Raw genomic sequence first — 72089 nt, 5'->3', positions numbered from 1 at the left:
TACCATCAGAGAGTTTGAAGCAGGAGCCATCACAAAACAGCTCCCCTTCTGCATTGTCCAAAGGAGTATCTATAAGATCTATCCTTCCCTTCGTTTCTTGTTCAGTGGTATACAGACAGTCATGTAATTCTTCGTCACCGCAAACAGTGTTTTGCGGGAAAGGTAAGAGTTCAGCCGGATTAAGAACACAACACCTCTTAATTTGAATGTGCGGGGCAAACAGAATTAATTCATACCTTGTTAACCGTGCAGAGGTGAGGTGTTGCGTTTTGGTTTTGTTCAATAGGATATCTACAGAGTGAGGTACCATCAAAATCAAATCATGGGCTAGGACCATTCCCTCACTCTGTTTTACAGACGCGGCAGCAGCAGCGACAACTCGCAAACATCTTGGCAAAGCGCATGCGACAGGATCAGGGGCGGAGGAGTAGTAGCCGCATGGCCTATTCTTCCCTCCGTGTTCCTGTGTTAACACAGCCAAAGCACATCCATCCCATTCATGCACAAACAACACAAAGGCCTTGTCATAATTTGGAGTACCCAGAACCGGTGCAGAGCATAACGCGGTTTTGAGAATCTCAAATGATCGTTGATGTTCCGATTTCCATGGCAGTGGCAGAGAAATGCCCTTCTTCGTCAAAGATAACATCGGTTTTATCACTAGCGAAAAGTTCGGGATCCACAATCTACAGTAAGAAGCCATACGTATTAAGGCTCTGACTTCCTTCTGTGTATTTGGAACAGACATGCCAGAAATGTGTTTTATTCTTTCAGGTGTCAATCTTCTCCCCTCCTTTGACAGGAGGTACCCTAAATAGGCGACCTCCTGACAACAATATTGACATTTTTTGAGCGAAGCTTTATGACCCTTTTTGGCTAGATGAACAAGCAACAGTATAGTGCCTTCTTTACAAGCATTTTCAGAATCTGCAGCCAAAAGCAAATCATCGACATATTGAAGCAGTGTACAAGTAGGTGGCAATTCAAGGGTGTGAAGCTGCTCTTTCAAAGCTCTACTATAAATGCTTGGACTTTCAGTATACCCTTGAGGTGCCCTAGTAAATGTAAATGAGCGTCCCCCCAAGGTGAACGCAAACAAATATCTACTTTCCTTATGTATAGGAATGCTAAAGAAAGCGTTTTTTAAATCCACAACGCTGAAGTGCGTAGCCGTAGCAGGGATCATTGTCAATATCGTCGTCACATCAGGCACAAGTCCCTCCTATACTCAAACAATCTTTCAACATGACCATGTACTTTCTGCTCTGTGTCCCTCGAAAGTGCCAAAGCATTTAGATCTCTCACCCCTTGTGGAAGATCCGAATTTTGTAATCTACCCCACATCACACATAAATGAGTCCCCAAGCCTTCGATAAAAACATTTTTCTCTGGAAAACAGTTCAAATTAGATAATGTGGACAAAACATTAATTTGATCACCTTTCTCCATACAGTGCTTAGCCCATGCAAACAATTCCTGTTTCTTATCTGCAGAAACAGTATTACGAGTAACAATCTTTGATCCTGCACCTGGATCAACTTCAGTCAATACGGGGCCACTCAGGAGCGGAGGTGCAGGTAAATTTAATAAAGGTGCAACTATCGGTGCAGAAGGAAGGGGCGGTGCGATAGGTGGAGGAACAACAACTAGAGGACTAGGAACAATAGGTTGTACAGGGGGAACAGGAATAACAGCAGGAACAACAGCAGGAATGGGCAGAGCGCCCAAGAAAGGATCATACGGAGGCGGCGCAGAGGCACCAGGCCTGCGTTCGTTTAACAATGTTTCAATAAATTCTTCGGAAACATGAAAATCTTTAGAGGGGTAAATTTTCTGGATTCCAAGTGAAAAAGCCCTATCCATATTTTTAACTGATGCTGAATGTTTTTCTTTATCATATAACAACGGCGTGCATGTTTATCCCTACTTTTAAGCTGCTGTAATGCTTCTTTTTTCCAATTCTGTAAAACATCAAAGGCTGCAGGTCTAGCCTTCTTTTTTAGCAAGACCGATTCTAGGTATTCAATACGGGAGATCTCAAAACTGCCATTGATTGGCCACTGAAATTCGGAGGCATGTCTGGTCTGTCTGTGCCAAATATCATTAAATACTATACTACCAATGCCATACTTACAGTACATAGTACATGCCGGCGACCCCTCCTGTGGTGCCGGGCGGCTAAATTCCAAAGATTGTTGATCACTGCGGAACAGAGCCCTAAAGCAGCTAGACAATTTCCCAGGCATTTCACAAAATATTGGTGTTACCTGGTCAATAATTGTGTCTGTAGATACAATACGCCAAATTCAAATTGTCAGGGTTAAATTAAGAGCCGGGTCACGACTGCACCTGACCAAACCTAAGGAGGACCGTACGGTTTATCAAAGAACTTACCTAACGAATTTTACCTTGTGTTTGGTGGTTTCGACACATCTGCCCGCCTCAAAAATGGACCCTCGTCAAGATGCCGTGTCAGACCACACGACTATCGTCCAAGGATCGGATCGTGCAGCGGTGCCGAGGTATCGCGTCTCGTTCGGTCGGGCCCGCGGAATCACCGTCCGATCCCGGTTCGATAGTCTGCATCAACCTTCCATGATCCGGCATCAATCTTGAGAGTCCCTATTAGGGCGCCAACTGTGAAAACATAAAAATTGATATGAGGCTGGGAAGCCCAAAAGAAACACACCAACACAGGTTACAAAGGACATAGAAGTGTTTTATTTAAAAGCTACAACAGTTACCAAAAGTCAATTGACAAACGGATAGCTATTCGGCTCTCAGAGTAACGTAACAAACTTCAACGAAGGTTCGATGCATTAGTAGAGAGACCGTACATTGGAATACTTGGGCTTTTATATTCTTTATCTAGCCCCTGGCCAACCCCCTCGCGGGTTAACCATTCTTGGGACCAGGCCTAGGGTTCCTTGCCAGGTCAATCCTATAATGTATGCATTTCGATCAGTTCCGCTGATACAGTTGTTCATTTACACATAGGTCAGGGATAGGACAAGGTCTCAGTTCGCGACCCCGACAAGTGGCCTGCAGGCATATTAATTATTCGTGTGTGCAGAGGTCACAACGGCCAGATTCTCACTCAGAATGTTATTCGGCCTCCATTTTGATTTCAGGATGACTTCCACTTTGCAAGAGAACCTAAAATTGCGGCTAAATCCAAGATGGCGACTTACATAACTTTTCGTTAAGGTCAAGACCTTGCCGCAGAGTCTATTTACATGATATTTTAGACAACTTGGCATAGGCCAATACACATTCAAATACTGCGATAGGAGGCATAATATCATTTCAATTTCAACACTTTGTCGAAGAACGGGGCATTGTGCATGCCAATGACCCTCTTGACGACAATGGGCGCACTGGTTAATGTTCACAAGACCCAAGGGCACATTCCCTTGCGCTACATACAGACCTCTAATCTGCGAACTCCCCCTCTGGAGCCTCTAACAATTTGCTGTAATAGCACTTTAGTCTTCAAATCACCTTTTCATTTTTCCACTCTATCTTTTTCATTATTGACACAGTCATTATTGACACAGTTCTCATAGTACTGAGCCATATGCAGCACTTCTGATTGGGACTTCGCCTGCCAAGCGCTCTCAGAAGACATAATTTGTGACTGGATGTCAGGCAGCAATCCACGCACAAATTTGTCCACAAATAACCTTTTCCCAGACTCTGTGCCTAGGTCTTGTCCGCTGAAATCCGAGAATACCTGTTCGAACTGATTAAAGAACTTGGTAGCACCCTCAGACTTCCCTTGGACACAGGCCGTAAGTTTGTCCCAAATATTTCTTTTCTCTGGAATTATAGTTTTCAATTTTGCAATGATTCTATCAGGAAAAGTTATTATCACCTGAGGCGGTCTTTCACCAGCTGGCCTTTCTCCATCGAGTCTAATTATATTCGCCCATGTATCTCCCAACCCTGGCACGTCGTCTATAGTTCTAACTTGTTTCCACAAATCTACGGCAGGAGTCGAGGAAATAACAGATCAATATCTCCTAAGGTGAACACTGAGGACTGTAAAACGGACTCTATTTCTTTATAGAATCCTGTCAGATTTTTCCTAATATCAGGAATAGATTGTCTAATAGTATTCACTTCCTGTCTTGATATCGGGATGTGAACAAACTGCGATACATAATGTGCAGGAATGTCCACAGCAACTATACCCCGTGCACCATCGTCATCGGCCGCAATCTCGACCTTCGGGACGAATTTCGGAGGAACCTCTCCCATAGGCAACTGAGAAGTAGGCAACTCCGAACGCTTACTAAGCAAGTCGAGCGCTAAAGCAGTCGAAGAAGTGTCAAGTGAAAAAGCTCTCTTATAAATACTCAATAACTCTGTGGGACAACTAATCTTTCTCTTTACACACTCATCCTGTAGGTACTCTATAATTACCTGTATCACTTTCCTCTGAATTTCTGGTGTATGCTGACTATATGTGTCATATACTTCAACTGGCGTTATCGACATATCTGAAATCCATCTAAGCGCGTCCTTCGTACAAATTCGTGCTTCCTGAGATATCGATTTACAACAAGGAAGGAACCGTTTTTGCACATACATACTCTCCCCCTCGTCATCCTCATTCTGCAACCTTTCTAACTCCTTTCTATACCCAAATAACCTCTCGACATGCTCATTTACTTTCTCCACAGTGTCGCTAGAAAACACTAAAGTATTTAGATCCCTTAACCCTTGCGGGAGATCTGCATTATTTAATTTACCCCGCATTACACATAAATGAATCCCTAAACCTTCAATAAAAACATTTTTCTCAGGAAAATTGTCCATATTACAAAGTGTGGCAAAAACATTAGCTTGATCATCCCTCTCCACACAATGCTTAGCCCATCAACTCACGTTTCTTCTCTGGTGGTACAGTATTGCGAGTGAAAACCTTCGACCCTGCACCTCGATCGACTACAAGCGGCTCTGGACCACTTGGAAGAGAGGGAGCAGGCAAATTCAATGGAGGTACTGTTACAGGTGCGATAAGGAGAGGTGGAGGAGCTGGAGGAAGAGGAACATTAGGAAGAGCAGGAACAACGGGAACAACAGCAGGTAGAGCAGGAATAGCAGGAGAAAGAGGCAAAGCAGCAGGAAGAGGAACATACGGAGGTGGCGCAGAGGCACCAGGCCTTCGTTTATTTACCAATTTGTCTATGAATTCGTCGGAAGCATGGAGGTCTTTGGAAGGATAAGTTTTCTGAATTCCAATTGAGAAAGCCCTATCCATATTCCTAGTCGACTCAGAATGTTTATCTTGGTCATACAATAATGCTTTTTCGGCGTTCGTTTTATGACGGCGCGCATGTTTTTCTATACTTTTAAGTTGCTGCAAAGCTTCTTTTTCCAATTCTGCAAAACATCAAATGCTGCAGGTCTAGCCTTTTTCTTTAATAGAATTAAACCTAAATACTCAATACGAGGGATTTCAAAACTACCATTGATTGGCCACTGAAGTTCAGAGACATGTCTGGTTTGTCTGTGCCAAATGTCATTAAACACTATACTTCCAATGTCATGCTTACAGTAGATAGTACATGCCGGCAACCCCTCCTGTGGTGCCAGACGGCTAAATTCCAAAGATTGTCTATCACTGCGGAACAACGCCCTGAAGCAGGTAGACAATTTCCCAGGCATATCAAATTATTGGTGTTACCTGGTCAATAATAGTATCTGCAGATACAATACGCCAAAATCAAATTATCAGGATTATGTTAAGAGTCGGGTCATGACTCACCTGATCAAGCCTAAGGAGGTCCGATTGGATTTCAAAGAATCTTACTTAATTAATCTTACCTCATGTCTGGTGATTTCGGCAAATCTGCCCGTCTCGATAAGTGGACCCTCGTCAATATGCCGTCTCGGACGAAACGCTAATCGTCCAGGGATCGGGTCGTGCAGCGCTGCTGAGGTGTCGCGTCTCGTTCAGTGGGGCCCCTTTTTGTCACACCGTTCGATCCCGGTCAGATAGCCTGCGTCAACCTTCGACAATCCGGCATCAATCTTGAGGGTCCCTATTCGGGCGCCAACTGTGAAAACAAAGTCAAAATATCAAGGCTGAGTACCTCAAAAGGAAATACACCGAACACAGTTTACAAAGGACCATACAAAGTACTTTATTTTATACTGAATTCAGTTATGAAGAACAGAGCAAAATCAGATAGCTATCGGCCCTCAGTGCAACACAGTGAACTCCAGCGTGGTTCAGTGTGTTCAGTGTGTTCAGTGGGAGACGCTGTACATTAGAATTCATGGCTCTTTTATAAGATTTGCGAACACGATGTCCAACCCTACTTCGGGTTAATATTCCTCTAATACATTACTGATCTAGGGTTCATGCCAAGTCTGCACATCCACATGTAACTGGTTTGCTTTTAATACATATATCAACAAGCCTACACCGCAACTGTGTATTCTGGGATTTCCCATGCAGGTCTTCTCAAACATTAATACAATGTAGTTAAACAAGTGTTCTACGTTCAGTATTTGAATACATTGTTCTTAACATATGCTTGTGGATTAGTTTCATTGCACGAGTAATCCTTTACACACAGGTCAATGAAGGACAAGGTCTCAGTTCACGACCTTAACAAGTGCCCTGCAGACAAGTTACATATTAGCTACATACAGAGGTCAAGACAGCCATGTTGTATTTCGGAATGACATCGTCCACCATTTTAACTCACAGGGTGACTTTACAAAGCAAACCTAAAATGGCGGATGATCCTAAAATGGCGGCTTACGTTAATTTTAAGGTCAGGACCTTGCAACACGGATTTCTTCGCAAGTGATTTATAAGCAGCTTGGCGTAGGCCAATATACATATATCCATTGCAATAGGAGGCACAATATAATTTCTCATTTGACAGAAGGAGGGCCCAGCTAGTCATACGTAGCACTTGAAACAATCAGGGAAGACCCTAACTTCCTCCTACATGGCCTAGCCGAGGGGAAGCCCGAGAATGACAATCAAATGGATCTTGCTCAGGTCACGCAGTGTGCATGGACTAGGCTGCTATGCCACCCTAATGGTGCAATAATGTATGCACCGGACATGCCCCTTTGGGGTGCATCATATTTACCACCAACGCAGGACGAGGGCTTAGCTACACACTGGCGGAACAGAGGTATACTACACATTAAGGACCTGTTCCCAGATGGTAAGTTTATAACCTGAGAAGATGTGAGGGTTATCATTGGAGACGCTCCCTTACTGAAATTACAATACCTTAGGCTCAACTCCGCCCGGGCAGCGCACTGGGATAAATTCCCGTGTGAACCACCTTCACATCAGAGCTGGAAATACGTGCTTGCCCTTGGTAAGACCAAAATTAGAGTCTGGGTACTATATAAAATAACACTATCAGTCAGGAAGGTGCAGGCACGGACATCAAAGGGGAATGTGAAATTGACCTGGGGACCACATTTACGGAAGCGCACTCTGCACAACAGTGCAACTTGACAAAGCAAATCTCCTACATCTCCAGATACAGATTAATTCAGTTTAAGATACTGAACATAGTGCACCTCACCCCGGAGTGTCTTGCAAAAATGTACACTACCACTGAAGGGAAATGTCTGAGATGTGGGAATGATGATGCAGGATTGTTACACATGCTATGGTCCTGCGGGGCACTAGCCGAGAATTGGAAAAATGTATGCACAGCATTAGAAAAGATGGTGGATTGTCCAGTTATATGGGAACAGGGGACATGTCCATTGGGCCTGGTGTTCCTCAACTTGGGTCTGTTACTGGCAAAACACGCTATATTTTTGAGATGGAAAAGTAAGAAACCTTCCTCGATGGAGGATTGGCTGGGTGATATGTCCTGGGCGAATGATAATGAGGATGTTCACTCTAGCCTGCTTCCCCCAGCGCATCGCTCGAAAGATATATGGGGGGGGTGGTTTAGACAATACTTACTTAACAGGAGCGAAGGTGCATCTGTGAATGACGGAATACCGTGATGTTTGAACAGTAATCCCTCTGGAAGTTTGTATTGCATTATACTAATGTAGCATGATAAGAGACAGAGTCCATTTATTGGAATGTATTGTTGCAACTCTGTGTACTGTTAAATAAAGATATTAAAAAATATATATCAAAGGCTTCATTGATCTGCATTTTTTTGTTCTCCGTCTCGTGGCAGTGCATAACAATGACAGATAATTGAAGCAAGCCTGTCGAGAGGGCTTGGTTGCCAGAGGGACAAGGGGAAGGCGGACTAACACCACTTTGGTGTGCAATGTGTCAATATGAAGCTAGTTCCCACCCCTCTGTATGAAAGGCAGTGAAATACATGGCTGGGTCCACTATTTACCAGAGGCAAACCCCTGCAGAGCTGGCACCTTTCAGAGGGGAGAAGTATGTGGTTTGGGGCAAACAGGAAGTCTGCTGCCAGAACATACTTCAAGGGAAAACCTGTGCTTTAATCAAGGGTCACAGAGGGCTCAGCTAAACAGAGAGACACTTTGATCTACAAATGAAAGGAAGATGGGTGGGACTTAGTTATATGTTGTCACCCCCTTGTCTGTCCTGTTGCAGAGCACTTTGGTCCAGACCTCATGTATAACAGAAGATTGTTGGTGGGGACCCAGGATTGGATCATTAAGGTAGGCTTAGCCTACACCAATCACTAGGGCCAATTTGGCTTAAAAGAGGCCTAGACCCCTCACTTAGCAGATCATCTGAAGACTTTGCAAGGAGGAAGAAGAAGGACTCATTTGGACCTGAGCTGAAGGTACAGTCTACCTTACATCTTCCCCCAGTGAAGGAAGGCCAGGAGCTCTAAGAGGAAAGCAAGATCCCTCCCCTAAACATCTCCCAGGGTACTCAGGGAGATACCAGACTCAGAGAACCCGTCCAGCAGCTCCACACCGGTACCCAGCCAGCACACAGTGTGCCCTGCTAGGTTCTGACAGCAAGCTTCCTAGGTGGGAAGTAAGGGAGAGTCTCTGGACAAAGGACAAGGCTGTTGCCTGCTAACACCCTCTTGAGCTTTGGGCCGTCCGCCATGAAAGCACACAAGCCCTGCGAAGAAGCAAGGAGGAGTGCCACACAAGCATCATCCTGCGCCCTTCTTTTTAAAGCCAATTTTGAGACAGTCGAGTTCTCGAACCACATCCGGCTGCACACCTGACTGTTGTCATGTTGCCGTCACCCGAGCCATCCGAGATACCTCGACCAGCATTCCAGATCTGCCAACCATCACAGAGACAACAATTCTTGGCCCGAGCCGCCACGCCGGACAGCCTGCAGAGGTCCATCTACCCTCGCTCGCCGAACTGCCTTCCGCCGGTACCCGCAGATGTCTCCTACCACTAACTCTGTCTAATGGAATGCAAAGTGACTTGGAACTGCCTCTACGCAGTTGAGCACCACAAACGTTTTCAGTACCGGGTGCATTATGGTTCTGTCCCATTGGCCCTACTCTGAAGGTGCCTAGAGACAGTTACGGCCCTTTGCCCCTTTGGTGTTGAAACCAAATAACCTAGAACAGTATGATATTATATGATAGTTTATTTATATTGAGCGCATACACAAGTGTTTTAGGGCACAAAGACTGATTGCTTTACCAACTACCTTCCTGTCAATATCCAGAGTGCATCCCTTTCCTTTGTGAAACTGTCTGTCCTCTGTGTTCCTTTACAGTATGGATTGTAATTGTTGTGTGCTAGAACTGTCTATTGTAGTAATAATAAAGTAGATATGTTTATGTAACCGTGACTGGACAGTCCCTTTTTATCATTGGGTAATAATTGTGTTTTTGCTGTGTTGCAACTAACCAACGATCCATGACCTTGCGGAGATAAGCCTGCCGTTCAGTCCACATTACCAAAATTGGAAAAGGAGGTCTTATAATTCACTTTTATTCCAATCTGTTTGGATCCCTTCTGGTGTACTAGAGGTGTGGGGTTGCTAGATGGTGTAGACCACCGGTGCCCTGGAATTTGATTCTTCACAGACGTACACATTCGCAGGAGACCCTACCCCCATACCTCCCCTGGATTGGAGACATGGGACCGTGCCCTGTCTGACACCAGCTATTGTACTAATATTGCAGAGAGTATTTGGAAGATGGTATCCATTAAGACACTCGTATCAAAAGTATCCTGAATGTGATAAAGGCCACAGGTGGAGATCCCTGAAGAAATAAGAAGATGGACTAATGGTGTCATAAGGAAGTGTGCACAAAGTCCTGAATTATTCAATGCCGACAATGTATGAATCCTCAAGGAGAAATGACACAGTAAAGAATCAAGTGAACCTTAAAAAGCATAAAGGAAGAAGATTCCACGTTACATGTGCTGGTGAAATCAGAAACATGATGAATGTTCAGAGGCTGAAACGCAAGATAGATCAAGTCATCGTATAGGCTGGCTACAAGTAGTAAATAGAATGCAGGCAAAGCTGCCATTGTACAGAACTGGACATTGGTATCATGAAATAAATAAGCCAAAGGCCATGGAGAAAAAGTGAAAGCCTGCGTGGCAGTGTAATAGCAGACTGGTGGAGCTGATTTGTGAGGCTGTCTGGCCTGAAGTGAAGATCCGAGAAGTCAAGGCCAGCTGTCTACATTGAAGAAGAACATGTTTGCGGAGGATGAATCCTCTCATGTTAAGGTGCAAGAAAGAATACAGAGGATGCCAAGTCTTAATTTATTAAAGACATTACAAGCTTGCAGAATTAGCAGAATCATGGTCTCCTGTCACGTGAGTTGAGGCTGAAAATCTGACTTGAACCTGGAGTGAAAGACACAATAGCGAGTGCCCTCACTCCCGTTGAATTCCTAGGACAAGAATACTCTGCAAGGCCAAGTACAAAGATAATTTCATGGCAGAAGGCATGGGTGATGGGAGATGTTGGGCTAATTGGGTGGTGAGGTAGCTCCATGCCCTATCTCCCTGCACCTGGGTCTTGGCTTATATGTTGCTAATTGAACGGAATGTTCCAGACACGGCACAGGCTTGCCAAACCAATTGTATTAATCCACATAACAAAGGACCTTATAGCTAGAGAAACCAATGAAATGCTGTGTAACTGATTTTTCTTAAATGACACATATGAATAGGTAGACATAAGTTGTCCACATGATAATGGGTAGCGAATAAAAATCCTAGCTCCTATATGATTGTATATCTAGATGTTTCCCTTAACTGATCCTGGCCCTTGATAGGTTTTTCACTATTGACACATTGGGTGATGTCATTATGATGCATGAAAAAAGAGTATATAATAGCATTTTTTGCGGAGATCGCTGAGAATGATTGTACGTCCATTGATATTCGTTGTAAACTCCCTGTTTTCGAAAAACTGCAAATAAAACAACAACTTGCCATCTACCTGAGTTTGTTCAGTTATTTGGACTCAGAATTATTCTGATGTAATCCCATCCAGTAACAGATGCACGTAACCAAGGGCAAAAGCTCAACTGGGCTTTACTATTAACTTTTCTTTACTGTTTACCTGGTCTACTTCCATGGGCCCTCCTCCTACCCTGGTTCCTTCTGCTAAGAATCAGGTTGTGTGGGATCTCTCTCTCATTTGCTCCTCAGATGCTTGAGCTCTCTTGGAAGTCTCAATTCCAGTTTCACCTCCTTGGGCATATCTTATCTTTCCTCATTTTGCCGCATACGTTGGAGGAGGCCGGGACCTTAGTCCTCTTGAGGATGTATCACTGCAACAGTTTCTATCTCAGCCTTTGCCAAGTCCTCACTTCATAAGCTTTGGGTCATCCAGAACAAGGTGACTAGGCTCATCCTGGGCCTAAAACCCAACAGGCACATCTACTGTTTTGGCTCCCTGTGGAACCTAGAATTTCACTCAAGGCCTGTTGTATTACCCACCAGACCTACTGGAGTTGGGGGGCTTATCCATATGCATAGCAATGTGTGTCAACACTACCAGACACAGGTCTTAATATACCCCATGCACCGGCATTAGGTGATCGACTGAGGGACAATGGCAGCTGGACTTTGGTACGTAATGACTCCCAGAGTAGAGCCCCTGCAGCCCCCAAGGTCCTGCCCCCAAATGTATTTTGTCTTAGGACAGTACACGAAAAATTATCCCTGGATCCGAAATTGGAAACCCCTTTCCCAACACTGCCACTCTTCGCATGCAATAAAAGTAAGTCAGTTCGAGACTTTCTGATCAAATCAGATTTTAGCACCAAGAAGATACAGAGTAACAAATTCAAGGGAACCCTTCCATGCAATAATTGCAATTGCTGTCACAATGTGATACAAGGCAATTACATCTATCACCCACACAAAGGAAATAAAATCTTATTGAAGCATACCTCTACTTGCGATACACGAAGTATCAATTATGGCATCGAATGTCCCTATGGGCTCTATTATGTAGGCCTCACAGGAAGGAAAGCGAAACAACAATGGTGTGAACATAAATTCAACGTTAGGTTGAAACTGTCCAAATCTCCTGTGGCACAACACTTCACTGAATGGAAACACACAATCGCCCAAAAGCAGTTTGTTATTTTGGAACATGTTCAACTACCAAGACGTGGAGGTAATTTACAAAAATTGCTTCAACAAAGGTGAAAATTTTGGATCGATAAACTGGACTCAATGTCCCCACGAGGGATGAATCTCAAATGGGATTTATATTGCTATTTGTGACACATGGGTATTTATGCATAGAATCCGAGAACTAATTTTTATAACTCATAATTGAGACAAGTGTATGCCTATTTAGCACTGTTAGAATTAATCCATATATGTGACACACCGACTATTGTGTGCCCATTATAAGAATCCCATATGGGCTTTTGTGAAACTTGATCCCTTATTAGTGATGAACCGGGACATTGGTTACTATAGAACACCACGCTCGGATTGCAATACGGCAAGGTTACACGTGAATAATTGAAATTGAGCGTCTTTCAGTTTAAGTAATCCTTTAATCACCCGCAGTTTTTTCGGGTCTGCATTACGCCTATTAAATTTAGTTTGCAGGTTTCCCCTATAGATCATCTGCAATGTATTTTTTGCGGCCATTTTTCCATCTAAGATGGCGGATACCCAAGCCTTAAGTGTAATTCAGAAACTTTCTAGTCTATATGACACACACACATTGACTGGCGTTGCACAGCAACGGCCGGTAAAACAGGAAACATTCTGTCACTCTCCAGATAGAGGCGAGGACACGCAAACGCTCTTACATACAGGTAATCCTTTGTTTTACCTATATCACTCAGATCGAGCGGATTTAACTTTGCCTGATATACTTATAGTTCATATGAGTAACTGTATGATTAATACAGAGATATCTCTCCTTTTATTTAACAGCTGATGAGCTGCCTGTTTGCCATATTACGTACGTTTTCAGGGAACGGCGCGCATGAATTTACAAACCTAGAATATACGTGGGTTTCCAATCTCCTCTAAGCCTGAACCGTATGCGAAGACTTTCACTTTCAATATGAAGAAGTCTTAGGAACTAATCTTAAGGTACTGGTTCATTACCAATTGAGCCACATGTTTATGTGTGATTACGTACATTAACCCAGAGTTACATCCAAGCTCTCACTGTCTTTACTATAGCCGCCATTGCATCGTTCATGATGATGTTAAGGGACCGTGGAAACGTTTTACGAATCCGCGGTTGACAAGATTCTGAACTACTTAACTCAATAGGTGAGTCATAAGTTATGTCACCTACAAACACTAACTATGTATGAAGGCCGCGATCTGTAAGCGGGACCCAGCGCTTTCTTTGAGCCACTGGTCCCGTGATAGATTGCTGTTCACTAATTGGTAAAATGTAAGTCACAGACCGATCCTACAGTACTTATATATACATCTTTTTTGTGGTTTATAGGATGTGAATATCCTTTTCGGATTCTATTGCGAATATTGACCATGATCACTGATTACAGTAACAGGTTAGTGAAGTGATTAACTAACATAGGTTTCAGTTTTTTCTTCTTTTAATAACTGTTAGAACTTGTTGACTAATTGAGTAATACTACTTTATATACATTTTTTCGGAAAGATACAACTGATATCGATACCTGAAGAAGGGTTTTAACAACCCGAAACGCGTTGTATAAGATAGGAGACACAACAGCAGCACTTCCCTGTCTAGATATCAGACCATGTGTTTTGTGAAACAGGTTTAAGTTGAATGAATTATGGTTATTCAATGACAATTGAATGAGATGCATATTTGTGGAATCTAACTGTAAATAACTGTGTTTTATTTATATAATATGTATGCACATTTGTAACTATGAGAATCATGGCATCGAGAATGATTTGTAGTGACTATATGTAATCAGATTTTATGTTGGTAATTGTTATCAATAATAATACTTTTGTTTAAACCACATTGTTTTGAATCATCTCTCCAGTAAAAACGAATTGTTTATGGAATAATGTATTGCAGCTATTGAGCTGCTGACATTTGTGCCCTTGTTTGTATCACAAGTTTTTCTTGAGATACCATCCCCTTCTTTTCATGAAATATTCTCCTCAGTTTATGTGGTGCATAATGCAGCAGATGTAGGATCTTATATTGGATCAACTTCATCCTCATATTCATTGACACTGATTTGGTGAAGGAACACAGACTTCCACCACCCATCTCTCATGACTAGCTCTAATTCCCAATTCACACAAGTCTTATCTTCCCCTACTGGGGTCCTATCCACAATCCCTTTATATTGGGTAGCTAGTGTTCTCCGCCAACCATAGGAGTTGGCTATAAGGACAAGTATTTTGTTCTCTGGAGGTTCTATCGGGTACCACTCCCAACTTGTTTGCGTCGCAGCCATCATTCTATCAACTGGAGTATATACCTGGGTGTACCCTTGTGTCCATCCCTTCCCGAACAAATCCCCTAATTTCTGATACCCTAGCTTAGTCCATTGCGACCTCAGAGAGGCATCGCACATAGACATTAATGAAAATGAATCTCCAAAGTCCTCAAATGAAAAAATATTCAAACCTTTAAACAATTGATCCATAAATTGAATTCCCTTACTAAGCCATGTTTTCCAGGGGATAGCTTTCTTATTTATTAATATATGTTTAATACACCATAAATATGGGGTAAAAATTCACTTGAAGTATAAACAAAAATTCCTTTAGTCTAGCTGCTGTATTATGAAATGATTTAGAGAATCTATATGTAGATTTTCTGAACATATACACAAAATCTTTAACAGAAAAGCGATGTACTAACTCCCTTTCAATCAATAACCATGAAGGAGGAACATTGAAGTTGTCAGTGGAATACCAATATTGCGCTTGTTTGTGTTTGAGTATAACAGCATTGTGTTAACTCCAAATATCTGGAAATCTAACCCCCCACCCTTATAAAGGTTTTTCAGCTTTTAACATGCAAATCTCTTCCAGTTTTAATACCCACTGGGCCTCTGCACCCCCACAGGCTCTGTGTAACATCTGTAGACTTAGACACTGGAGACTGGACAAAAGCAGGAAGACGGACGCCCAGATGCAGTTTCAACATCATCTTTAATACAGCTCAGAAGACAGGCTGGAAGGCACACTGAGCTCCCACAATCAGCTTGCTTATATAGGCCTTATCGGGCTGATGCAATACTTCACACGATTCAGGATACATTCCAAATTGGCTCTCTTAACTAACGTATAAGCCTTCCCAGTCTTCAATTGGCTGGCTTGCTTGTCATTCAGCAAGCCCACATGACTTTATCTTGGCAAGCATAATTTGACTGACACATAGGCTAATTAAACGTGTGTGAGAAACTGCCATCCCACATTATAACTCCTTTATCGCCTGCCAAAAAGCAGCCCCATATCTGATTGTCGAGACCTGCCAACTTAACTTGGCAGGCTTTACCGTGAGAAACATCAAGAGCTCAACATATTTGTTGCTAGTTAAGCAGCTGCTTGCTCTAATTGGTAGTCTTCCCAGACTTTTATCCAATCTAAGATCCATCACTATCAGCCTTTCCTGCCAAGACATTCTAACTGTATCCCACTACATATACTTGTCTACAGTGAACTGCTGCCAATAAATATTCCACGTCAGAATGATTCCGCTATTTTAACATCTGCTTGGAAGCCACCATTTTGTATTCAACATCCTTTTTAAAATTCATCTGAATTTGCTTAGCTTGGAGATTCAGCCACACTACCAAACGTTGAACCAATCTACTTTTAAGCATAACTCATTTTCTATTCAGTTTACAGATTACATTTTCGATATTCATGATGCACGTGTAATACCTGAAACACACACCATCTCCTGAGTCATTCTGACCTCAAAAATATATGACGCCCTATATGTATTTCTGTCTTCAAAAAGCTCTATAATTCTGATTTTTATAATACTGGAACCACTGATCATCCCGACATGTTACCTGTATTCAGTTGGTGGGGGTGGGGTCTAAGACCTGCTCTACACATTTTACCAAGAAATGGTGGTATTGCCGGCACCAGTATTTACCGGTGCCAGTAATACCGTCAAATCCCCCCATGATGTCCGATGGGACTCTATGGAATGGGGATTAACGCCACTTACCGCCACTTGTAATCTGCCAGTCATTCTGTTAGAGCAAGTGACAGTAACAGTAATTCCATTTTGTGGTATGCTGGTGGATTTAACACCAGGATATCACAAAACATGTAATGAGGCCCACCCAGTCTCTAAATCTCGTTAGCTAATTGTTAACGTTCTATTTAACCAATTTATTTGTAGATGCAGATATAAATACACTTAAACATTTAGTTGTGTTTTGACACCATTTGAAGCCAAAGACATCCATTTAATGTTTCAGACAGTATGAGTTCAGCAGTAACATTTCAGATTTATCTTTATTTAACTTATAACCAGAGAGCGAGGAGAATATGTTTAGAGTGTTTAATAAAATTGACATATTTTTGTTTGGATTTTTCATAAAGATTACATCTTTCTAAATCTCACTTTTCAGTGTTGAGTCAATAACATTGATGTACTATGTTCATGGAATACACAAGGTTTCTCGCATCTGTTTTGAGATAATGGCCTGTGGTCAATAATGGATTTATACTCTGTTATAGTCTTACAAGAAACCTGGCTCGTCGATAACTTTCTCTTGGATAGACGTTTGACCATCCAAAAAGTAGCATTTAAAGGCCGTCTTGGCTAACCTAAAGGAGGCTTGTTGATATCAGCCTGGTAGCCCTGGTCCATTAATGAGACCCCTGATGTGTCAATGATGGTGTTGGCTGCTACATTCATTAGGGCAAGTTTAACTATTATAATAATTAATGTGTATGATCCTCCAAATCGTATTGCTACTAAAAGTAATATTTCAGCGGTAAAACACATTCTTGTTAAGTATCAAGAAAAAATACCAATATACATCATGGGGGACTTTAATGCAGAAATCGTATTACATGATGGAGATCTGCAAGTGACATCTAGATCCACACCCATATGTCAGGGTAAATCCCTCAGAAATAATAGTCCATGGACAAATGTATTAGATGCACATGGCTTTATTAGCCTTGACGGGCTCTGCCCTGGTGATGAAAACAGAGCGTTTGAGCGGGTGAGAGGGAAGAGTGCTTCTACTATTGAATATGTTTTTGTAAATGAAAATGGGCTAGAACTAGTCCAAGATATGGCAATATCTGCTCATGAGAAAAGCAACCACTTACCATTATGTGCCCTATTCAAGACTAGTATATCTAAAAATAAAATGATATATGACATGAGTGGTGACATATTTGTGAATAGTGGAGGGACCCGTATCCGATGGCACCCCCAGAATCTAGCTATGGGCAAACTAGCCTCAGACCAACTTATTCCAGCCTTTATTGAACAATTCGCAATGTCCTCCTCTAGTAATACGAGTGAGGTTTTTTCATCAATGATTGGCTCAATTCAAAACTCGGTAGCTAGTCAAAGGTCTTACAAAAAACTGTATAAACATATCATAAGCGAAATAATTATGATCCAAAGATCAATGCTGCAAAAAACCAACTATGTGGAAGAATTGTGGCTTTATTATCTTCCACACCTTGGTTGTACAGCGACGTAGAAATAAATGTGAGAATTAAAAATGCTAAAAAGAATTATCGCCGCTGCCTTAAGATTACAAGGCTGGTTGTGAAAATGAATGATGGTTACATATTGCATATTTGTCCACCACCAATAATACTATTGCAATATGGCAAGTAATAAAGGCTGTTTCTAAAAGTGATATTCAAATAAACTGTGTTCCAGAAAAGAGGTGGGCTAAAAATATAAAGGCTACCTTGAGGTCTCCGCTCCTCCGCATCCAACTCCCTTAGGGTTAGCCGCTTTTCCAAGCATCTAGTTGGGGGCAGATCTCTTTCCTCAGCTGGGGCCTCCCTCTGGAACAGCCTCCCTGACTCTCTGAAATTTGAGGTGGACCGTTTTTGGTTCCAGAAGCACCTCAAGACCTTCCTCTTTGCTTCTGCCTTCACCCTTCCTCTCACCTGCTGATCTCTGTCTGCTTTGGCATTGGGTCCCTGGCTACACTCTGATTTCAGGCCCAGATCCCTACCCACCCAGCCACATACCTGCACCTCCTCCTGGCAACCCTTGCACTTTGGTCTGTATCTGCAACCCTACAGTCACCTTCCTGCACTTATTTTGACCCTCGCCTTATTCTTGCACTTACTAACCTCTGGCAGCACTACCTATTATTGTTTTGATCACGTGTTCAGCACTTTCCATTCCTCCCTTGCCCCTTGCACTGTCCTCATTCCCTCTCCCCTGTACTTGCGCATTCTCAATGTCACTGGGCCTAGTAAGATTCTTGTTATTGTCCTCGCTTGTTCCCCTCCCTTGCCTCATCGCGCTCTGAAACACTTGTGTATGGGAGCGATATAAATAAAATATCAGATCATATCATGAAGAAGATAATATATTGCAGACACCAAATACGATCTGGATTTGCAAAACTACTATATCCGACGTCACATAAATAATTGAACAGCTAAATAGATCTCGAGCATGTGGACCAGATGGTACAAGTGATGGACTGTTGAACATGTCTGCAGTTATATGGGCTAATTCCTTGCACCTATTCTTTGGTGATATAGGAAAGACTGGTATACTTCCAGCAACATGGCGGGAGAGTCACATTTTACCAATATACAGGAAGGGGCAACGTAGTGATCCTAGAAATCACTGCATGCTTTCAATGCTGGATATTCCAGCGAAAATCTTTGTGCGGTTACTCCTAGCAGAATTAACTCTATGGATAAACACAAATGACATCTTTAGTAAATATCAAACTGGTTTCAGAGTAAAATCTACGGCATCACATAATATCCTTATGTTGGTCTCATCTGTAGAATATGCATGGAAACTAGGGCAAACTATAGTCCATGGCGCTTACATAGACTTTAGCGCCGCCTTTGATACCGTGGTATGAAATAAGCTATGGCGTAAGCTAATAGCATGGAACATTTCATTGTGACTGCTAAGGATGAGCATGTTACTCCATTCTGAAACTAGTATAAAGGTGCGTCTAATCACTGTCGGCCAACTGTCTGCCTCTATCCCCACTGGCAGAGGGGTGAAGCAAGGCTGCATTGTTGCTGCCACCCTGTTTAACTTATATTTGGCTGATTTCCAATTGTCATTTCCTTCCAGTGAGATATGTCCAGTCAAAGTAGGTTTGCAGCGTCTTAGCTGGTTAGCCAATGCAAACAACCTGTTGCTTTTAGACTATACGCCTAAGGGACTCCAATCCCAGACAAATGGTCTTGGAGTCTTTGCAAAACAGTAACAGCCTACAAGTAAACATAGCAAAAAGTAAGGTTATGTTGTTAGCTGTCAAACAGAAAGGAAAGGTGATATTCAGCTGGTTCATTGAAGGAAAAGAATTTGTGAGTGTCAAATGCTACAAATATTTGAGTTTGTATGTAAATGAGGCACTCAATTGGAAATTCCATTTGAAAGAAACAAAACACAAATGTTTGAAACTGGTTGGTACTATTATTTCTTCCATTGGGAGGAACCGTGGATATTCAGCAAAGACAATTCTGCTTTTATATTCTATGAATATTTTACCTGTGCTAACCTATAGTATCGAGATATGGGGTCATGCGTTTATACCAGATCTTTTAAAATTTGAAGCAAGGCTGCTACATAATCTGTTCTGTATGCCACATTCTCTATCTGTAGAATATCTCTATTTGGAATATAATTTGACCAGAATTGCATCCATTCTCATATCAAGATCGTTCATGTATTCTGTGAACTTATTAGCCCTGACTAATGTACAGCAACGGTGGCTTATGTCAGGGCTTTAATGTGCCTTGATAATTATAAGTGGATTGTAATTTTGGGTAAACTTTTCACCATACTTCATCAGTGGAATGAAGCATGTGATTTACAGACTGTATCAACCAAGATCCTACAGATAAAACGATGGCTGAAGCAAAAGATACACATTTTTAGTCATGATAACAATATGGTTCAGCTACCTTGCAAGACGAATAGTGGCCCATTTATTAATTATATAAGTCTCCGTAGTAGTAACCCAAAATATATTGATGCCTTTCCAGAGTCTGGGATTATAAGACAATACCTGCTACTAAAATTCAATCAATGAGCAGTCTTGGAGATTGAGGGTGCAAAAAAAGGTATTCCTTGTTCTGAACAGTGCTGTCGTCTATGTGGCGAAAATGTAACAAAATCTCTCAAACATATCATGACGAGATGTGAGAGTCTTATTTTAATCAGGCAAGTTTTTGAAATCATATAATAATCATTTTGACTGTAATGATACATCAATGCTTTGGAAAATGTTCATGGAAGGAAATTACCAGAATTTTATATATTTTATGGTAACATTTTATAAGAAATGTGTTGAGTTATTTGAGTTACTATGAATTAATGGTTTTAACACATTTTAGGTCTTCATATTTTTGGTTTTAATTTTGTGATATTTGAGATGTTTTTATGTTTATGTATTGAATATATGTGTTTTTATATGTTGTATATACAGAGCATATTGCTGTATGTATATTAATAAATGAATGCATACAGATTAAGATGTCATTAGCTTCATATTTACCATACAATATTCCACGAATACACGCCTCACTACTTATCAATTCTAATACAGGTTCTAATAATAGGACAAACAGAATCAGCGATGATGGACATCCTTGACGTGCAACACCATTTTACAAGAAAAGGGGGAACAATTGCTGTTTTAGGCTTAGGATATAATAATTTGACTAGTGATATAACAATATTTCCACACCAATGCCAGTGCAGTGCCTCAAATAAATAATTCCATTCTACTCTATCAAACTCTTTTTCTGAGTCTAAACAATTGACGCATATCTATCCCTAGAGTTCTTATTTCTATTAATATGCTACAGATCACAGAAGAGTTGAGTGTTTGACGACATAACCCTCCCTTTCACAAAGCCTACTTGATCAGATTTGACCAGAAGCGAGAGCAATGGTTCAATCCTATTAGCTAGTATTTTTGCAAAGATTTTGCAGTCAGCATTGAATAAAGATATTGGCCTATATTTCTTTGAATCCTCCCCATCCTTACCCGGTTTGGGAAAAATAATCAATAAAGCCTCTGCAAAGGACCCTGAAGGTCTGCCTATTCTAGGAAGCATGCAAATGATGATTCTAACTTAGGAGCAAATGTAAAAGCAAAGTGAGCAAAGAAATCACTAGGAAGGCCGTCCGAGCCGGGATATTTATCTTTACTTAGGTCGTGTATTGTTTTATAAATCTCATGTCTGAGAATACTCATTCCTACCTACCTACTTAATTCAATATTGTCTTGAAATCAATCTGTGAATCATCCAGTTCGGATGAGTACAATGTCTCCTAATGTTTCCTAAAGACATTCAAGATGGCTTTATCCAACATTAGCCTTATACCTCAGTGATCTTTTATAGAAGACTAGCTTAAGTACCCGCCTTAGCCCGGGATGCCCATTCTCAATTTGTTTTCATATTCCACCGAAAAAGATGAACAAATATTGTTGTTTGCCACAAACAAATGTACCACACAACACATGTTAATTTCATTAATTAATTGAACACCAAATGTTCCCCTATCTCCGATTTAAATTCTCACATGAATATCATATGTGTAGGCTTACTCTGGTTATTTGCAGTGTTTTTAGCTCTGGTGGCCCTTATCACTGCTGAACAAACACTGCAAATAATCAGAGTAAGCCTACAAATATGATGTTCATGTGAGAATTTAATTTGAAGCTTAATACAAATGTGGTGTTCAATTAATTAGTGAAATTAACATTTATCAAGTTTATTGCAAAATAAATCAATGATAAGAAAGACACACTCAGTCTCTTCTAAAAAAATTAGAAAACTAAAAATGTGCAAGACCAGTTCAGCACAGACAGTGTGATGAGGAAAACTTTCTACAAATGACCTGTAGATGGCGCGCGGAACACCACAGAAAGTAATGCTGAAAATCCCAAAAGGTTAATTATCTCGGGAACGGGATGACCTATTGCACTAGAAATAGTTGCATTTATTCAGCAATGAAATAAAGAATATTCCATGCAAAATTCATGCTGCCAGACCTCACTGTTCATGAGGAGTTATGTCCCCAAGATCAACGCCACATACAAACCCACAAACAAACAAGACGTTGTTTTATATATAGATATCTTTGTTTTTACTTTTTTATCTTTAGGTAAGAGACAAGAAATTTGCTCACTTTATTGGTGGACTGATATATTTTGGACTTAAAGTTTGACAAAATACCACACACTCATTCAGATAACATTTTATTGATAAGAAAACAAAGAGATAGAATATCCCGAAAGATAACATCCATTGGATCTTGATTGTATTTCTTTTGTAATTTACTAGGATTACAAAATAAAGGGACTAACTCCATAGCACGGAAACGGCAATGCTTGACTAACAGACGCATATCCTGAGCATAGTTGACAAAGGGAAAATGGAATTACTCATTCTTCTTGATCTAAGCACAGCCTTTGATCTTCTAGATCACGAGCAGCTCAAGCAGGCACTTGAGAAGGGGGCAAATTGCTCCAAATAAGCAATTAGCTGGTTAACATCCTTTCTCTCAGAAAGGAAATCTAAAGTCCATTGGGGGGATAAATTCTCCCACGAGTCATACACCTTCTGTGGGGTAGCACAAGGTGCTATTCTATCACTGCTCCTATTTAATCTCTATATAAGGTTTCTCTGCGTACTACTAGATAAAATTGGTGTATATTTCACCAATTACGCAGACGATACTCCGTTAGTGGTAGAACTGAGTGGAAATCATATAGAAGTCAGTGATGAAGTCAAGGAACTAAATAAGACAATTGAAATTTGGATAAACAATAATTGGATATGCCTGAATGGCAAAAGAATGGAGTTGATGGTCTTCGGATCAAGTCAATCAAGGGCCAAACTAAACCATCAATATGAGTCTTTCACTATCAATGACTGCCCAATCAAGGTTGTTAGTAAAGTGAAAACTTTAGGGATAGTCATGGAAGCCTCAATGAACGCTGAGGCCCTGGTCAGGCAAATTAAGGAGAACTGCTCCTATTATTTACGGCTCCTTAGGGGAATTCAGCCCTATTTGAGCAAGGAAAATTGTGCATCCATAGCCAGAGCAACTATACTCTCTCAATTGGATTATGGTAACACACTTTTACTAGGGGCAAACAAATGGTGCATAAAAAAATGTCAAATGATCCAGAATAACACGGTAAGAATCATAAAAAAGAAAAATAAGAAGGAACACATAAACGAGGACAGAAGAAAACTAAATTGGCTATCAGTTTAAAGCTCTGACCCTGGTACATAGGTGTATACAAGGGAAAGCCCCAGCATATCTTAAAGAAAAGATCACTCGTTACTTACCTGGTTGAGGTCTTAGATCAGAAGTACAGGGCCTTATCCTGGTTGCAGCTCATAAGCGAACAAAGGGCCTAGGCAAAGCCTATCATACAAAAGCTGCAACCAAATGGAACAATTTACCATTGAACCTAAGACTAGAGCCCACTTATATTATCTTCCGAAAGAAACTTAAAACTCACTTGCTCAAGTGAGTACCATCCTAAAGTCAGAATAGTCTCCCCTGCGGACTTTATTCTGTTACATGTTTGTGCCCTGTCACCCTGTTAGTATGATTAGTCTGTCTTGATGTTGGTTCCCTGATGCCTGTGGGCTTACGGCCTGGTATAAGCAAATACATTTAAAAAAAATTCTAAATAACTCCCTCTTTCTTTTTTTTCTTGGAAACATAAGAGATGACGTGCTCCCGCAATGCAGATCTATAGGCATCCCAATTATTAACTGGGAATGTATCTGCATCCTTATAGATTCAAGAACATTGAAATGAAAGAAAAGATGATTTAAAGCAATTCAAAATTATTAAACCTTCATCTATTTGAATTCTTTTTGATATCTTTAAGATCAAAGCTAGGTATTTCAGGAGTATGGTCCGACATGAAGATATTTTTTATTACGGAATTAACAGTAGCAACAGATATTGATTTCGAAACACAAATATAAAACATTCTGGAGAAAGAGTTATGTGGTATAGAGTGAAATGTGCAATCAAATTCCACAAGTCGAGTGAGTCGTCAAGAATCAGGTAGGCCGTTTTCCAAAAAAACAACAAAGAAATATTTCTTTATGTATTTTACAACTTTTAAATATGCATTTCTATTTTATAAAAGGATCCATTATATTATAAAATAACCACAACCCCATCAGGTAAATCAGTTTGCAGAATACATTTCATAATGTAGTACCAAAATTCAGGATCAGGATTAGTTGGACCATTGATATTTAAAATAGAAATAGCATCAATTTGTATTTTAGCCATAACACATCTTCCCTTATCCCTTAATCCTGACGGAGAGTTTTGAAATGCAACCCTTTATTAGTTAGATAATCGACTCAATTTTGTTTACCCTTTGCTTGACTTGTTTTCACAGCTTCAAGTGAAGAGAAATGAGTTTGAGGTTTTAATAAATGTATGTGCATTATTTGGCTTTTAATTGGGGTTTTGATCCCCTGGGTATTACAGGAAACACAATTACATGTCATAGCACAGTAAGTACATCACTCTAGAACCAGTAAGGAAATCAAATATTCTTTGGAGATACCTGTCAATAAACTCCATAGCCAGGCATATTTGCATCTAAAGTACAAGATCAAACTTGATCCAACATATAGGGTTACATGAAGGAAAGAACACACAGGGAAAGTGGAGGTTATCACACCACTGCAACTCCTGACCATGTTGTACATAGCACAGTACATGTAAACACAGATATGTACCTATTGAGAGTAATCCTGCCATTAACACCTCCCTACGAAGCTATTCAGTGGGGCATATATTATCAAGGCTGCAGAAAAACATCACCTGGGAGATGTGGCACCTAAACCCACACAGGGAAAGAGACAGAACACGTTTTCCCTCTGCATCCCTTTTAAAGGACTCGGGTAGAACAGACCCACCAGAGCCAATAGCCATAGCCGTGCATATGAGCCACTGGAGTGGAAGTGCCCATCTCATCCACTTTGAGAGATCTGATGAAAGATTTGAGGTAATCTGAATTATCAAACACAGACGTTTTCTCTTTAATACTTTGAAAGTGTAGGGATGAGCAAGGCGGGTAGTATAGCTCAGTGGCAACATGCTTGTTGCAGGACGACGCAAAGCAACACAGGTTTGAATCCCAGGTCCCGCTTAGAAACCTCTTTGGTATTAAGCACATTATAAACAAACAATTATACAATTACATAATTATGAGACCAAATGGTGCATTGATCTGTCTTAACACTGGTCTCAATGTCAATTCCTTTCTTCGCTGTGCTGTCTTCTGTGATATATCTTGAGATATGTACATGTTATGACCTTTCACACAAGCTGGTGAAGTTCCTTTGCTTTGTTTATAATCAATTGTTGTTGTGTATATTCCAGTAGAAGAAGAATCATGGTTCGCGTAGTAGAACGCTTTTGATTAGCAAAGTCTATTCATCCAAGTCAATGGGCTTTTTGGAAGTTAAGTCTAATCACAAGCTGAAGTTTGAGAAGACTCAGTAGCATTTTTTGCAGAAATGGACTGCATCATCACCCTCACACTCTTCAGGAAGGCCAATGATGCACAAATTATTTCTGTGACCCTATTTTCTAACTCTTCGTTGTGCTTGTAAAGTTCACTTAAAGATTTTACCAAGTGGGCAATACTACTGGCAACATCCTCGCCCCACCAATCCATCTCTCAACCTCAGCCATCTTATTTTCAAATAAAGACCACGGATCATCCAATTGTTGCCAGTTGGTATTACTGATTTACATGAACGGATTTAGTGCCCTAAGTTCCAGCAGAATAGTTTCCATACTGGGATTCAATGGAGGTTGAGGGGGTGGAGGCGAGTCACCCTTTGGCCTTTTTAATGTCGATGTAGAGGTCACAGAAGGGGTAGCGACATCTTTGCGTGCCAAATCCTTTTGTACACTTTTTTGTGACACCATGGCACAAGTATGGCTAACTCCTTACATAACCTATACAGCCTGGAGGATCTTTACACAACCATGACTCGCACAATGCAGCTCCCCAAACTGTGTGGTATAAATTGGTTATCCTATCCAAGAATACATATATTGAAGTAAATCTCCAAAACCTGTTCAGTACCACGCTGTCTGGTTATGTGAAAACCAATCAGTAGTAGTTTAAATGCTGCAATGCTACTGGCATTTATGAAAGATAAAGCACAATACCACACAAGTAATGTCCACTATGTGGTGTCCATTGTAAGCGTTATTCTTTTGATGGGTAATGGCCTCCTCCGAGTGCAGCGCTGCGTCACACCGTTACCTCACCTCAGAGGCCCAGGGAGCCAAGGCAACAAGTACTGCTCTTCACTGCCGTTTCCCCATTGGAAGCCTGCCGGGAAGCAATAAAAACAAAACTTAACTCAAACATGACATTATGGTTACAAGTAAAATCAAAAATGCACGAAAATTCGCCAGGTATGGTAAACTCAGCAAACATAACTCGCGCCACCACCGTGCACTGCTAACACTAACACCCAGGACATGAAAGATGACATCACAAATGTCATTGAGGACATCATCTGTGTTTTAGGTTTTTTAAGGTCACATCCCATCCCATCCTCACCTCCCCAGAGATTGTTTCATTAGTTTGACAAGTGCAATATTGTGTTTTTCAATATTTTTTTACAGCGATGTTCTCGGACAACGGCAGCTGTCTGCGAATCCAACATGGCGGACATTTCCAAAAATGTGACGAACCTCACGCTTTTCACCATCAAATCAGAAGGCACATCTGATGTCTGTGGACATCACGCCACCCTCAGGATCAATCGGAAGCCCATCCGTGGACTGAACAGGGAAGTGAGTCTGCGGACCAAACCCAAATGTCACAATTTTTTAATAACCTACTTTTTGGACTTTTTTTAAAAAAAAAACAACTGGACGATTTACACCAGATTTACAAAAGCACGCTTTGGGCAACAACTTATCGCTCCTGCCACAAATTTGGTAAAAATCCATCCAGCGGTTTGGGCTGTAGGTGTGTGCAAATCATTTTTTCCATTGTGTTCATGGGAAAAAATAAAAATGTTGGGACCCCTATATATCTTTGCCCCCCCCCCCCCTGCACAAAACGCACCAAATTTTGCAGAAGCAATCTGACGGGGCCACATACTTTTTGCAAGGTTTTGTGAGGAATCGTCCAGGGGGCAGAAGTTATAAGCTACCCAAAAAATGCTCTTCCTATGGGTTTTGCAACTTAACCATAACTACACAGCCCCTACTGCAGGCCGTGTCATATGTTTGGCTCCGGTACGGTTTGTTGTGCGCCGGAGGGGTAGACGATTAGGTGGCCATCTGAAATGGTGCCAAGCCACGCCCCCTCTCTTTCTACACTCGATTAACATAACATACAGGTGTATTTGTTTAGCGCATATTCACCCCCAGAGCAGAGGGCATTTTGCCGCTATTGACATGCAACAAGCTGTTTATAGTTGCACTTGCTACTGTGTACCTGTTGTCTGTGCTTGCACCCAGGCGTCTTCTGCATTTACTCGCACATGTCATTGTTCATGTGATCTTTGCAGTCCCCCACGTTTATTCCCCGCCCCTTCCCTGGCACTTTCTTGATCGAATGTGACAAGAATCCACCCCCCCCCACCGCCGCCCCCCACACTACTTATGACGCTGGCCACAAAATGACTGTGTCTCACAGAGGGCAACTTATAAAATAATTATAAATAAGTAAAATACATACATCGAAAACAAGCATTTTAGCCACCTTTAAAATTGGCCATGACAACAAAATATACACTTGATGTCAGAATTCTGGTATACCAGCGTTTATTTCTCATCTGTTTGTGTGTTTTTCTCAGTGCATGTCAGCTGTGATATCATGTGTGACACCATGAGCCATGCATGGGGCAGGGTGAGTTATGGTGATCCTTCTAAAAACAAGTGGCAACTGCCCGTGGCCTTTCGGTTTTGCATTGCAACCCTTCAGCTTTAGTTCTTTTGTGATTTTTTTTTAAAACCGAACAGTTCTCATAACTTGTATATATATTTCAGTGGTTTTGTGTAGCGTGTTTTATAATATACTCTATTGCTGTATCAATGCCCATTAGCCACTCTGCCTCCTGGGCGTGGCCTTCAGCTATGGGCAAGGCAATGTGCAACTGCCTACCTGGCCCAGTAATCATGGCCTGTGCTAAGGGGTGATGCCTACCGGCCACTTCCCTAAAAGTCCACACACATGTACATGGTCTGCAGCCACTCTTGGGCACAGTGGCCCTATCTGCTGTTCAAACAATGCATGGTCGGAGCCACACCCCGGCACAGTAACTTTACTTCCTGTGCTCACATGACATGGTTTATAGCCACGCCAGGGTACAGTGGACTTACTGAAGTGCATATATTACATGGTCTATAGCTATGCCCGGGCACAGTGACCCTACCTCCTGTGCAAATATTACATGGGGCCTCATTACACGTTACCGGTATCTGTAAGGGCACCGGTACCGGTAAACTCTTACCGCCTTACTACGAGGTCCCTTTGCCGGACCCGACCACAACAGCTGGTTTTACCAGCTATTAAGGAACGGGCCCGCAAAGGGACCTTGGTGCTAATTACGGTACCGCAATTTGCGGTACCATAATGACCTCCTTCCCCATTCCCATTGAGCCCTATGGGGAAGTGCCTTGGTGAATGGGGAATAACAGGCCCCGCTCACCTTGAAAAAGGCCGGTAATTCCGCCATCCACCAAGGCGGACACGGTAAAATACTGGCGGCAACCATGGCGCTAATAGCACCATGGTTACCACATACCGTGCAATGAGGCCCATGGTCTGTAGCCACGCCCCGGCACAGTGACCCTACCCGCTGTGCAAACATTACATGGTCTGTAGCCACGCCCCGGCACAGTGAACCCATCTGCTGTGCAAATATTTGATGGTCCGTAGCCATGACCTGGCACAGTGACCCTTCCTGCTGTGCAACCATTACATGGTCTGTAGCCACGCAGGGAACAGGGACCCTTCCTGCTGTGCAACCATTACATGGTGTGTAGCCACACGCGGGCCCAGAGACCCTACTTCCTGTGTTCACATTACATGGTCTGTAGCCAGGCCCAATGACCCTACATGCTGTGCAAACATTACATGCCCTGTAGCCACGCAGGGCACAGTGACCTTTCCTGCTGTGCAAATATTAATTGGTCTGTAGCCACGACCAGGCACAGTGACCCTACTTCCTGTGCTCACATTACATGGTCTGTAGCCCCCCCCCCGGCACAGTGACCCTTCTTCCTGTGCTCAGATTACATGGTCTGTAGTCACGCCCGGGCACAGTGACCCTACTTCCTGTGCTCACATTACATGGCCTGTAGCCACGCCGGGCACAGTGACCCTTGCGGCTGTGCAAACATTACATGGCCTGTAGCCACACCGGGCACAGAGACCCTTGCGGCTGTGCAACCAATACATGGTCTGTAGCCACGCCCGGGCACAGAGACCCTACTTTCTGTGCTCACATTACATGGTCTGTAGCCACGCCCGGGCACAGTGACCCTACTTCCTGTGCTCACATTACATGGTCTGTAGCCCCCCCCGGAACAGTGACCCTGCTTCCTGTGCTCAGATTACATGGTCTGTAGTCACGCCCGGGCACAGTGACCCTACTTCCTGTGCTCACATTACATGGCCTGTAGCCACGCCGGGCACAGTGACCCTTGCGGCTGTGCAAACATTACATGGCCTGTAGCCACACTGGGCACAGAGACCCTTGCGGCTGTGCAACCAATACATGGTCTGTAGCCACGCCCGGGCACAGAGACCCTACTTTCTGTGCTCACATTACATGGTCTGTAGCCACGCCCGGGCACAGTTGTCCCTACTTCCTGTGCTCACATTATATGGTCTGTAGCCACGCCTGGGCACAGTGACCCTTCCTGCTGTGCAACCAATACATGGTCTGTAGCCACGCCCGGGCACAGAGACCCTACTTTCTGTGCTCACATTACATGGTCTGTAGCCACGCCCGGGCACAGAGACCCTACTTCCTGTGCTCACATTACATGGTCTGTAGCCACGCCCGGGCACAGAGACCCTACTTCCTGTGCTCACATTACATGGCCTGTAGCCACGCCCGGGCACAGTGACCCTTCCTGCTGTGCAACCAATACATGGTCTGTAGCCACGCCCGGGCACAGTTGTCCCTACTTCCTGTGCTCACATTACATGGTCTGTAGCCACGCCCGGGCACAGAGACCCTACTTCCTGTGCTCACATTACATGCCCTGTAGCCACGCAGGGCACAGTGACCTTTCCTGCTGTGCAAATATTAATTGGTCTGTAGCCACGACCAGGCACAGTGACCCTACTTCCTGTGCTCACATTACATGGTCTGTAGCCCCCCCCCCGGCACAGTGACCCTTCTTCCTGTGCTCAGATTACATGGTCTGTAGTCACGCCCGGGCACAGTGACCCTACTTCCTGTGCTCACATTACATGGCCTGTAGCCACGCCGGGCACAGTGACCCTTGCGGCTGTGCAAACATTACATGGCCTGTAGCCACACCGGGCACAGAGACCCTTGCGGCTGTGCAACCAATACATGGTCTGTAGCCACGCCCGGGCACAGAGACCCTACTTTCTGTGCTCACATTACATGGTCTGTAGCCACGCCCGGGCACAGTGACCCTACTTCCTGTGCTCACATTACATGGTCTGTAGCCCCCCCCCCGGCACAGTGACCCTACTTCCTGTGCTCAGATTACATGGTCTGTAGTCACGCCCGGGCACAGTGACCCTACTTCCTGTGCTCACATTACATGGCCTGTAGCCACGCCGGGCACAGTGACCCTTGCGGCTGTGCAAACATTACATGGCCTGTAGCCACACTGGGCACAGAGACCCTTGCGGCTGTGCAACCAATACATGGTCTGTAGCCACGCCCGGGCACAGAGACCCTACTTTTTGTGCTCACATTACATGGTCTGTAGCCACGCCCGGGCACAGAGACCCTACTTCCTGTGCTCACATTACATGGTCTGTAGCCACGCCCGGGCACAGAGACCCTACTTCCTGTGCTCACATTACATGGCCTGTAGCCACGCCCGGGCACAGTGACCCTTCCTGCTGTGCAACCAATACATGGTCTGTAGCCACGCCCGGGCACAGTTGTCCCTACTTCCTGTGCTCACATTACATGGTCTGTAGCCACGCCCGGGCACAGAGACCCTACTTCCTGTGCTCACATTACATGGCCTGTAGCCACGCCCGGGCACAGTTGTCCCTACTTCCTGTGCTCACATTACATGGACTGTAGCCACACTCGGGCTTACTGGCCTTAGCTAATGTGCACATATTACAAGGACTGTTGCCATGCCCTGTTTACAGTGCTGTTGTCTGCAGCAGAGGCGTCACCAGTGGGTAAGTGACGGGGGCTATAACCCCATGTCTTTTGGTTGTAGCTCTGGATAGGAGCTCAGGGATTACAACCAAAATGCCAGCTAGCCCTGAGTCCCGATAGTCCCGGATCTTTTCCAGCCCTAGCACCACCCCTGGTCTGCAGAGACAGCAGATTACGACTTGCAGTCCAAACCCAGGCCTCCACTCTGCTATCCACTGAAGCCACACACTAAGGAAGAGTGCACAGGTGTTGAGAGCGCTCGTGCATGCAGTATCACTGGTGACTGTAGCAAAAACAGTGCACGTGCCACGGGCCCACAGGAGGCGCTGTCACCGGCAGATCAGAAAGACGAGACTCTTTCAACATCACACACATACACACACACACTGGCAGCTGCGACTGTTCAGATAACAAGCACACCTCCCTTGTCTGAGCGTGTGGCAATGAGCGACAGAAAAAGTTCACACGGCTACAGGAGGGAGCTGAAAATTATCAGAGGTGAAAGGTAAAAAGGAAGCCACTTGCAAGTCGGCGGCTTGTATCCTTAACCACAGAGCCGCCTCTAAGCCGTGCTGTGTGCCTCTGAGGCCCGTCCTCTGAAGGCCATCATGGCTCCACACACCATGTGTCCCCGGCAAGCTGGAGGCTGGCGCCTCTCTGATCCTGTCTGAGACCGCGCCACGCTTTCATCCGGCGACATTAAGCGTCATTTATCCTCAAAGGCGCCTGCGTGAGCCTTCCCTTCATCCCCCTTTCCAGCCATAAACCTGCAGATCAAGCGACAATGAAGGCCCTGCTTCCCGGGCACGCGCCTTGCCAGCGCGCCAGAACAAAGAGGACTGTGGTGCTGCAGGGCCTGCGCCTGATCTCGCGATCAAAGGTCGCCTCCAGCGGAAGCACGTGCTCCTGCATGCACGCGGGAGTTTACCCAGGTCCGCCCAGAAACAATCCACAAGGTTAGGGGGAACCACAGGGCGGGAGCAAAGGCGGGCTGCAGGGTGAGGGTGTCTGTGTAACCGCACTGCAGGCCTGATCCAAGAGCTCTACCCAGGTGCAGCTCGAAACAGTCCACAAGGTCAAAGGGGAATCACAGGGCGGGAGCAAAGGTGGGCTGCAGGGCGAGAGTCAGTATGACAGCACTGCTAGCCGGAATTATCCAAGAGCTCTGCCCAGGCGTGGCTGGAAACAATCCACAAGGTCAAAGGGGAATCACAGGGCGGGAGCAAAGGCGGGCTGCAGGGCGAGGGTGTCTGTGTGAGACCACTGCAGGCCTGATTCAAGAGCCCTGCCCAGGCACGGCCGGAAGCAATCCACAAGGTCAGGGGAATCTCAGGGTGGGAGCAAAGGCGGACTGCAGGGCGAGGGTGTCTGTGTGAAAGCACTGCAGGCCTGATCCAAGAGCTCTACCCAGGTGCAGCTGGAAACAGTCCACAAGGTCAAAGGGGAATCACAGGGCGGGAGCAAAGGCGGGCTGCAGGGTGATGGTGTCTGCGTAACCGCACTGCAGGCCTGATGCAAGAGCTCTACCCAGGTGCAGCTGGAAACAGTCCACAAGGTCAAAGGGGAATCACAGGGCGGGAGCAAAGGCGGGCTGCAGGGCGAGGGTGTCTGTGTGACAGCACTGCAGGCCTGATCCAAGAGCCCTGCCCATGCACGGCCGGAAACAATCCACAAGGTCAGGGGGAACCACAGGGCGGGAGCAAAGGCGGGCTGCAGGGCGAGGGTGTCTGTGTGAGAGCCCTGCCCAGGCACGGCCGGAAACAATCCACAAGGTCAAAGGGGAATCACAGGACGGGAGCAAAGGCGGGCTGCAGGGTGAGGGTGTCTGTGTGACAGCACTGCAGGCCTGATCCAAGAGCTCTACCCAGGCCCGGCCAGAAACAATCCACAAGGTCAGGGGGAACCACAGGGCGGGAGCAAAGGTGGGCTGCAGGGTGAGGGTGTCTGTGCGACAGCACTGCAGGCCTGATCCAAGAGCTCTACCCAGGTGCGGCCGGAAACAGTCCACAAGGTCAAAGGGGAATCACAGGACGGGAGCAAAGGCGGGCTGCAGGGCGATAGACAGTGTGACAGCACTGCAGGCCAGAATTATCCAAGAGCTCTGCCCAGGCACGGCCGGAAACAATCCACAAGGTCAAAGGGCAATCACAGGGTGGGGGCAAAGGCGGGCTGCAGGGCGAGGGTGTCTGTGTGACGTGTGACAGCACTGCAGGCCAGAATTATCCAAGAGCCCTACCCAGGCCTGGCCGGAAACAATCCACAATGTCAAAGGGGAATCACAGGGCGGGGCAAAGGCAGGCTGCAGGGCGAGGGTCAGTGTGAGAGCACTGCAGCCTTGATCCAAGAGCACTGCACAGGCGGGGCTGGAAACAATCCACAAGGTCAGGGGGAATCACAGGGTGGGGGCAAAGGCGGGCTGCAAGGCGAGAGTCAGTGTGACAGCACTGCACGCCAGAATTATCCAAGAGCTCTGCCCAGTTTCAGCCGGAAACAATCCACAAGGTCAAAGGGGAATCACAGAGCGGGAGCAAAGGCAGACTGCAGGGCGAGAGTCAGTATGACAGCACTGCTAGCCGGAATTATCCAAGAGCCCTGCCCAGGCGCGGCGGAAGCAATCCACAAGGTCAGGGGAATCTCAGGGTGGGAGCAAAGGCGGACTGCAGGGTGAGGGTGTCGGTGTGACAGCACTACAGGCCTGATCCAAGAGCCCTGCCCATGCGCGGCGGAAGCAATCCACAAGGTCAGGGGAATCTCAGGGTGGGAGCAAAGGCGGACTGCAGGGTGAGGGTGTCTGTGTGACAGCACTACAGGCCTGATCCAAGAGCCCTGCCCAGGTGCAGCCAGAAACAATCCACTAGGTCAGGGGGAACCACAGGACAGGAGCAAAGGCGGGCTGCAGGGGAAGGTTCAGTGTGAGAGCACTGCAGGCCTGATCCAAGAGCCCTGCCTGGCGCGGCTGGAAACAATCCACAAGGTCAGAGGGAACCACAGGACGGGAGCAAAGGCGGGCTGCAGGGCGAGGGTCAGTGTGAGAGCACTGCAGGCCTGATCCAAGAGCCCTGCCCAGGCGCGGCCGGAAACAATCCACAATGTCAAAGGGGAATCACAGGGCAGGAGCAAAGGCGGGCTGCAGGTCGAGAGTGTCTATGTGACAGCACTGCAGGCCTGATCCAAGAGCCCTGCCCAGGCACGACCGGAAACAATCCACAAGGTCAGGGGAATCACAGGGCGGGAGCAAAGGCGGGCTGCAGGGCCAGAGTCAGTGTGATAGCACTGCACGCTGGAATTATCCAAGAGCTGTGCCCAGGCACGGCCGGAAACAATCCACAGGGTCAAAGGGTAATCACAGTGTGGGAGCAAAGGCGGGCTGCAGGGCGAGGGTGTCTGTGTGACAGCACTGCAGCCCTGATCCAAGAGCACTGCCCACGCGTGGCCGGAAACAATCCACAAGGTCAAGGGGAACCACAGGATGGAAGCAAAGGCAGGCTGCAGGGCCAGAGTCAGTGTGATAGCACTGCACGCTGGAATTATCCAAGAGCTGTGCCCAGGCACGGCTGGAAACAATCCACAGCGTCAAAGGGTAATCACAGTGTGGGAGCAAAGGCGGGCTGCAGGGCGAGGGTCAGTGTGAGAGCACTGCAGGCCTGATCCAAGAGCCCTGCCCAGGCACGGCCGGAAACAATCCACAAGGTCAGGGGAATCACAGGGCGGGAGCAAAGGCGGGCTGCAGGGCGAGGGTCAGTGTGAGAGCACTGCAGGCCTGATCCAAGAGCCCTGCCCAGGCCCGGCCGGAAGCAATCCACAAGGTCAGGGGAATCACAGGGCGGGAGCAAAGGCGGGCTGCAGGGCCAGAGTCAGTGTGATAGCACTGCACGCTCTAATTATCCAAGAGCTGTGCCCAGGCACGGCTGGAAACAATCCACAGCGTCAAAGGGTAATCACAGTGTGGGAGCAAAGGCGGGCTGCAGGGCGAGGGTCACTGTGAGAGCACTGCAGGCCTGATCCAAGAGCCCTGCCCAGGCGTGGCTGGAAACAATCCACAAGGTCAAAGAGAACCACAGGGCGGGAGCCAAGGCGGACTGCAGGGCGAGGGTGTCTGCAGCACTGCAGCCCTGATCCAAGAGCACTGCCCACGCGTGGCCGGAAACAAGGTCAAGGGGGAATCACAGGGCGGGAGCAAAGGCAGGCTGCAGGGTGAGGGTGTCTGTGTGAAAGCACTGCAGGCCTGATCCAAGAGCACTGCCCAGGTGCGGCCAGACACAATCCACAAGGTCAGGGGAATCACAGGGCGGGAGCAAAGGCGGGCTGCAGGGCGAGGGTCAGTGTGAGAGCACTGCAGGCCTGATCCAAGAGCCCTGCCCAGGCACGGCCGGAAGCAATCCACAAGGTCAGGGGAATCACAGGGCGGGAGCAAAGGCGGGCTGCAGGGCGAGGGTCAGTGTGAGAGCACTGCAGGCCTGATCCAAGAGCCCTGCCCAGGCCCGGCCGGAAGCAATCCACAAGGTCAGGGGAATCACAGGGCGGGAGCAAAGGCGGGGTGCAGGGCGAGAGTCAGTGTGACAGCACTGCTAGCCGGAATTATACAAGAGCTCTGCCCAGGCGCGCCCGGAAACAATCCACAAGGTCAAAGGAGAATCACAGGGCGGGAGCAAAGGCGGGCTGCAGGGCGAGGGTGAGTGTGAGAGGCCTGATCCAAGAGCCCCCAGGCGTGGCCGGAAACAATCCATAAGGTCAAAGTGGAATCACAGGGCGGGAGCAAAGGCGGGCTGCAGGGCAAGAGTCAGTGTGACAGCAATGCAGGCCTGATCCAAGAGCTCTGCCCAGGCACGGCTGGAAACAATCCACAGCGTCAAAGGGTAATCACAGTGTGGGAGCAAAGGCGGTCTGCAGGGCGAGGGTCAGTGTGAGAGCACTGCAGGCCTGATCCAAGAGCCCTGCCCAGGCACGGCCGGAAACAATCCACAAGGTCAGGGGAATCACAGGGCGGGAGCAAAGGCGGGCTGCAGGGCGAGGGTCAGTGTGAGAGCACTGCAGGCCTGATCCAAGAGCCCTGCCCATGCCCGGCCGGAAGCAATCCACAAGGTCAGGGGAATCACAGGGCGGGAGCAAAGGCGGGCTGCAGGGCCAGAGTCAGTGTGATAGCACTGCACGCTCTAATTATCCAAGAGCTGTGCCCAGGCACGGCTGGAAACAATCCACAGCGTCAAAGGGTAATCACAGTGTGGGAGCAAAGGCGGGCTGCAGGGCGAGGGTCAGTGTGAGAGCACTGCAGGCCTGATCCAAGAGCCCTGCCCAGGCACGGCCGGAAACAATCCACAAGGTCAGGGGAATCACAGGGCGGGAGCAAAGGCGGGCTGCAGGGCGAGGGTCACTGTGAGAGCACTGCAGGCCTGATCCAAGAGCCCTGCCCAGGCGTGGCTGGAAACAATCCACAAGGTCAAAGAGAACCACAGGGCGGGAGCCAAGGCGGACTGCAGGGCGAGGGTGTCTGCAGCACTGCAGCCCTGATCCAAGAGCACTGCCCACACGTGGCCGGAAACAAGGTCAAGGGGGAATCACAGGGCGGGAGCAAAGGCAGGCTGCAGGGTGAGGGTGTCTGTGTGAAAGCACTGCAGGCCTGATCCAAGAGCACTGCCCAGGTGCGGCCGGACACAATCCACAAGGTCAAAGGGGAATCACAGGGCGGGAGCAAAGGCGGGCTGCAGGGCGAGAGTCAGTGTGACAGCACTGCTAGCCGGAATTATACAAGAGCTCTGCCCAGGCGCGGCCGGAAACAATCCACAAGGTCAAAGGAGAATCACAGGGCGGGAGCAAAGGCGGGCTGCAGGGCGAGGGTCAGTGTGAGAGCAGTTCAGGCCTGATCCAAGAGCCCCCAGGCGTGGCCGGAAACAATCCATAAGGTCAAAGGGGAATCACAGGGCGGGAGCAAAGGCGGGCTGCAGGGCAAGAGTCAGTGTGACAGCACTGCAGGCCTGATCCAAGAGCTCTGCCCAGGCGCGGCCGGAAACAATCCACAAGGTCAAAGGGGAATTACAGGGTGGGAGCAAAGGCGGGCTGCAGGGAGAGTTTCAGTTTGAGAGCAGTTCAGGCCTGATCCAAGAGCCCCCAGGCGTGGCCGGAAACAATCCATAAGGTCAAAGGGGAATCACAGTGCGGGAGCAAAGGTGGGCTGTAGGGCGAGAGTCAGTGTGACAGCTCTGCACGCCGGAATTATCCAAGAGCTCTACCCATGCCCGGACGGTACAATTCAAAAGGTCAAAGGGGAATCACAGGGCGGGAGCAAAGGCGGGCTGCATGTTAGGCAGAATCCTGTGCAGTGCCCTTAGGGACCACTACACACAATTAAGACTGCAAGTGGCAATACAAGTTCACCTTTGGTACAAGCCTGTACTACACTGTTAAAATGGTTGCAGTAGCGGAGCAGCCAGACTTATCTCAAGAGCAAATGAGCAGTAGTAGAGATTACAGCAAGGACTACAATTACTGTAACTCAAGCAAACACTGACTCAAGGTTTTTGGTTAAAAAGTAAAAGTGCATTTATTTGTAGACCATCTGTTTGCAAAACATGTCACCTCTATTAAAGTAAAACCACACGTAAAATACACTACACACAACCAATTCACTTTGGATAAAACAACTCAAGTACCTTATGATTTTTCGGACCGGTGTTGTGAAACAAAAGACGTTACCGGGAATACGTAAGCAATCACTTTTTGACAGTAATGACAGTTCGGTCTTACTAAAGAAACGCGCATCCGCGGAAAGAAATGTTACCGGGGCAAAAACACACTTAGCACCTGAGTTACAAAAGAGAGTTGGGGGCAAACAATAACAGCAATACTTTTGTCAATGCAGACAGAATCAGAGAACACTTTCTAACCCACAGATAAAAGTCAATAGGCCTGTGCCAGTGTTAGGTGGAACAGGGATCCTGTTGTCGAGGATCACACAGTCAGATAGTTCACGATTCAATGATGCCAGGAGTACTTGGATATTGTCAAAAGGAGGAAGCAAAAGTTATAAGAGGGAAGGAAGACAAGGACAAGTCTTGGATGAGGAGAAAAGGGTTCACCCTAGTTCCTCGAAGTCGGACACAGTTCCTTATTCTCTGATGAAGCTGGTGCCACGGCAGTTGTTCCTGGTAGATTCCCGCAGACTCACAGTTCCTGGAGCTTCATTCGTGGGGACAAGAAGAAGGACATCTGGAGTGAGTTGCACTACCCAGGGATGAGGCCAGCAGCAGCGACGGTGAATAAAAGGTGCGCTCCTTTAAAACAGGAGAGGCTCTTTAGATGGCTATCCGGACCACTACAGCAGTGTGCAGCAATTTTCGACCACAAAGAGGATCCTCCTGCTGTGGAAGAGGAGCTGGTTGACCCCACCAGGCTCAAAAGAAGAAGACTCCAGACTGGATATTCTCTGGTCGTTCAAGGGTAGATAGCTCAGGACTGCAGCAGGGCTTCACCGGGACTTGATAGTTGCAGCAGCCGTCTTCTTCTCTGCTTCTCTTCCTTGTAGTTCCAGTGGCGACTCTGACTTCCAGCCCAACAGTCCTGCCTTGTATGCAAAAATCCCCCATTCACACAGCCTGGCTGTCAATCACACAGCAGGGGGGTTGTCCAGCCCGGACAACCACCTCTGCCAATCATGGCAAAGTGCCACTTGGGTTTCCTAGGATACCCAGTGCAGGGGGTGACTACACCCCTCCCTCACATTCAGCCCACTAGACACCCAGGCGCCAAAAGGAGAGCTTCTTTGCAGAAGCCCGCCAAAAGACCTTGAACAAAGAAGGCAAACCTGGTTTGCCACGCAAAGTGAAACACAAGAAGAACTTTAACAAAAAGAAATGGCGAATAAAACCGACCGGAGCCAAAAGAAAGAACATTTGGTCAAGCGGGTTTATGTTTGAGGCTAATATAATATGTGAAGCGGAAGACTTGATGACAAACCTAGTCACACAGCTGCTCTCCGTTTAAACCCAACATGGGTAATGCAATTACAGAAAAAAGTTCTTCAAATTATAAATATTCACTTCTTGAGTAGTATAAATTTCACAAAAATTCACAAATAGAATCCAAGTCTTAGTTAGAGAAATCGTTTTTTATCAAAAAGGGGTAGGGCTGAACACTGCAATGTCATCCAAGTATGCCATGCAGAAGTCCTCCATCCCATTCAGAACTTGATTGACCATCCTCTGAAATGTAGCAGGTGCATTCTTTAATCCAAAAGGCATTACCTTGAATTGGTAGAGGCCAGCTGGGGTGGAGAATGCATTTTTCTCCTTGGTATGGTCTGTCAGGGCTATTTTCCAATAGCCTGATGTTAGGTCAAATGTGATTTGGTACTTGGCTGCACCAAGTTTGTCCACCAGCTCATCTGTCCTAGGCAAAGGATGGGCATCAGTCTTGGTGACTGCATTTAGAGCTCTATAGTCCATGCAGAATCTCAACTCCTTGGATCCTGCCTTTGGTACAAGCACAAATGGGCTAGACCAGGGCTAGTAGAGGGTTCTACAACCCGAGATCAAGCATCTTGTTGACCTCATTCCTTATATGGGTTCTTATATTGTCTGACATTCTGTACCCCCTGCTTTTCACAGGCATACAGTCACCAGTGAGGATATCATGCTGGCCCCAAGGGCTCAAGCCTGGTGAGAGTGAGAACAGGAAGGCAAACCGATTTAACAGTAATTTGCACTCGTCCTTCTGATCAGATGTGAAACTGGAAGAGAGATTAACTCATTCCACTTGCTCATCAAAGATAAGCCTCTGAGTAGGTCAGGTAGAGGTTCACTCTCCTCCTCCTCTTGAGCTGAACCTAGAAGCAATGCTCCTATGTCAGGTCTAGAGACAGAAGCCTTTAAACGGTTGGTGTGAAAGACTCTAGGAGCCTCCTTAGGATTGCCTAAGTCCACCAGATAGTTCACCTCTCCAAGTTTACCCACACATTTGTCCTGTAAGGCCCTCTGCCTTGTAGGTACGATAACAAGAACAAGCTGGTCTTGAGTAAACTCAACCATGTTAGCCTTCTGGTCATGCCAATGCTTGACCAGAGCTTGACCAGCCTTCAAGTTATCACTTGCCTCTGCCATCATGTGTGACATTCTCCTCCGGAGACCTATCACATAGTCAGTCACTCTGACTGGCTTGGGGAAGGAGCACTCTCCAACCCCTCCTTGATCAGGGCCAATGGACCTCTGACTGGATGGCCATAGAGAAGTTCAAAGGGACTGTAACCTACTCCCTCCTGAGGGACTTCTCTATATGCAAAGAGAAGGCATGGCAGTAGAAGGTCCCACTTTCTTTTAAGGGGTTCTTCTAAAGCACCTATCATGCTCTTCATAGTTCTGTTAAACTTCTCCAGCAACCCATTGGTTTGGGGATGGTAGGCAGTTGAGAACTTGTAGGTGACTCCACAGGTTTTCAACATGGCTTGTATGTAGTGGGACATAAAATTCCCTGAATCGACCCAAAAATCAGATCCCCTGTCAGATATCACCTCCTTAGAAAATCCGACTCTGGTAAGAATACCATGTAGGGCCTTAGCCACAGCCTGAGCCGTAACAGTTCTCATAGGTATGGCTTCAGGATACCTAGTAGCATGGTCTACTGCAACCAGGATAACCCTGTTACCTGAAGATGTGGGAGGGTCAAGAGGACCAACAATGTCAATTCCAACCCTCTCAAAAGGGACTCCCACCACGGGGAGAGGCACCAATGGTGCTACATTCTTAGCTCCTCTCTTGCCAGAGGTTTGGCAAGTGTGACAGCTCCTACAGAATTTGTCTACTTCTAAACCCATTTTAGGCAAGTAAAAGTAGAGAGAGAGCCTTTCCTTGGTCTTCTTAAAACTTAAGTGACCAGCAAAGATATCTTGTGGGCTAACTGTAGGAACTGGAGTCGGTTCATCAGAGGTACTACACGTCTTTTGCAGTCTCCAGGGGTTGACTCAGTCGGTTCACTGTAGAAGAGGCTATCTTCCCAGTGCAACCTATACTTTCCAGGGTCTTTCCCATCGAGCTGAGAAGCTGCCTGTAGGCGAAGACCTTCAAGACTAGGACACTCTCTTTGTCCTCTGCTGAAGTCTGCCCTGTTGGGTACACCTTCTGCCAGTAAAGACTGCAGCTCAGGAAGTTCAACAGGGTCAAGACCTCCCACCAGAGTAAGATCTTCTACTAGATCTGACTCCTCAGTATCTAGTTGAACCATACGGGGTTGAACCTCACACTCAGCCTCAGCTGGTGGAGGAGTCACAGATGTGACTTTGGACAGTCTTGGAGATGTCCTTCTGGGCACAGGGGTGCTTGCTGGTTTCTTGCTGGCAGACTTGGGTTTCCCCTTTGTCTCTTTCTATCCTGCAATAGCTGTAGGTAAGTCCTGTGGACTTGGGGTGATAGCGTCTTCTATCAATTCCCCAGGAGAGTCTCTCAAGGTTCTCTCCCTAGCAGACCTTGTGAGCTCCTGCTTCCTTTTGCTGGTGGGCCTGGGGGTACTAGACACAACTCCAAGAGTTTTAAGGTCATTACCCAAAAGGACCCTCCCAGGTACATTATTTTGCACACTTACAGGTATTCTGACAGTCATGTCATTACAGTGGATGAGAGCTGGTAACTGGGGAACCATTTGCACAGGGCCTCCAGCTGACTTGGTTAGGTGTTTGGTTGCCTTGGAAACATCCTTCACCTTGAAAAAATATTCATCAGCCACAGTTATGCTGGCTCCAGTGTCTCTGATGGCAGGGGTCTCCTGACTATTCTCAAGAACACTATCTTTATAATACTCTTTAGTATTATCTGGGATTGAGTTATAGACATCTAGGTTCTGTTGTTCCCAAAGACCCAAGGACACTAAAGAAACACTAGCGGAGACTCTCATGGGCTGATCAGCTAGTAATTGAAGGTTTCCACTGGCTATAGGTACTTCATCCACCTGGGAGAAGGCTAAGGAGACAGTGTGGACCCCTGAAGGTTTACCCTTACATCTGGGATCCCCTTTCACATGGTCAGGTGACCCACAAGCAGAACATTTTCCAAATGATTTAATGAATGGAGGCTTGTTCTGACCTCCATCTGGTTTGGGACCAGATGGTACACTAGCCTGATGCGGTTCCCTTGTGGCTTACCCTGGTTATGTTTGTGGCCCTCTTTTGGATTGGAATTATTGGAATTCTCTTTGTTGTCTTTCTTTGGCCGCTTCCCCTCATCCTTTTTCTTAGTGGCCCCCGAATCCTTGTGAGTAGCCCTGTTGGCATCCCACAAGTCAGCAGCCTTAGCTAACTTCTGAGGATCTATCTCCTTTGAATCAGCCAAGTGCTGTCTAAGCTCAGGAGAGCAGACATCAAAAATAGACTCCAACATTACAAGATTCCTCAAACCTTCATAAGTGTTCACTTTGTATCCCTTAACCCAACCATCTAAGTTTTTCAAACATTCACATACCCAGGTAGCCAAGGGGTACCATCATGCTTTTTGAGGGTTCTAAATCTTTTAGGCTACTGAGAAGGGGTCTTCCCAAACCTAGCTATTAATGCTAGTTTCACACACTCATAATCCTGTTTATCCTCCTCTCCCAACTCCATTACAGCATCACTTGCAACAGGGGGAAACCTAGAGAAAAGCCAGGGAATCAACTCATTCCCTGAGATACCTTGAATCCCATGATTGTACTCAAACATTACTAACCAATCCAAAACATCAAGTTTAGTCTCATACATACCAATCATCTCCTTTGGCATACAGGGTCTCTAAGGGCTAGAAGACCTAGAAGACTCTGGGAGAGAAGCATTTTCTACAGACAATTTCTTCATCTCTAGTTCATGATTCAGCTCCATTTCTCTGAGCCTTAACTCTTGATGTTTCATGGCAGTTTGTGCATCAATGCGTTTCACTTCTAATTCAAGTCTCATTTTCTCCAGAGCAATAAACTCAGGAGTGAGTGTAGGACCTGTGGGGGTCCCTGTGGACAGAGGTTGTGCTTTCTGAGCAGGCAAGGGAGTTGTAGGGTTTCCTATCAAGGACCAATCTCATTCTTCAAATCCAACACTCTCAGAATCAGAAACATCAGTATCCACATTTGCTGGAGGGTTAGGCCCTTCTATCCCACTCTCCAGACTTTGTTTTCCCATTAACTTTGCAACCAGTTCAGATTTCATTCCTTTACCAGAGAGATTCTTATCCCTACACATGGTTCTCAGAACCTCAGCGGTATAGTTTAAGAGACCCTCTTCAATGTAGTTTTCCATATTTGACATGATTTTTCAGTTAACAGAATTAGTGGTGTTTAGCCTTGTGGTTAGTTGACCCAAGGTAATAGCAACACTCTAGGTGTAATCACTATACTTAAAAATCCTCACCGCTGTACACCAGTGTTAGGCAGAATCCTGTGCAGTGTCCTTAGGGACCACTACACACAATTAAGACTACAAGTGGCAATACAAGTTCACCTTTGGTACAAGCCTGTACTACACTGTTAATTTTATTTTATTTTATTTTATTTTTAATGTGATATAGTTTTATAAACAAAAACATTACACATATATTTCAACAAACAGTAAAAAACCATTTCATATAATCCAGATTCATCATCTTAGAATAATCACATATAAGAAAGCATATTACCATTATATACATATATAATCATACTATCTGAAATAAAAAGGGAGAGAATAATCGAAGGAGATAGAAACTACTTAAGCAAAAACAAATCCACATACAAATATGTTCATCCATCAATAGATCAATACTGTGAATCACAGATGTAATACATATATTCACATAGTCATCACTTACCTAGGTCTTTTAGTGCTTTCCAGTAGGAAAATAACCGGCACTGCCCCCCGTAGCTATGAACAGTTTCCATACTGGAAGACAATTTAGACCTCCTGTTGTTCATGATTAGTTGGTTGTTACTCAGTCAATTGTCCTCATCAGCTTATACTGGGCAACTATTCGTGCCTCATAGTATTCAGTCGTTTAACAACATTACACCAAACTCTATAAAGCGCTAGATGTAAACTGGCATTTAAGGTGTTTAAACACATATACCAAAATTCATCGTCCTTAATATAATTCAGGTGGTGAACGTAACTGCCATAATGTTTAATATATAATGAGCTTCATTTTGGACATAACGTTAAAACATGTCTGGCAGTTTCAGGTGCAGTTCTCCTTTTGCAAATCCGGCAAAATCGTTCATCTTTAGGGATTGCTCGTTCACATCCATTCACAATTAACACCGGCAGATGATTTATACGCAGTAGTAATAGGAAACGTCTGAGATTATCAGATGGACACAAATTCACGTAACCTTGTTTTTTTTAATAAGTATATGGGATATATGAAACAAATCCATAACTTCTCAGATTTTCTAAATGTTTAAAGTTATTTTGCCAGTGCCATAACTTTAAACGCTCCCCCAATTGGAGTTTCAAAGCATCAAAATCATTGCCCCACTGTGGCTTTCACCCTATGTTCCTGAACAATGTAGTCATTTCGTCAATGAATTTAGCCTGTTTGTTCCCACTGATATCTTCCCTCAATGATTTCATTAGTGGATTAGTAGTATTCACTTGAATTTTAACAAATAATGCCGCTCTTTTTTTAAGAACCATAGCTTTCAGTGAGAACAGCCCGAGTTCAAGTCTCAGTATTGCCATAGGAATCCCTTGCGATACACCCAGTAACTTACGTCACAACTTGCCTTCTATAACCTGCAGCCAATCTAAATTCATGTTAATCAACGTCTCAATTCCGTATATTACCATAGGGACCAGGCATTGAACATATAATTGGCGTGCGGCCCAGATAGAATACCCGCTCTGACTACGAATGAACTGGCATATCATGGCGGTTAATTGGGCAGCTTTAGTTTTACGATTTTGGGAGCAGGAGTCGTGCTTATTTTGAGAGTCAAATTCTGCTCCCAAAACCTATAGGAGGGGGCTTAGGCGATTTCATAACTTCCAACATGCAGACGAGGGCGACTGATTTTCCCATGGGAATAGAGAATGAATTCCGTCTTATTCCGATTTATTGTTAATTCATTCAATTCTGCATATTCCCAGAGCTTCGCTGCCGACCGCTAAAGACCGCTGAATGTGTGGTCAAAAATGACCAGGTCATCCGCGTAAGCCATCACCAGACAGTGTTTGGCACCTACTTTCGGAGGACAGTTATGAACAGCTCTAATGTATTCAGGGATGTCCGATACAAATAAATTGTATAGGGTCGGTGCAGTGACACAACCCTGTTTTACCCCCCGAAGTTGTTTTATCGGTCTAGTGGTAGTTCCACTAGCATCCAGCCTGAGTTGGACTGAAGTGTTGAAATGGAGAAGCTGCAAGCAATAAAGCAATCCCACAGGACAAGCCATTCCTCTCAGCGTACTCCACAGCTTCTCTCTATTAATAACATCAAAGGCCTCCTTGAAAATGACATACAAAGCATACAATGGGGGATTGTTCGGTAGTAAGGCTTTGTCCCTTAAACTGTTTATAATAAAAAAAGATTATGAGAAGTGGAGAATTCCTAAAACCGCTTTGAAATCAGTCTAGCACCCTTGTTCCTTCAACCCATGTTTGAAGTTTCTGTAATAATAAGGAGGCAAACATTTTCCCAGAGCAATCTAACATAGATAATAATCTTTAATTGCTCTGGTCAGATCTGTTCCCCTTCTTAAATACAGGAACCAATATTGCAGTCTGCCCAGTTTCCGGGATTCTACCCTCCATAAGTACATTTTCAATTAAGATTTTTAATAAGTTTGCCCAGAAGGTAGGATTATTTTTCATGACTATATTTGCAAGACCGTTTGGTCCTGGTGCACGGGAAGCCTTAAGGTTCAGAATGTTGTCCTGGAGTTCAGCCACGCTTACTGTAAAAGGTGGGGGGATGGATTTATCAATATATGGCCGTGACGTTGACTCAACCATGTTCCCATTGCGTTGTTCAAGGAATCTCACCCAGTCCTCTACTTTAATGGGATTGATTTGAGGTGTTATCCTACTCCCCCTCACCTCACCAAGTAAAGCCCAGATGTTACGGGTATTTTCTGAGCAAATATCTTGCACTGTCTTTTGCCAGCATTTCCGTTTTTTTGTTCTTTTCCATTGTTTAGACCAGGATCTATACTGATTCTTTAATTCTCTGATTTTACTATGGGCTGTAATCATAGAGCTAATCGTGGTCTTTATTTTGTGTATTCCTCTTCTAAGTTGGTGTTTGGCATCTCTAATTACTCGATCATGAGCCGGAATAGGACCCTTTTCCCTGATATGGCAAAGTATCTTTTTGACAGCATATTTGCCCGTAAAAGCATAAATCTACTGCTCCATTGTGATGCTGGAAATGCATCTGAGGGACAGGGCCTCTGAATCCTTGTCCTTTTTCTGTTTTGCCGTGTGTTCTGTTATGTTTTCTGCCCCGGAGTCCATGTGGGACTCCTGGCAGTGCAGCTCTCTCTTTTGGTTTGGTGAACAGACCCATGGGATACCCTTATGGCACCCATGGGTAGGGGTGCAACCCTGTGCCCCTAGTGTATGTTTTTGGGCACCTATGGGTGGCCCCAGAGCAGGGTATGGGCCGGTGGCAGCTCCGTGCTAAAATTGACAGGTGCTCTGGGTGTCCTCCATTTTGGGATACCCAGGCCCTGCCATTGGGATCTGTTGATTCCTAATAGAAAACAAGATGGCCCCTGTGGCCTCTTGCTTTCTATGGCCTGTTATCTTGTTTTCCCAAAGTCCTGGGAAGCCCTGTCTCTGTCCCTTCCCCCTGACTGGCTGTTGGGTGGAAGTTCCATGTATGGTATTGTGGTGAAGGCCCAGCTAGACTGGCTGGAGCCTTCCCAGGGTCTGTATGTTGTGGGTACCTCCTGTGGGTGGGACCTGGGTGAATGGAGTGTGTGACCAATATACACTTCTTGTTGTGGTTGTCTGGTTTCTGGCATGAGAGACAAAGACTGAGACAGCCCTGCCCGAAACTGGCCTGAATGCAGTGTGTAGTGTTGAATGGCTGGGTACTTGTCCCAATCCACATTTCTTGTTGTGAGTGTCTGGAAGGGAGGAGTGTGGCCTGAATGCACTGTGTGCCTGATTGGCTGACTGACTGCATGAATGCCCTGCAGTATGATTGGCTGCTGAGTGTGTGCCAGCAGCGTGGATGAGAGAGAGGATAGCATATCTGGGGACCTCTCACCACTGGAAAAGTGTTCAGAAGGGACCTTTGGTTGAGAAGCGACCATTGTGCTCCTACAGCAGCCAGGGAGCTGAGTCTCCACTCTACGAGTAACTGGAACTGCTGATCCTCGACGTCCAGCTGGAAGAAGAAGACTTGCTGTGGCATTTGCTTCGACCGATCTGAAGGCTGACGAGATCGTCGAGGGCTGACCCGAGAGAGGACCTGGTAAGGCGCCCTCTTCCCGTGCTCCGAGGGACCATCGAGCACCGCTCCATCTTCGCCGAAGCGCCCTGGAAGACAGACCCTCGAAAGGTTGTCGACCCGAGACGGGACCGCTGAGGAGATCGAAGTAAAGCACCCGGACATCGACGCCGTCGAAGTCCATTGCCGTCGACCAGGGTTCGCAGGTTTGTGTAACCGCTGGAGGCCCGTCGAAGTTGTGTTGCCCAGCCGTGGGAACCACTTGACGCCGTGCCACCGACGACCGGAGCCGTCCGCTCCTTTGCCTAAGAACATTCAATCGAAGGACTCTCTCGACCGCATCGTCGACCGACCTATCCTGCCGGAGAAAGTCGAGGCCGACCAATGCGCCGAGGAGAAACCTGCCGGTGGGTTTCCCGCCACCCGACGACCTCAAAGACTCGGACGACTCGACGCCCTTGCCGGGCTCCCGTCTCTACAATCTTTGCGGTCCAGAACTATTGTCATCGAGGTGCCCCGCACACCTCCGCCTTGCAGGACGCCGACGCCCCGACGCCGACGAGCACCGCTCGGACGAAGCTGCCGCCTCTTCGACATCGTTCTACCTCGTTTGTCGACGGACGTTCGACGCCCCGTGCCTCCCGCCTGAAAGGGAAGGCATTCAAGAAGGGCCGTCGATTCCCCGTCGCCGAACAGCGAGTCCCTCGACGTTTGTCGACGCCTTCGAGGAGCTCGACTCCACCAGGTACATTGGGGGGGTAAAAACATTATAGGAGAGAATAAGACTTGCAGAGCAATATATGGACTGGGCTTGTGCTATATCTTTCTTTACAGGTTGCCCAGGTGGGGGGATCTCCACACAGAACTGTGCCCAGTGGTAGGGGTCAGTATTCTGCCTATTGCTCAACCATCTTATTTTCTCTCCTCTCTCTATTGCTGGTTTCACTCTATTGGTCTGTGTGATATTGTACAGTATTGTTCATGCACTTCAATGAGATCTAGGGTGGTACCACTTTAGGATTGTAAATATTTGTCATTGTAGATTTTACCAGAGTACAAAGTGAGTTATCATGATGAATGTACATAACCTTAACTATTGATTATATAAAGACTGTGTTCTAACCAATACAGAGTGTGGATATTCCTTTGTGGGGGCTTGGGGATACACTGTACTTAAGAACCAGCCTGCATCACCTCCTGAGAAGCTAGGCCTTGAATGCTCGACCATTGCTACCGAATAGAGAATCTTGGCTGGGGTCTCCTGTGCCTCTCCTCCACCATATAGGGAGCGGAAGTACAGACACCCCCCCACCGGTCGTTGAGATCCGTTCTCTCACACTGGTGGCAAGCGGTGGGATGCTTATGGTTTTAAGAATCAGTGTATAACCGTGCCACTTACAAAGGATATTTGCCCTTTATTGAATTAAGGTTTAGTTGTGTACAAGGTAACTGCATTACAAACAATGGAGTCTATTGCGAATGGCAAATTAACTCGGATGAGCTTGGAGGCTCTCCAGAGTGCTTGTGAAGCTAGGGAGTTAGACTTTGTGGATAAGTCTAGGGCGGAGCTGATAGCTGCCCTGGTGGACTACCAGACTGATAGTGAAACTCTTGATGAGGGGGGGAATGCAACCAATGAGGACTCTGCCCCTGGGGTTTCTGCTGAATCTGTTTCTGGGAATGCCGCCATTCCTGCTGCCTCTGTTCCAAACTCCAGCAATTCCTTAGAACTTGAGTTATTAAGGATGAAATTGGCCTTTGAATACCGCAAGTTGGAAATAGATGCTGAGCTTAAGAAAGAGGAGTTGGCTCAACAAGTGGAGCTCAAAAATAAGGACCTTGAACTCAAGAGCCAGGACACTGAATGTCAGAGGATCCAACTAGAGAAAGCTAGAGTGGAGACTTCAGCTAGATCCAGTGAGAGTGTCAGGTCCGCAGCCACCAAGTTTATGAAAGATTTGGTTGGTGTATTTGTGGAGGGTTCGGATATCCTCCAATGGATTGAAGCGTTTGAAATGGCTTGTGAGATTCATGATGTGGATAAAAGAGATTGGGCGAAGTGTTTGTTAAGCAGAGTGCCTCAAACCGGGTATGACTGTATTCTGAAGCTGAGTGTGGAAGAGAGGGGTCAGTACGAGTGTATGAAGTCTGCTTTGATTGCCAACTTCGGCAAGACACCTACCCAATACCTTAGAAGGTTCAGGGATTTTAAGAAAAAGGAGAATATGTCTTGAGTTGACTGGGTGAGTGCTGCGCACATGAACATGATGGGGTGGATCGATGGATACAAGGTTAAGACTTTTGTTGAATTGTCCCACCTCTTGTTTTTTGAGCATTTCTCTGAAGCCTGTTCACCAGAGCTGTGTCAGTATGTGGCTGACCAGAACATTTTGGACCCCTTTAAGCTGGCTAGGTTGGCTGACAAGTGGGTCTCCCACCGGGTGTCCCCTAAGGACTCCAGTGGGAAGGACAAGGATAAAGAGAAGGGGGCCTCTCAGAAAGCTGAGGAGTCCCCCAAGCAGTCACAGTCGGGTAAACGAAAACCTTCCTCTCCTAAGACCCAAAAATCTAGTGGGGATAAGTCATCTGGGGGTGGGAATAAGAGTAGTGGTCCACCTGCTGCAAAGCAGGCTCCCAGTGGTTCCAGTACCGTACCCCGCGCTCCTGGCGCTTGTTGGGACTGTGGGGCTCTGGATCACAAAAGGGGTGACCCCAAGTGTAAAGGTAAGGCACTTGGAGTACAGGCTGTCAGCCTGACCTACCCTTACCCCGTGTCTGAGGTGGAGGCCACTGTCCTCCCCTCCTCTGCCGGTATCACATTTGGTGCTCCGGTGGAGATTTCCTTAGTGTCCCTTGGGGCCTGGGACCAGTACGCGGAAGTACTGGCGACTATCCCACAGAACACCCGTAGGTTTTTGAGAAGTGTCCTCTTGAATGGCCAGCCTTCTACTGGTTTGAGAGACACTGGGGCAAGCATGACAGTGGTGGACAGGACCCTGCTCAGGCCAGAGGACTATGAAGGTGCTCCTCTGCAAACCACCAGGTTAGCTGGTGGGCCTCCCAAATTATCACCTGTAGCCTTAGTCACACTCATGATTGGAGACAAGACAGCGAAGCTTCCTGTCCTTGTTCAGGACAATGTCCCTGCTAACATTTTGTTAGGGAATGATCTAGTAGAGTTGGGGTTGATCTCGGATGGTCTTCCCATGACTGCTGCTGCCGTCACTAGATCACAGGTGACACCGGGTCTGGCTGTGGGTCAGATACCCGAGCCAAAGGCGAGGCCTAAGGCAAGAAGGAGGAAGACCAAGAAGGCCACCTCTGTGGAGGGAGCACCTTCTCTTCCTGCTGCACCCATTGGGATCCATGCTCCGGACGGGCTGGGTCCAGTGGAAAACCCCAACTCAACTCCTTTGGGAGAAGAGGCAGAAGACTCGCCTGTGGGAGAGGTTCTTAACCCGGAGGATCATCCCGACCTTCAATGCTTGTTAGCTGAAGGGGGACCCTCCCGGGCGGACTTCTGTAAGGGACAGAGAGAGTGCCACTCTCTCGAGGGACTGAGGAAACAGGCCCTGGCCCAGGCACAAGGAGAGGTGCCTAGGAATTTCCGGATTTATTGGGAGGGTGAGCTCCTTGTTAGTGAGCCCACTAAGCCTGAACCTGGTGCCCGCAAGAGGTTGGTGGTACCCCAGGTTTACAGGCCCTTCCTACTGCAGTTGGCGCATGAGGTGCCCTTGGCTGGTCATCTTGGGACCAAGAAGACTAAGCAGAGGCTCTCTGCCCATTTCTACTGGCCACGGATGGGAGTAGAAGTGGAGTCCCACTGCAGGACCTGCCCAACTTGTCAGTTGTCTGGCAAGACTGGAGGCAGTGTCATTGCCCCACTGCAGCCGTTGCCAGTGGTTGGCACCCCATTTGAGAGGGTGGGCATCGACATCGTCGGTCCCCTTGACCCTCCCACTTCAGGTGGACATCGGTTCATCCTGGTCTTGGTAGATCATGCCACCAGGTACCCTGAGGCGATACCCCATCGGACGGTTACAGCCAAGGTGGTTGCCCGGGCTCTCCTGGGCATTTTCACCCGTGTTGGATTCCCCAAGGAGGTTGTCTCTGACAGAGGATCCAACTTCATGTCGAGTTACATGAAAACCATGTGGAAAGAGTGCGGGGTAACCTACAAGTTCTCCACCTCTTACCACCCCCAGACCAATGGTCTGGTTGAGAGATTTAATAAAACTCTCAAGGGCATGCTGGGGGCTTTGGAAGAACCCCTAAGGAGGAAATGGGATCTCCTCCTGCCATGCCTGCTGTTTGCTTACAGGGAGGTACCTCAGGAGGGTTTTGGTTTCAGCCCCTTTGAGTTACTCTTTGGACATCCCGTGAGGGGGCCCCTCGCCTTGATCAGGGAAGGCCTGGAAGCCACCCCTCCGGGTCCCGCCAAGCAAGTGGGGGGCTATGTGTTAGGCCTCAGACGGAGGATGACACAGATGATGGGTCAGGCAACAGCAAATCTCAAGGCCAGCCGGGAATTGAATAAGTACTGGCATGACCTTAAAGCCTCGCAAGTGGATTGGACTCCGGGACAGGACATCCTTGTGATGGAGCCTACCAAGCCTAGGGCTTTGGCAGACAAGTGGACTGGACCCTTCAGGATCAACTCCAAGATGGGCGAAGTCAATTATCTGGTTGACATGGGAGCCCCTGGGGTAACCCCTCAGCTATTCCATGTCAACAGGCTCAAGCCTTTCCACAGGCGAGCGGAAGTCTCATGTCTCTTGCTAGCTTCTGGGCAAGAAGAGGATGAGAGTGAGCCCCTTCCTGATTTGCTGCATAGCAACCCTCAGGATGGCTCAGTGGAGGGAGTACATCTCTCTCCAGATTTGACAACAGAGCAACAGAGGGCCTGTAGGGCTTTGCTCCAACAGTATGCCTCTCTGTTTTCACTGAAGCCAGGCCTTACACCGTGGTGTAAGCACGAAATTGACACTGGTGACAGTGTACCTGTCAAAAGCAGGTGCTACCGTATGTCAGATACCGTTAAGAACCACATCCAGGCTGAGGTCGCCAAGATGTTGGATCTGGGTGTTATTGAACCCTCAACCAGTCCCTGGTCCAGTCCAGTGGTCCTTGTCCCCAAGGCAAGTTCACAGGCGGGTACCAAGGATTGGAGGTTCTGTGTGGACTACCGAGGAGTCAATGCCGTCACCAAGACTGACGCGCACCCATTACCCAGGGCTGATGAGCTCGTGGACACCATAGGTGCTGCCAAGTTTGTGAGCACCTTTGACCTCACTTCAGGCTATTGGCAAATAGCTCTGACGGACCATGCCAAGGAAAAGACAGCCTTCTCAACACCTGAGGGACTCTACCAGTTTAGGGTCATGCCTTTTGGGTTGAAGAATGCCCCTGCCACCTTCCAGAGATTGGTCAATCATGGGCTCAGTGGGCTGGAAGCCATTTGTGTGGCTTACTTAGACGACATTGCCGTCTACAGTTCCACCTGGGAAGAGCATTTGACACATCTGGATAGGGTGTTGCAGGCCTTGAAAAGGGCTAACCTCACTATCAAGACTACCAAGAGCCAGATAGCTCAGGGGAAAGTTACCTATCTTGGTCATGAGGTAGGAGGGGGTCAAATCCAACCTCTCGCCAGTAAAGTACAGGATGTACAGAACTGGGAGACTCCCACTACTCAAACCCAGGTGAGGGCCTTTTTGGGTCTCACTGGGTACTATCGCAATTTCATGGCAGACTATGGGACCATAGCTGCACCTCTGACAGCTCTAACGTCACCCAAGCAGCCTAGGAAGGTTAATTGGACCGAAGACTGTCAGAGGGCCTTTGATGGCTTGAAAGAAAGTCTGTGTAGGGCACCTGTGTTGAGTGCGCCTGACTACAGCCGACCCTTTATCGTCCAGACGGATGCCTGCGACACCGGAATTGGAGCTGTCTTGTCCCAGTTAGATGACAAAGGGAGAGAACACCCTATCATATTCATCAGTAGACAACTCAAGGGTAGAGAATTTAGGTGGGCTACTGTTGAAAAGGAGTGTTTTAGTATAGTTTGGAGATTTAGGCGTTTTAGGCCCTACCTTACGGGGTCTACCTTCAAGGTCCAAACAGATCATAAGCCCCTGAAGTGGCTTATGCAGATGAAGGGTGAGAACCCGAAATTGCTCAGGTGGTCCATTAGCCTGCAAGGGCTAGACTTCACCATAGAGCACAGACCAGGGAAGAGTCACGATAATGCAGATGGCCTTTCCAGAAGGTATGTTGACAGTCTGGATGAGGGTGTCTATCCCGTGGGAGATTAGACACCCTCCACCTCAGTCTGGGGGGGGCGACTGTGATGCTGGAAATGCATCTGAGGGACAGGGCCTCTGAATCCTTGTCCTTTTTCTGTTTTGCCATGTGTTCTGTTATGTTTTCTGCCCCGGAGTCCATGTGGGACTCCTGGCAGTGCAGCTCTCTCTTTTGGTTTGGTGAACAGACCCATGGGATACCCTTATGGCACCCATGGGTAGGGGTGCAACCCTGTGCCCCTAGTGTATGTTTTTGGGCACCTGTGGGTGGCCCCAGAGCAGGGTATGGGCCGGTGGCAGCTCCGTGCTAAAATTGACAGGTGCTCTGGGTGTCCTCCATTTTGGGATACCCAGGCCCTGCCATTGGGATCTGTTGATTCCTAATAGAAAACAAGATGGCCCCTGTGGCCTCTTGCTTTCTATGGCCTGTTATCTTGTTTTCCCAAAGTCCTGGGAAGCCCTGTCTCTGTCCCTTCCCCCTGACTGGCTGTTGGGTGGAAGTTCCATGTATGGTATTGTGGTGAAGGCCCAGCTAGACTGGCTGGAGCCTTCCCAGGGTCTGTATGTTGTGGGTACCTCCTGTGGGTGGGACCTGGGTGAATGGAGTGTGTGACCAATATACACTTCTTGTTGTGGTTGTCTGGTTTCTGGCATGAGAGACAAAGACTGAGACAGCCCTGCCCGAAACTGGCCTGAATGCAGTGTGTAGTGTTGAATGGCTGGGTACTTGTCCCAATCCACATTTCTTGTTGTGAGTGTCTGGAAGGGAGGAGTGTGGCCTGAATGCACTGTGTGCCTGATTGGCTGACTGACTGCATTAATGCCCTGCAGTATGATTGGCTGCTGAGTGTGTGCCAGCAGCGTGGATGAGAGAGAGGATAGTATATCTGGAGACCTCTCACCACTGGAAAAGTGTTCAGAAGGGACCTTTGGTTGAGAAGCGACCATTGTGCTCCTACAGCAGCCAGGGAGCTGAGTCTCCACTCTACGAGTAACTGGAACTGCTGATCCTCGACGTCCAGCTGGAAGAAGAAGACTTGCTGTGGCATTTGCTTCGACCGATCTGAAGGCTGACGAGATCGTCGAGGGCTGACCCGAGAGAGGACCTGTTAAGGCGCCCTCTTCCCGTGCTCTGAGGGACCATCGAGCACCGCTCCATCTTCGCCGAAGCGCCCTGGAAGACAGACCCTCGAAAGGTTGTCGACCCGAGACGGGACCGCTGAGGAGATCGAAGTAAAGCACCCGGACATCGACGCCGTCGAAGTCCATTGCCGTCGACCAGGGTTCGCAGGTTTGTGTAACCGCTGTGTTGCCCAGCCGTGGGAACCACTTGACGCCGTGCCACCGACGACCGGAGCCGTCCGCTCCTTTGCCTAAGAACATTCAATCGAAGGACTCTCTCGACCGCATCGTCGACCGCCTATCCTGCCGGAGAAAGTCGAGGCCGACGAACGCGCCGAGGAGAAACCTGCCGGTGGGTTTCCCGCCACCCGACGACCTCAAAGACTCGGACGACTCGACGCCCTTGCCGGGCTCCCGTCTCTACAATCTTTGCGGTCCAGAACTATTGTCATCGAGGTGCCCCGCACACCTCCGCCTTGCAGGACGCCGACGCCCCGACGCCGACGAGCACCGCTCGGACGAAGCTGCCGCCTCTTCGACATCGTTCTACCTCGTTTGTCGACGGACGTTCGACGCCCCGTGCCTCCCGCCTGAAAGGGAAGGCATTCAAGAAGGGCCGTCGATTCCCCGTCGCCGAACAGCGAGTCCCTCGACGTTTGTCGACGCCTTCGAGGAGCTCGACTCCACCAGGTACATTGGGGGGGTAAAAACATTATAGGAGAGAATAAGACTTGCAGAGCAATATATGGACTGGGCTTGTGCTATATCTTTCTTTACAGGTTGCCCAGGTGGGGGGATCTCCACACAGAACTGTGCCTAGTGGTAGGGGTCAGTATTCTGCCTATTGCTCAACCATCTTATTTTCTCTCCTCTCTCTATTGCTGGTTTCACTCTATTGGTCTGTGTGATATTGTACAGTATTGTTCATGCACTTCAATGAGATCTAGGGTGGTACCACTTTAGAATTGTACATATTTGTCATTGTAGATTTTGCCAGAGTACAAAGTGAGTTATTATGATAAATGTACATAACCTTAACTTTTGATTATATAAAGACTGTGTTCTAACCAATACAGAGTGTGGATATTCCTTTGTGGGGGCTTGGGGATACACTGTACTTAAGAACCAGCCTGCATCACCTCCTGAGAAGCTAGGCCTTGATTGCTCGACCATTGCTACCGAATAGAGAATCTTGGCTGGGGTCTCCTGTGCCTCTCCTCCACCATATAGGGAGTGGAAGTACAGACACCCCCCACCGGTCGTTGAGATCCGTTCTCTCACATCCATGTCCTCAAGGGTCATGGAATTGAATAAATTCAGATGCAATGTATCCCAGTCTTCGCTGTCTTGGCCTGCTCTTTGAATATTCTTTTCTGACCAGACTAATCGTTGAGCTGCGTGATTAACTAGGGTAATGCCAGTAGGGATCAGTGGTGCAATGCGCGTAGTACTTTCTAGTTGTAAACTCAGAACCTCGTGATCGCTCCAGTCATTTTCTAGAACTATCATATCTTTTACTAAAGATGCCACTTCAGCACTGGTACAAACATAGTCGAGCGTTCTACGCACCTCCCCCGCCCTCCAGGTAGATTTCCCGGGGCGGTCACTTAGAGTACGCCCATTAATGATTTCGAGATCCCATCTTTCGAGAAAGCACAACCATCTTTCCCCTTCCTCATCACATTTAAATTAAATGAGAGGAAGCGGATGTAACAGATCATTATTTGTGATTCCCTCTCCTCCTTTAATTTGACAATTAAAATCACCAGCAAGTATAACGTAATTACTCTCCAATTCACTCCTCTGGGCGTCTTGGATTCGTTCTCTACCGGTTGCACATGGCGATTATATAGATTAATCAGCAGTAATTTCACCCATTTGTCTTTCATAAAAATAACCACCTCCACTGCATTAATATTATCCTCATACCTAGTGGATATTTCTCTAGATACACTTAATTTTTCTACCCCGATCATCAGTCCTCCATTCGGTCTTCCAAATTGTCCCTTTTTTGCTGCGGTGTGGTATAACGTGTAACCATCTATTATGATGGGAGTGAGTAGCCAAGTTTCCTGCAACATAAAGAAAGAGTATTCTGCGTTAAGCAGGAGTGAACCGTTCATTGCCATAAAACGTTTGAAGCCCCTGGTGTTCCAGGACAATAATGTAAAAATTCAAGGTTTATTCACCACCAGGGGTAAAGCATCCACTAACCACTTAAGGGTATTCTGGATGTCACTCATTTGTACCTTATTACCAGTGGTTAATGTGGGCTTTCCGATATTGTTTTCCTTGATAGGCTTGGCCTTCACATTTATCAGCGGATCATTGTCGTCAGGATTGACATCCACCCCCAGCCCCACCTGGGCTTGGCTGTTCCTGTGCTTTCGTATCAATTGCGCAGGAGCCAAGACCTTACAATGTAACGCTGTCACATTAGGGTTCGAGGAACATAGAGGTTCAACAAAAGAGAAGTCTTCAGAGAAAATGACTCTTAATTGTGGTATTAGGTGCAATTTGGCAAGCATAGGTACTCGGGATAGCCATTTGCCACTTGATTTCTGGTTAAGGTTTTTCACTAGGCAGATCTTATTCTCAACTTTGCATTCATCCCCTATCACCTCTATACTTTCCATGTCCGAATCAAAACTCTCTTGGTTACGTCTTGAGGTATTCTTATGAGGGGTAGAGGATTGGTTATCTCTGGTCTGGACATTTCCAGAAGACGCAGTAGCTTGGCTGTAATCACTAACGATGGAAATATCATTAGCTTTTTCAGTTAATATCCAACTGGTTAGTGTCACAGAGCTCTCTTTCCGCCGTGTTCTTGCCTTAAGGGCTCTCTTCTTAGACTTTCTCGATTTTTGCTGTGGGTTAGCTGCGTTAGGGAGAGGAGACGCCACCACAACCAGTACATCTTGCATTGCTGCTCTTCTCGCCATTCTGCATTGTTTTTTGGTAAGATAAGTTCTTTGTTCTTCCACAGGAATTACTAGTGCCTCAATATTCCCAGGGGCCTCAGGTAGGGCCTGTTCTTTCTCACTCTCTCTATCACTTACCACGTCAGAGTTGGGTAAGTTGAGCTGAGGTGCCGTGTTCACATGGATTCGCCCACATAGTTTAAGAAGTATTTTTAATGCAAATTGTAAAGAAGAGATTGAAGCCTGTATATCAGCAGTAGCATTATTTCGAGACAAATCATTTATGAGATCTTCAGACGGATTTTCTGTATCCTCATTATCAATTTGAAGATTAGGGTCTCAGATAATCGACCGGTGCAGGGTATATCCGAAGGGCTAACTGCTGGCTGAAAAACCTGCGCCTCAATCGTAATAGCCACTGCTTTCTGAGGTAACCCCATTGAGGTATCATCTTCAATAGTGTTCCTTGGAACCAGCGCCATTGACCTCTGAATAGATAGACACAGATCTAATAATGAATTGTTGTCAATATCATCATAATTTGTAGAGTTCAAAGGTTGACTCCGATTGATCATAGAATAAGCAATCTCTTCTCTGTGTGTATCCATAGGTACTGCTGCAACTTTGTTAAATAATGCTGGAATAGTACCTCTCTCCTTTGGAGGTGATTTCAGACATTGCCCCTCTGTGTTTTTATTTATATTGGTATTTGCTTTATTCACGTTTCCCTTTCTTAAGTTGTAATTAGTTCTTGCACTGCGTGCCTTAGGAGGCACGATCGCTATCTGTGTGGGGCGGCAAGCAGTACTCAGCAGGATTTAGTATCAACAATTTTGCTCAGTCAGAACTCAAAAGGGTCCAGTGATAGGTGGTTTAAGAGGAGCGGGATCAAAGAGGATACAATCCCCTGCAGTCTCCAGCTCCCGACATTACACAGCTCGTAATAAAGGGTAATATAAAGGCAAACATGTCTTACAACATATCACCCCCCCTTTCTTTCACTGAACTTGTGTTCCAACTTTAGGATGGCTATAGGGAAATGATCAAATAGACACGAACAATCTTGTCATACACATAGAAAGACTGCTCCTGCCTCCCTACCTTCCAAGCCTCCCAGGCAAGCCCTAAGTCTGCTTGTCTTCTCCGGTTATCCCCGTTGAGCAAGGGGGAAGAGGGGGGGAAGAAAGGAAGGGAGGAAATAGGAAGGAAAATAAGCGGGTGAGACGGGCAGGAGCAGGAGAATGGTCACGCTGGTTGAGCAAACCAATAAGATAGCCGTCTGTTGGTTGGAACTATACCTCTACTTCCAAGAGCCTCAGCTTCAGTGCTGCCTCGGGTAAACCAGCAGTTCGCCCAGCTATCGACTCCCCTTTCCACAGGGAAGTCTCCTCACACCGTTCGAGCGCTCCAGCTCTCATCTCTCTCAGCTCTCGTGCCCCTCACATCTCTCGCCGACTCGCCGACTCGCGGGCTTGAGGAAAGGACCTCTCATGTACCCACGCTGTCGCAGAGTCAAGCCGCACCGCCACGCCTTTGTCGTACTCCAGTAACACTTTACTCTCTTTACCGAAAGAGGCCGCTTCCGACTCTCTGACTGTAAAAGTGGTAGCAGTAGCGGAGCAGCCAGACTTATCTCAAGAGCAAATGAGCAGTAGTGGAGATTACACAAAGGACCAAAATTACTGTGACTCAAGCAAACACTGACTCAAGGTTTTTGGTTAAAAAGTAAAAGTACATTTATTTTTGACCATCTGTTTGCAAAACACTTCACCTCTATTAAAGTAAAACCACAAGTAAAATAGACTTCACACAACCAATTCACTTTGGATGAAACAAGTGAAGGTAAGTACCTTATGATTTTTCGGACCGGTGTTGTGAAACAAAAGACGTTACCGGGAATATCGTATCCGCGGAAAGAAATGTTACCGGGGTAAAAACACACTTAGCACCTGAGTTCAAAAAAGAGAGTTGGGGGCAGAAATCATCAGCAATACTTTTGTCTAGGCATACAGAATCAGAGAACACTTTCTAACCCACAGATAAAAGTCAATAGGCCTGCACCAGTGTTAGTTGGAACAGGGTTCCTGTTGTCGAGGATCACAGAGTCAGATAGTTCATGATTCAATGATGCCAGGAGTACTTGGATATTTCCAAAGGAGGAAGCAAAAGTTATAAGAGGGAAGGAAGACAAGGACAAGCCTTGGATGAGGAGAAAAGGGTTCACCCTAATTCCTACCTTATTCTCTGATGAAGCTGGTGCCACAGCAGTTGTTTCTGGTAGTTTCCCGTAGACTCACAATTCCTGGAGTTTCAGTCGTGGGGGCAAGAAGAAGGATGTCTGGAGTGAGTTGCACTACCCAGGGATGATGCCAGCAGCAGCGACGGTGAATAAAAGGTGCACTCCTTTAAAACAGGAGAGGCTCTTCAGATGGCTATCCGGACCATTACAGCAGCGTACATCAATTTCGACCACAAAGAGGATCCTCTGGCTGTGGAAGATGAGCTGGTTGACCGCACCAGGCTCAAGGGAAGAAGACTCCGGACTGGATCTTCTCTGGTCGTTGAAGGGTAGATAGCTCAGGACTGCAGCAGGGATTCACGGGACTTGGTAGTTGCAGCAGCTGTCTTCTTCTCCGCTTCTCTTCGGTTCCTTGTAGTTCCAGTGGCAACTCTGACTTCCAGCCCAAGAGTCCTGCCTTTTATGCAAAAATCCCCCATTCACACAGCCTGGCTGTCAATCACGCAGCAGGAGGGTTGTCCTGCCCTGACAACCACCTCAGCCAATCATGGCAAAGTGCGACTTGTGTTTCCTAGGATACCCTGTGCAGGGGTTGACTACACCCCTCCCTCACATTCAGCCCACCTAGACACCCAGGCGCCAAATGGAGGGCTACTCTGCAGAAGCCCGCCAAAAGACAGTGAATAAAGAAGGCAAACCTGGTTTGCCGTGCAAAGTGAAACACAAGAAGGACTTTAACAAAAAGAAATGGCAAATAAACCCGACCGGAGCCACAAGAAAGAACATTTGGTCAAGCGGGTTTAATTTTGAGGCTAATATAATAGCCTGGAACAATACCACATTTATATAATATAATCGCGGTACAAAAGTTAGGGTAGATACCACTGCCACCAGCCAAGTCTAAATGTTAAAAGAGCAAAACAAAGCCCAGAGAAACACATTGGCACTTAAAGTCTACTCACATTATGAGATGTGTTAGCCGCGTCCTCACTAAGATTGAATTAGTGACTATTTATTTTTAACTGTTTTTTTGATAAACAACTATTTCTCTAACTAAGACTTGGATTCTATTTGTGAATTTTTGTGAAATTTATACTACTCAAGAAGTGAATATTTATAATTTTGAAGAACTTTTTTCTGTAATTGCATTACCCATGTTGGGTTTAAACAGAGAGCGGCTGTGTGACTAGTTTTGTCATCTAGTCTTCCGCTTCACATGTTTTTTGAGCCAGGGTGTCTCCAGACTCATCGCAGCCAGCTCCTGTGAACATTTTTCTTAATTTTTCAAAAAATCTTATCTTTTATGCAAGATTTTCATGGATACTGTATTTGAAGTGCATCTACCTAGTTGTGCCCACTTATTTTATTTTAATTTTATTTTCATTGAGACTAATATAATAGCCTGGAACAATACCACATTTATATAATATAATCGCGGTAGAAAAGTTAGGGTAGATACCACTGCCACCAGCCAAGCCTAAATGTTAAAAGAGCAAAACATAGCTCAGAGAGGCACAGACAAAAAGGGATAGTAATTAACCCTTTCCAGTACTCCATGTAAGATGGGGTGCACTGGGTCTGTAGTTTTAAATGACTACATAAAGTTAATGGCAACTTTACATGTTTCTGGGGGACAGTAGTCAGCCCCAGAAAAATGGAGTCAGAGGGAAGTCTCAAAGACAACCCTGTGTTACTGAGCTGAAGGTGCTGTGTAACACACACAAAAAGTGGGCCCCATGGAGTGGTGTGCTCCAGAGCCCAAGATCACACAAACAGTAGAAATACAAATGGCAAAACACTGGTAAGAGTGGGAAAAAGGCTCACACTCTCACCAAGTGGAAAAAATAAACTACAAAAATCCAGCAAAGCTGCTGGGGGGCGTACTAGGTGAGGGAAATTAGCCATATAATGAGAATTCTCCCTAACACTGCAGGGCAAGTGTGTCTGTGTGAAAGCACTGCAGGCCTGATCCAAGAGCCCTGCCCTGGCCGGAAACAATCCGCAAGGTCAAAGGGGAACCACAGGACGGGAGCAAAGGCGGGCTGCAGGACGAGAGTCAGTGTGACAGCACTGCAGGCTTGATCGAAGAGCCCTGCCCGGGCACGGCCGGAAACAATCCGCAAAGTCAGGGGAATCGCAGAGCGGGAGCAAAGGCAGGCTGCAGGGCGAGCGTGTCTGTGTGAGAGCACTGCAGGCCTGATCCAAGAGACCTGTCCAGGCGCGGCCGGAAACAATCCACAAGGTAAGGGGGAACCACAGGACGGGAGCAAAGGCGGGCTGCAGGGCGAGGGTCAGTGTGAGAGCACTGCAGGCCTGATCCAAGAGCCCTGCCCAGGCGCGTCCGGAAGCAATCCACAAGGTCAGGGGAATCACAGGGCGGGAGCAAAGGCGGGCTGCAGGGCGAGGGTCAGTGTGAGAGCACTGCAGGCCTGATCCAAGAGCCCTGCCCAGGCGCGGCCGGAAGCAATCCACAAGGTCAGGGGAATCACAGGGCGGGAGCAAAGGCGGGCTGCAGGGCGAGGGTCAGTGTGAGAGCACTGCAGGCCTGATCCAAGAGCCCTGCCCAGGCGCGGCTGGAAGCAATCCACAAGGTCAGGGGAATCACAGGGCGGGAGCAAAGGCGGGCTGCAGGGCGAGGGTCAGTGTGAGAGCACTGCAGGCCTGATCCAAGAGCCCTGCCCAGGCGCGGCCGGAAGCAATCCACAAGGTCAGGGGAATCACAGGGCGGGAGCAAAGGCGGGCTGCAGGGCGAGGGTCAGTGTGAGAGCACTGCAGGCCTGATCCAAGAGCCCTGCCCGGGCGCGGCCGGAAGCAATCCACAAGGTCAGGGGAATCACAGGGCAGGAGCAAAGGCGGGCTGCAGGGCAAGGGTCAGTGTGAGAGCACTGCAGGCCTGATCCAAGAGCCCTGCGCGGGCGCGGCCGGAAGCAATCCACAAGGTCTGGGGAATCTCAGGGCGGGAGCAAAGGCGGGCTGCAGGGCAAGGGTCAGTGTGAGAGCACTGCAGGCCTGATCCAAGAGCCCTGCCCAGGCGCGGCCGGAAGCAATCCACAAGGTCAGGGGAATCACAGGGCGGGAGCAAAGGCGGGCTGCAGGGCGAGGGTCAGTGTGACAGCACTGCAGGCCTGAGAACCGGCAGACTTCTGGAGCTCACTGCTGCTGCTGACCCTATACCATTACCTAAGAACACCAATCAAAAGCTGGGGCTAATAGAAGCCAGTGGCTCCGAAAGGACGGTGGGTCTGGGGCAGGGTCAGTCAGGCTGCAAAGGTGCACTGTGCCCAAGTGCTAGTGGCCGGAGAGGAGAGCTCCTACTTTTCTCTACACCAGGCCACTCACACTAGGGGCCATGTCCCATGTCTGGTGCATATGAGACGAGAGACAGGGACGAGACAGACCGTGGTTGGCATGAGGGCTCTGAGAACACAAGTCTGAGCGCTTCTATGAGTCAGCCTAGCGCAAACTAAACTATAGCGCGGGTCTGGCAATGAGCTGATATGAGACATGTAATGTGGCAAATGAGACATCTGAGGGGTGGGGCACAAGACGTGGGGTTTGAGAGAGCTGAGAGAGAACACATGAGATGTGTAATATGAGACGGTTGCCAGTCAAAGGGTCGAGTCTAAAGGGTCGACAGGTCAAAGGATCGACACCAAAGGGTCGACAGGTCAAAGGATCGAGTCTAAAGGGTGGACAGGTCAAAGGATCGACACCAAATGGTCGACAGGTCAAAGGATCGACACCAAAGGGTCGACAGGTCAAAGGATCGAGTCTAAAGGGTCGACAGGTCAAAGGATCGACACCAAAGGGTCGACAGGTCAAAGGATCGAATTTTCTTTTTCACATATCTTTTTTTTTGGGGGGGGTCCTCCTTTTTTTGCTAAAAAACACTTTTTTTCCCTAAACGAAAACCTAAAAAAAATCCATAATTAAAAAAAAAAAATCGATCCTTTGACCTGTCGACCCTTTAGTGTCGATCTTTTGACCTGTCGACCCTTTAGATTCGATCCTTTGACTAGACACCATATGAGACAGCCGAGCGATGGCAACACAAGACATGTGGCTATAAGACAGCTGCGAGAGGACACCTGAGATGGGTAATATGAGACCTGCGAGAGAAGAGAAAACAGGGGACATGGGATATGAGATATCTGAGCGATAGAGATGCAAGATATGAGACATCTAGGAGCGGGGAAGGAACATACTTGAGTCTAGACTCGAGCAGCTCATACCGCTTGTGATGCGCAGGGCGGAGTCCAGACCGTTCATGATATGCCGTTTTATTGTGTCCTGTGTTTCATATTTGTGGTGTTTTGCTTGTTCAATTTGTACCGCGCCTTGATGCTGTGTAGGCGGTAATAAGCAGTGCTTTATCAATACCTTGTAGCACTACTAATACCGAGAACACGGAACACAGAGATGTTGCATATGTCACAGTTAAGAGCTCAGCACACAAGAGATGTTGGGTATGGGGCAGCTGAGAGCTTGGAACACAAGAGATGTGGGGTATGGGGCAGCTGAGAGCTTGGAACACAAAAGATGTGGGGTATGGGGCAGCTGAGAGCTCGGAACACGAGAGGTGGGGTATGGAGAAGCTGAGAGCTTGGTGGGATATGTCACAGTTGAGAGGCTGGAACACGAGGCATGGGGCAGCTGAGAGCTCGGAACACAAGAGATGGGGATATGAGACAGCCTAGAGCACAGGATGTGGGATATGACACTGTTCAGAGCTTGGAACACAAGAGATGTGGGGTATGGGGCAGCTGAGAGTTTGGAACACAAGAGATGTGGGGTATGGGGCAGCTGAGAACTCTGAACACAAGAGATGTGGGGTATGGGGCAGCTTAGAGGCTGGAACACGAGATGTGGGGTATGGGGCAGCTGAGAATTCGGAACACAAGAGATGTGGGGTATGGGGCAGCTGAGAGCTAGGAACACAAGAGATGTAGGGTATGGGGCAGCTGAGAGCTCAGAACACAAGAGATGTGGGGTATGAGGCAGCTGAGAGCTCGGAACATGATAGATGTGGGGTATGACACTGCTGAGAGCTCAGAACACAAGAGATGTGGGGTATGGGGCAGCTGAGAGGCTGGAACACGAGATGTGGGGTATGGGGCAGCTGAGAGCTCAGTGGGATATGTCACAGTTGAGAGGCTGGAACACGAAATATGGGGTATGGGGCAGCTTAGAGCTCGGAACACAAGAGATGTGGGGTATGGCACTGCTGAGAGCTAGGAACACAAGAGATGTGCGGTCGGTGGCAGCTGAGAGGCTGGAACACGAGATATGGGGTATGGGGCAGCTGAGAGTTCGGTGGGATATATCACAGCTGCGAACCCAGAGCACAGGATGTTGGATATGATACTGTTTAGAGCTCAGAACACAAGAGATGTGGGATATGTCGCAGCTGAGAGCTCGGAGCACAAGAGATGTGGGATATGTCGCAGCTGAGAGCTCGGAACACAAGAGATGTGGGGTATGGGGCAGCTGAGAGCTCGGAACATGGGATGTGGGGTATGACACTGTTCAGAACTCGGAACACAAGAGATGTGGGATATGTCACAGCTGAGAGCTCAGAACACGAGAGATGTGGGGTATGGGGCAGCTGAGAGCTTGGAACACAAGAGATGTGGGGTATGGGGCAGCTGAGGGCTCGGAACACAAGAGATGTGGGGTATGGGGCAGCTGAAAGCTCGGAACACAAGAAATGTGGGTATGACACTGCTGAGACCTCAGAACACAAGAGATGTGGGGTATGGGGCAGCTGAGAGCTCGGAACACAAGAGATGTGGCGTATGGAGCAGCTGAGAGCTTGGAACACAAGAGATGTGGGGTATGGGGCAGCTGAGAGCTCGGAACACAAGAGATGTGGGGTATGGGGCAGCTGAGAGCTCGGAACACAAGAGATGTGGGTATGACACTGCTGAGACCTCAGAACACAAGAGATGTGGGGTATGGGGCAGCTGAGAGCTCAGAACACAAGAGATGTGGGGTATGGGGCAGCTGAGAGCTCGGAGCACAAGAGATTTGGGGTATGGGGCAGCTGAGAGCTCAGAACACAAGAGATGTGGGGTATGGGGCAGCTGAGAGCCAGGAACACAAGAGATGTGGGGTATGACACTGCTGAGACCTCAGAACACAAGAGATGTGTGGTATGGGGCAGCTGAGAGCTTGGAACACAAGAGATGTGGGGTATGGGGCAGCTGAGAGCTCGGAACACAAGAGATGTAGGGTATGGGGCAGCTGAGAGCTCGGAACACAAGAGATGTGGGGTATGACACTGCTGAGAGCTCAGAACACAAGAGATGTGGGGTATGGGGCAGCTGAGAGCTTGGAACACAAGAGAAGTGGGGTATGGGGCAGCTGAGAGCTCGGAACACAAGAGATGTGGGGTATGACACTGCTGAGAGCTCGGAACACAAGAGATGTGGGTATGACACTGCTGAGAGCTCGGAACACAAGAGATGTGGGGTATGGGGCAGCTGAGAGCTCGGAACACAAGAGATGTGGGGTATGACACTGCTGAGAGCTTGGAACACAAGAGATTTGGGGTATGGGGCAGCTGAGAGCTCAGAACACAAGAGATGTGGGGTATGGGGCAGCTGAGACCTCAGAACACAAGAGATGTGGGGTATGGGGCAGCTGAGAGCTTGGAACACAAGAGATGTGGGGTATGGGGCAGCTGAGAGCTCGGAACACAAGAGATGTAGGGTATGGGGCAGCTGAGAGCTCGGAACACAAGAGATGTGGGGTATGACACTGCTGAGAGCTCAGAACACAAGAGATGTGGGGTATGGGGCAGCTGAGAGCTTGGAACACAAGAGATGTGGGGTATGACACTGCTGAGAGCTCAGCACACAAGAGATGTGGGGTATGGGGCAGCTGAGAGCTTGGAACACAAGAGATGTGGGGTATGGGGCAGCTGAGAGCTCGGAACACAAGAGATGTGGGGTAGGACACTGCTGAGAGCTTGGAACACAAGAGATGTGCGGTATGGGGCAGCTGAGAGCTCAGAACACAAGAGATGTGGGGTATGACACTGCTGAGAGCTCGGAACACAATAGATGTGTGGTATGGAGCAGCTGAGAGCTCAGAACACAAGAGATGTGGGGTATGCGGCAGCTGAGAGCTTGGAACACAAGAGATGTGGGGTATGGGGCAGCTGACAGCTCGGAACACAAGAGATGTGGGGTATGGGGCAGCTGAGAGCTTGGAACACAAGAGATGTGGGGTATGGGGCAGCTGAGAGCTCGGAACACAAGAGATGTGGGGTATGACACTGCTGAGACCTCAGAACACAAGAGATGTGGGGTATGGGGCAGCTGAGAGCTTGGAACACAAGAGATGTGGGGTATGACACTGCTGAGAGCTCAGAACACAAGAGATGTGGGGTATGGGGCAGCTGAGAGCTTGGAACACAAGAAATGTGGGGTATGGGGCAGCTGAGAGCTTGGAACACAAGAGATGTGCGGTATGGGGCAGCTGAGAGCTCGGAACACAAGAGATGTGGGATATGGGGCAGCTGAGAGCTCGTAACACAAGAGATGTGCGGTATGGGGCAGCTGAGAGCTCAGAACACAAGTGATGTGGGATATGAGACAGCCGAGAGAGACCATTTGAGGTGTTCAATATGAGACCGATTTTATTTATTTATTTAGGCACTTGTAGAGCACACCTAACCATGAGGCATCTAGGCACTGTGAACGATGGAAACACTAGATGTGGATATGATACATGTGAGAGAGATGTGGGGGGTCAGAAATGCGAGAAGGACACATAGGTAGAATTTTCTCACATGGAGACATTTTATTAAATAATAAAGGGTGAGATTAAAGTCTCTCTTTACCTAGCCTATTACGGATTTCCCTATCTAACAAACTATGGCTAAAGGAAAGTGACTTAATTTCCAAATGTATGTGTCCCTCACACTAAGAAATACAACAAAATCATATAGGAATTATTTGACATTTTACACTTCACAAAACAACATATACATTCAAACACAAAAGTTATAAGGAATCCAAGTGACCAGGTTTGGATCCCCTTCCCCTCGATCATTCAGGATGTTTCAAACCAAAGTTCAATTTCAAGAATTTTTTTCCACTTGCCAAGTTCCACTCCAGGTAGAATACGCAGTTACACAATGTCCTTCACTTGGCAAGGTGACTAATTTAGTTCCAAAAGGACTTACCACTCTTAAGATAATTGTTAAAGCGTTCACAATCTTCTGCTTGGCAAACCAAAAGAGTCCCTCTTTGTACATTAAAGTCGAAAGTCAATGTAAATGATCCATTTCTCAGAAGGCCAATCACATGCTATCACATTTCTTCTTCATAAGCACCTTTAGTCAGGATGGTTATACAATAGTTTATCAACCTTCTACCATATTTGCAGTACTACAAATTATCTTCTTTCTGGTCCACTCGCCTGCCACGACTAACCACGGCTAGTCCCTTTCCTGGTGTGCTCACCTGCCAGGGTAAAACTTCATCTACTACAACTTGTACTCTGTGGTGAGGCTTGTTCCAAACTTTCCACGCTTAAATCCTCAATGGAGGAAATTTGAATCAACAACGGTTTCCTGGGTAAGTCCTTTGACTTGCAACAAAATTGGCTTACAACGTCTTCCACTAATATACTGCACACAAGAACAATGATTCTAACATCCATCTGTTTGCCATAGGCAGTGCAGGTTACAGTTCTCTCCCTCTTGATTCTTTCTACAAGGAGAGTTTTCTCCTTCTGTCTTTGATTTCCTTCTACAACTTTCTCCCACAGAGTATCTTGTTCTGGGACTGCTATATTCAAAATTGCCTTGATGTCACTCTTCGCTTTCTTTGGCTTTGGCAATGCAGGTTACAATGTCCCCTTATTGATAATCCTCTTTATGAAAGCTGTGTCCCGTTTGTTTTACTATTGTCTCTGGTTGGCTTTGGAAATGCTGCTGGTTACAGTATTCTCCTATTCAACCTCTCTTAATAGGAGAGTTGCTCCCCGTTTGCTTGAACTTAAAGGTTTGGTATTCAAAAGATGCATTCTTACACGGCAGTCTTCTTCAGAGCGCTCCGGGGTCACCTGTATCAGGCCAACTCAATGGTGTATCCTGGCGTCTCCTTCTGACTCGCTGCCTCTGCTTTCTCATTCGTTGGGGCTTCCCTGGTGTTTGATAGCTCCGGTCAGCCTTCCGCTGCTCGTGCTGTCTGTCAGTGGAGCTTTCACTGCTCCCCATGAGTTCCGGGGCAAGATGCAGGACACAGGGGGCTTCTCTCCCCCTTTGGATAGCTGGCATCAATACTGCATCCCACAGCATGTCCTCTGCATCTTCCAGTAACTCTAACCTCTGCCACGTTCACTTTATGGCATCCAGCTATCAGCACAGTGGCAGATCCCACTTCTTCTTCCTCCTGCTACTTCCGACTGAACCACACCTGAAAGGCCTTTAAATGGTTAAAGGTCCTGCTCACGTGTGGGTCATTACAACAGCTAGACCGTTCGCTACGGTTTAGCAACTCGGGATTCTTCTTCCTCATCTCAGTACTAAGAGCATTATGGGACTTGAAGTCCATAATGTTTTTATCTGTTTTTACATTATTTAATCTACTCTATTTATAGGACATACTTTTAAGGGAAGATTGTAAAGAAAGTACAATGTAGAATCATATCTACTGAAGGTAGTTGCATTAACTCCCTGTCCATTATATATATCATGTTTATGTTTACAAAAAGGGTTCTCATGCTTCATAACTTGGGTAAGTCTGGGAGGGGAAAACCCACTGTTACAGCATGCCACTAGAGAAACCTCATCCGCAGAACAGGATGAATACTGCGTTCCTCCTGATGGAGTAACCACATTCTCTTGACGGCCTTCTCTCCCACTGTGAACCTCCCTCCTAATACCACCCCCAGGGTTAGGACCAGGCAGAGGCTGCCTTCCCCTGGCCACCTGGGAGGAGACATTAGGCCAGAATTCTGTGATGACTCTGCAGGATTCATCACAAAGAGCGATGGAGATGTGAAATATGAGACAGTTGAGAGAGAACACCTGCAATGTGCAATATGTGACACTGAAAAGACAGGCAAACAATTTGGGACATGCGATGAAATATGGCCTATGAGAGGGTTTAGAGAAAAGACATATTTTGTGAGATATTATACAGGGGAGAGGCGGGACCATGCATACGTGTGTGAGATGTGATGCCACTAAGAGAGAGGAACACTTTTTTATTTTTTTATTTTATTGATACAGCTTAATTTAATCAATTTTTTATTTTTTTTCTTTTAACTCATAGGGCCTCATTACGACCCTGGCGGAGTGGGTTTACGCCAGCGTTATTCGCGGCGGACCCGTCCGCCCTACTACGAGTTCCCGTAGCGCCATGGAACGTTTTCCGCCTGGTTTTTCCGGGCGGAAAAATCCATGGCGCTATGGGACCTTGTAGTTAATTACGCCACCGTATTTTACGGTGGCGCAATTAACTCCTTCCCCACTCCCATTATACCCTATGGGGCAAAAATGGGAATGGGGAAGGGTAAAATGGGGAATGGGGATTTACCGCCCCGCCAAGGTCGGCATGGGGCGTAAAATCCGCCAACCTCCATGGCGCTATCGGCAGCTTTCCGCCGTGCTCCGCGGTGCATTTAGCACCGCGATTTCCGCCAGGGTCGTAATGAGGCCCATAGTATGAAAATACAGAATAAAAACAAGTCATAGATAAGATGAAATTAAAACATTAAATTTAACATTAGAAACAACAGGACAAAAACAATTAACATGGTTATATCTACAAATCATAAATGCAAATTCTCCTTTTCCCTTTCTCTAATTTAAGGAGAAATAGAAGAAGAGAGAACCAGGCAAGAAGATCCCAATGTAATAATGTATACACATGTCAACTGTTACTCATGAAGTATGATTCAATCAACAATTCAAAAAGAAAAAAAAATGCTCGAGATAATAACGTTACCCATGTCAACTGTTACTGATTTTAATATGCAGTATGCATCATTCAACAATTCGGAGAGACTTTCTATCTCATCTTGTTGTCCTTAAACAATTGACCCACCTTGTTAACGACCTCTGGCCATATAGCATCATGGTAAACATTACATTAGTCCTGGATAGGGTCAAGTTGCAAAGATACCAAGTAATTTACAATAGCAAGCTGAAGAGGCAAAC

The sequence above is a fragment of the Ambystoma mexicanum genome, chromosome 5p (assembly GCF_040938575.1).
Source record: "Ambystoma mexicanum isolate Mex_15411 chromosome 5p, UKY_AmexF1_1, whole genome shotgun sequence".
Classification (NCBI taxonomy): domain Eukaryota; kingdom Metazoa; phylum Chordata; class Amphibia; order Caudata; family Ambystomatidae; genus Ambystoma; species Ambystoma mexicanum.
Note: the sequence above shows the minus strand (reverse complement) of the source record.